Source organism: Arvicanthis niloticus, chromosome 1 (assembly GCF_011762505.2).
Source record: "Arvicanthis niloticus isolate mArvNil1 chromosome 1, mArvNil1.pat.X, whole genome shotgun sequence".
NCBI lineage: Eukaryota > Metazoa > Chordata > Mammalia > Rodentia > Muridae > Arvicanthis > Arvicanthis niloticus.
The window spans coordinates 151609469-151667143 of NC_047658.1; the positions used below are offsets into that span (position 1 = coordinate 151609469).

At 49.7% G+C, this 57675-nt stretch overlaps 1 protein-coding gene and 1 long non-coding RNA gene across 3 annotated transcripts; one reads left to right on the forward strand and one right to left on the reverse strand.

Moving 5' to 3' along the window:
* Positions 1 to 21223: 21223 nt before the first annotated feature.
* On the reverse strand, positions 21224 to 25414 carry Lbx1 (ladybird homeobox 1). 2 transcript variants are annotated; one of them, XM_034523238.2, is made up of 3 exons: positions 25226 to 25414; positions 23519 to 24247; positions 21224 to 22876 (listed from the first exon to the last, which is right to left on the reverse strand). In XM_034523238.2, the coding sequence occupies exons 2-3, from the start codon at positions 23841 to 23843 to the stop codon at positions 22353 to 22355; spliced, it is 849 nt and encodes a 282-aa protein (XP_034379129.1). In that variant the 5' UTR covers positions 23844 to 24247; positions 25226 to 25414; the 3' UTR covers positions 21224 to 22352. The 2 variants fall into 2 exon arrangements, with proteins under 2 accessions (XP_034379129.1, XP_076778637.1); XM_076922522.1 differs by lacking the exon at positions 25226 to 25414 and having other exon boundaries at positions 23519 to 24697.
* LOC143437631 (uncharacterized) lies at positions 24703 to 30310 on the forward strand. Its single transcript, XR_013106993.1, has 3 exons — positions 24703 to 24868; positions 29030 to 29312; positions 29638 to 30310. It is a non-coding gene; the product is annotated as an uncharacterized LOC143437631 (long non-coding RNA).
* Positions 30311 to 57675: the final 27365 nt, after the last annotated feature.

The following is a 57675-nucleotide window of genomic DNA, read 5'->3' on the forward strand; positions in this document are numbered from 1 at the left end:
TCGCAGGACTATCCTGGACACAAAGTGGAGAATTCTGGAAACTGGGTGCAGTACTATAGAACTTTCCAGAGCTGGTAGAAAGGCTTGCACAGAATAGAGTGGCTTCAGTCAGTCCCCGACACCCCGCCCTCACTTCTTCACCTCAAGATTCTAAAGACACCGATTCTACTCAGAGGCCAGAGTCTAACTTTCCTGTCTTCTCCCAGTACTTGGCAACAGATAGCCTCACCACGGATGAGGAGTCGGGTGGGGAGAGCGCAGATTGAGCTCTTGGTGCATGGGCAGATTAAAGATTCAAAATGGGGAGATGCAGCAGGGTGCTTCCATCGTGCCTCTGTAAGGTGAGATTGTGAGTGGTCTGCATGAAAGCAAATGCAGGCAGTAGTGTTGAGTATCAAGGAGGGTCGAGGGGTTGGAGTGGTGGCTCAGCAGTTAAGATCACTGGCTGCTCTTCCAGAGGACTGGAATTCAATCCCCAGCAACCACATGGGGCTAAAACCACATATAATTCCAGCTCCAGGGGATCCATGATCTCTTCTACCCTCTGAGGGCATTGTATGCATATGGTCCACAATGTACCCACAGGCAAAACACCCATATACACAAAACAATAAAACAGAAAAAGCAAGGCAGAGGCAGAGGATGTAGCTCAGTTGGCAGGGTCTGCCTAACACACATGAAGTCCTGGGCTTGACCCTAAGCAGCAGCCTGGCTGCACACATGTGTAATCCCAGCATTCCAGAGGTGGGAAATTCAAAGTCATCATTTGTACCCAGAAAGTTCAAGGCCAACATGGACTAGAGCCCCTGTCTTGAAAAAGTCAGAATTTAAAATAAATACGAAGAAAAACAGGGCTCACATATCCAGAATAGCCTTTTTCACCACCACTTTTTAACTGAGTACTAATTCTCTCCTTAAGTACAGAAGAAACATTTCAACTGGAGAGCGAACTTCTCTCAATCGTCTCAGTGAATCTTGTCTTGTCCGAGGCCCCTACCTCCTGTTTGCCTCTAAGATTGGTGGGCAGCTTCTGCTGAGGCATAGGCTGGTGGGGGATACATGGCTGGATGGAACCGCCTTCCGACAGAGAGCTGCTCAGTAGTCTAGCACCAGGCAGCAGCCTGGGTGGCACTTGGGATGCACACAGGATGCAAGAAGGTGATGTCGCAAGACCGACTTGTCCTGAACTCCTGTCAACAGGAGCAAATAGTTACCAGGAACAAAGCTCCAGGACCTGAAGCAAAAAGAAAAGAGAGATTAAATATCAGGCAGGCCTTGGCTTAACCAAAGTTAACGTCATCAGCAGTGAGTCACATTGGTTGTGTGTTCTCCCCGATACCTGTGTCCCTGGTGGGATGTGATGGGCAGGGCGCTTCACCTCTGTGGTACTCTCCTCCTAGTTCAAAACCCAGTCTAAGCACAGGAAAAACCACCCGGCAAGTTGAAGATAAACCTGTGATGCTTGGTCTTAATTGTCAACTTGACTGGATCGGAAACCAATGAAGAGGGTTTCTCCTGTGAAGGATTTTCATGATCAGATTATCTCAAGTGAGAAGACCCATTTTCGATGTGGATAGCAGCCCAAACAGTAAGAAATGTGGCCAGTAAGAGACTAACGTCATTAGTCCTAGCACTTGGGAGGTAGAGGCAGATTGATCTCCTGAGTTCAAGGCCAACCTGATCTACATAATGAGTTCAAGGATAGCCAGGGCTACGTTGTGAGACCCTGTCTCAAAACAAGCTAACAACAAAGATGGAGAGAGAAGCTTTGCTTTCACCTGCTTGCTCTCACTATTGCTGGCAAGTTCATCTACCCTATTGCTGCTGCATCCATCTTCCACTGATATTAGAACCCTGTAGCTGGTCTTTGCTACTTTGTGGGTTCTTCTTTTTCCCACCCTTTATCCTCCAGGTTTTGCTCGCCCCCCCCCCCCCAACACTAGCTAGAAGAGAAAGGAGGGGAGGGTGGGAGAGAGGAAGAGGGAGAGAGAGATCACTAAATCTAATTTCTTTCCTTTTGTTTCTTCTTTGAGCACGACTACTAACAAACCACAACCAACCTCCATAATTGACCAATCCCCACCCCACCCTGCCTCTCGGGGCTCTAACATTTATATACTTTCTGAAAATTTCCCAGAATTCCAAACACCACACAGTCACAGACATTATCTGCAGCTGGCAAAACCATGCTTCTGCTAGAGCACGAGGCAAATCATAGCCAGCTGCTATGGACGGTCCAAAGCAGCCCCACAGCCCACGCCTGGGGTTAAAACCAAAGCACATTCTTATAATATTTCTGTATTTTTTAAAGAAATCAAAACTACAGAATTTTCAAAAGTGTCACTACAGAACCCAGTGTCTTGAGGGCTTCCAACATGGAATGAAGACCAGCAGGTCTCCAAGAATCTCCCCAGGAATCTCCCGGAGTCCCCCAGCCTTTGATACCAGATTGGGAATACAGAGACACACAAGCCTCTCACCTGAGCAGCAGCCTTGTCCTCAGCCCCAAGGTGGACAGCTATGTGGGACTATGCGGACCACGGGGCACAAGCCAATTGAATGAATCCCCTCTTAGTATAAGTTCATCCCGTCCATTCTGGTCCTGTAGAGAATTCTGCTTAACACAGCACCCCAGACCTGCCTCTCTGAGCTGAAAAAAGAACGAAAAACAAAGAATGTCTGAGAATCATTGGTTACAGAAAGACTAAGGAGCCAAGGCAGCTAACCATCATGTGGTGTCTAACGGCATGTAACAGGGCGTCCTAAAGACAACCCAGCGGCAGATAAAGGGTGTGAGTGGGAAAGCTGGTAACACTGGAACGAAATGTAGCTTGAGATCTCTGAGTTTGAGGCCAGCCTGGTCTACAGAGTGAGTTCCAGGATAGCCAGGCTACACAGAAAAACGCTGTCTCAAAAAACAAAATTAAAATAAAATTTTAAAAAAGGGGGTGGTAAGGTGTAACATGGGGGTGTTAGCCTGGCTTTACACCTAAGAAGAAGAGCGAAAACTTGGATGGCAGAAGCCTGGGAGCTCCTGAGCTGACCCATAGAGGCTGCGGTCTTGAATCACACGGGCATCTGCCTCCTGCACACATGAGCAAACGGCTTCCCTTACCTCTGGGCAGAAGACATGGTCTCTAGTAACTTCAATGGGTGTTCAGAGTTCTGGGGCAACTCTTGTTAATACAAAGCTTTGGACGGGCAGATCTGGACGGGGGGCTGGTTTCTTTATCTCTGACTTGCTCCTACTGCTGCTGATGCTGCTGGTCCCTCACGGCACTCTGAGGTCACCTGAGAGGAGGGGAGGACATGGGTGATGGGGCGATGTGCTCTGGAAGTTGTACATCCTCCAGTTTGGAGGCTGAGGGGTACAACATTCCTAATAGGCGCTGAGTTAGGAGAGCCAGGCAGGGCTCCCAACCTTGTAGAGGTGAGTTCAATTTCCCACTGCTCCATGCAAATTGTCACACTAGACAAATTCTACCCCCACCCCACCAAGCCTCATGCTGTACAGTGAACACTGTAATATCTGACATGCATATTTCTGAATTGTTCTGGGTCCTGGACCAAGTGACCACAGGCAAGAGGCTTCACTCATTGAAATGACCCTAGTACCTGCCAAAAGCACCCACTGATTGACAAGGATTCCATTTCTAGGAACTTATAGTTTTATGACTGCATTGCATGTAGCCCAGGTTATCCTCTCATTTAGTATCTAGCTGGGAATGACCACATGAGACCATTTTGCATTATTTAATCAGTTGACAGACAAATACAAGTAAGAAGCTTCAGGCTTCCAAGTGGACTGAAGACCTGCAGCTCTCCGGGACAATTTGGGCTTCTGAGAATTTGCTGTCTAGACATTTTCATGTGTAGAATCCAGATTTATAGAGGTTAGAGCTGAGGAAATGAGGCCCGTGTCTCACCTCCAACTCCTGTGGCAAATTCCTCTTTGTTGCTGTTCCCCCTCCCTCACATCCTTTCTCAACCTGAGTTTGAGAAGGGGAGACAGGAAATTCCCACACGCCACAGCTCTTCACTCACAGACTCCAGAGGGAGGGTGGCTACTTGGGTCCTCAGCTCCTCCCCTCCTATTTGAAGATTAGCCTTTTATCAGGCCACAGGGCTCCCACACAGCCTCAACCACAACCACCAGCTGTCCCAAGAGGGACAAGGAGCCTGGTAATTCCAGCTTGTCCTCAGGCTGAATGTCTACAGGCACAGCTATATGTGGTCCCCAGAGTTTAAAAATAAAGGCAACATATCTTGTTTGTTTGTTTTCACAGAAGATGGGGAAAGAAAATGGAGATTGTGCCCTCGGCCTCTTCCAGGTCAGAGGCACGTCTATTCTCCTAAAAAGAGATGTCACTACCCACAGCACTATGATGTCACTACCTACAGCACTATGATGTCACTACCCACAGCACTATGATGTCACTACCCACAGCACTATGATGTCACTACCCACGGCACTATGATGTCACTACCCACGGCACTATGACATCACTACCCACAGCACTATGACATCACTACCCACAGCACTATGACATCACTACCCACAGCACTATGATGTCACTACCCACGGCACTATGATGTCACTACCCGCAGCACTATGGTGTCACTACCCGCAGCACTATGGTGTCACCACCCACAGCACTATGACATCACCACCCACAGCACTATGACATCACCACCCACAGCACTATGACATCACCACCCACAGCACTATGATTCAGTACATTGCTCCCAAGTCTGTTCCAGGTAGAGGATTTTAGGAGCTTTTTGGAACTTACAGCTATTTGAAAACACAGCCAGCCAGCAGGGTAAGGTGAGGTCAGGTGATGTCCTTCCTACATTATATTGCAAAGTGAATGGATGTGCTCCTCTTTGGGTAGGATGCCCATTACCAGGGTCATCACTACTGTCCTTGGGCCCTCGGGTCCTCAGCTTACATCAGTGGTCATTCATCTTTATCCGCCTGGAAGGAAACCTTTGAACCATCCTCTATCAGTTGTGAGAGACTAAGTGAACCAGGCTGGACGCCACTGGCTCAGTGGAGTATCCTTGTCTGTGCTTCTCCTAGGACCTTGGGGTACCTGAATGATCTCCATGTCTGAACTGGGACTTTGGGTCCACTGTCCCTTCCTGGAGCTCCCCGAGCGCCCCCTAGTGTTACTCTTAAGTCTTCATCTGAGGATCAGCATGGACCACAAGTGAGGGGCCATCAGGAGCTAGAGTGGTGTCACTTTGAGCTTGCTGATGGGAATTGCCATAAGCCTCTATATAACACTGACTGCCCTGACTAATTGTGCTGAATAAATATTTGATGTTGAGGGACTTAATTTAGCTAACAGGCAGGAGTCAGCTACTATTACCACTCCCACTTTAAGAAAAGGGACCTGAGGGTCTGGAGAGATGGCTCAGAGGTTAAGAGCACTGACTGCTCTTCCAGAGGTCCTGAGTTCAATTCCCAGCAACCACATGGTGGCTCACAACCATCTGTAAAGGGTGTGTCTGAGGACAGCAATGGTATACTCATATACCTAAAATAAATAAATAAATAAAGTAAAAATAAAATAAATAAATAAAAATTAAAAAAAAAAGAAAAGGGACCTGAGACACAGAGAGGTTGGGTAATTTCCATAAGGCCTTCATGGACAGGATTTACATCCAGGTGTTTTGGTTCAAGAGTCTGTGTTTTTTTTTTTTAAATATTTATTTTATTTTTATGTGCGTTGGGGTTTTGCCTGCATGTATGTCAGTGTGGAAATGTTGAGAGTCACTGGATCTCCTGGACAGTTGTGGGCTACCATATGGGTGCTGGAACTTGAACCTGGGTCTTCTGGAAAAGTAACCAGTGCTCTTAACCACTGAGCCATCTCTCCATCCCTAGAGCCTGTGTTCTTAATAATGACAACGAAGAACAGAGATCTGTATACTGTATCATCAAGGGGAACAGATGCCTAACCCAGGATGCTTTTGAATTTGGAGACCTCTTTGTTATAGCAGCTTGGATATACCTTAGCATCCCCTATTTCTGCCATCAGAGATACCAACCAGGCATCCCCAGACATCCCAGGATCAGAGAGTTCCAAGTTAAGCCTGGTTGTTTTCTGTTTGGGTTGTGTAGTTTTTTAAGCCAGTAAAAACTGTGTGGTGGTGGTGTACACCTTTAACTCCAGCACTGAGAAGGCAGAGGCAGGCAGATCTTTAAGTTCAAGGCCATTCTGGTCTACAGAGTGAGTTCCAGTACAGCTATGGCAACCAAGAAACTCTGTCACCAATCAATCAATCAATCAATCAATCAATCAATCAAGGAAGTGTCTATCCTACTTGGCTTACCAGCCATTGAAACTCCTGTGCATAACCATGACTGTCTCTGTCTCTGTCTCTGTTCTCCATTGTGGGCACAAACCCTTCCAATGCCAGGACACCCTCACTTCAACTTAGTGAGAACAGGGCCTTCACTGCTTCCCTGACAGACAATGTTCTGTGTATTTCAGTTCTCATCCCAACAGTCTCCCCCATAGCTGTCAGATAAATTTCTCTTGTAAGTACAATGGGCTGCAAAGAAAAGAAGGCCCTGGATGAGTGAGACACCCACCCATGCCCTTGTGGGGAGATGAAGGCACAGAGCTGCCTGTACTCTCACCTCAGGAGTGCTTGCTCTGTCCCCAGAGATCACTACTCAGGCCCAAAGGCAGGGGCTTCTCGACGCTCTGCATGTGGTGTGGATTTTCTTTTTTCTTTTTTTTTTTTTTTTTTTTTTTTTTTTTTTTTTTTTTGGTTTTTTGAGACAGGATTTCTCTGTATAGCCTTGGCTGTCCTGAAACTCACTCTGTAGACCAGGCTAGCCTCAAACTCAGAAATCCACTCTCCTCTGCCTCCTAAGTGCATTAAAGGCACACACCACCACTTCCCAGATGGTGTGGATTTTCTTGAATGATAACCAGACTGACACTGAATTGTGCTTTTTGCAAAGCATTATGGGGACATCAGCTTGTTCAACCCTCAGAGTCTACATCTTAGGTATCAGCGACTGTCCTGTCTCACAGATGAAGAACGGAGGCTCAAGTTGGGCACTATGACACGAGACCATAATCCCAGCACTAGGGAGACTGAAGCAGAAAGAGTGTAATTTGGGGCCAGCCTGGGCTACATAGAAGACCCTGTTTCCAAGCAAGAACAAGAAATGAATCTGAGGCTCAGCAAGAAAACTGGGGATAGGGAATAGGAGAGTAGGACTTTGTGAATGGCATCCCTAGGAATCCTAAGTGAGTGGGCTTCCCAGGAAAATGGCCAAGAGTGAATTAAAGGGGCAGAGGTCCAGGAATGTATTTCACATAGCCAGACAGAAACTTTCCAGATTTAAAACAAGGCAAAACTAGTTACTACTAATCTTAAGAAAATAAACATGAGTGACAAAAAAAAAAAAAAAAAAAAAAAAAAAAAAAGGTAGCAGAAGGAACAGAACTTTTCAGAAACTCCCTCTTAAACCTGAGAAGAAAGCACAGACTCTTAGCAGCACGGTGAAAGCCAGCTAATGCTGACCAAGCTTGGAGAGCTACGGCTCAGTTGTAACATATCAATGTTGTAACATATCAATGTATCACATTCCTCCCAAAGATCAACAAGTTGAATGTTTTATAAAAATAACTTTAAGGAATTAGAAAGTGAGCCGAGCGGTGGTGGCGCACGCCTTTAATCCCAGCACTTGGGAGGCAGAGGCAGGCGGATTTCTGAGTTCGAGGCCAGCCTGGTCTACAGAGTGAGTTCCAGGATAGCCAGGACTACACAGAGAAACCCTGTCTCGAAAAAAACCAAAAAAAAAAAAAAAAAAAAAAAAAAGGAATTAGAAAGTGTCTGTGTGTGTGGTGACCTCAAGTGTTTTGGAACTAGGGAGACAGAGGCAGGTGGATCTCTGTGAGTTCAAGGCCAGCCAGGGCTACATAGAGAGCTCCTGTCTAAAAGAAAACCCAAACAAAATAGAATTGGGAGGTGGGTAAAGAAGGAAACAATCTCCACACTAGGAATGATTCTCAGTTGTTCCCAGTGATCTCTTTCTATGGCTCTGCAGTGGGGTCTTAGAATCTAAATTTTCTACAGCTCAGATTAACATGTAGCTAATCTGGCAGCTGCCTGTCTGCTTCTCCTCCACAGAGTTAATGGAGGGATGGGGTGTGTCCTGGTTCTAGGGCACTGACCCCCAAAACACTAGGATGTCCGTACCATGGAAATGCACCGAGACTCCTGAGAAGGAAGCAATGTTTTTCCTGCCTAAGGCCTGAGGCTCAGGATTCTTATTTCTACTGCCTGAGAGGACCTCAGGATTCCAATAGACTACCTTATTCTGATCTTCACCAGTGGGACCCAGGTCTGAACAAAGTGAATGGGACCAAAGTGAACTGGACCAGAACTCTGGAATCTGTACACAGACATGGGACATCTGCCCCCATGGAAGGTTGTCAGATCTCAGGTCACAGAGAAACTTGGAAGCTCAGTGCTTCTCCTATCACACACGTGCAACTGCTGTCTTCCTTCTCTCTTCAGTGAGGACTGGCCCTAAGAAAAAGATAAAGATCCACAATGACCTTAAGGCTACTTCATCCTGTATGTGCCCCAGGCATCCTGTATGTGCCCCAGGCATCCTGCCCTCTATGGATCTCTTGCACCTCCTAATGCCCAGACCTGGTGAATACCCTGTAGTACAGTGGAGCTAATTTCCCCAAGGCGGGACCTTGGAGAGGGTAGCTGTGCAGGGACATTGAGGAAGTGTCAAAAGATAGTGGCAGTCTGGACTAGGGTAGGAGAGTATGTGGCCTAAGGATTGCTGAGTACATACATACATACTATATACATACATACATAATACAGTCATACATACATTCATACACATATGCATGCATATACATACATGCATAATTGACCAAAAAACTTGTGCATATTTACAGTGTTAAATATGATATGTGGAAAGAAACTCCTAACTTTTCCCACCTCGCTGGCACACTGTCACTTAGGGGATAGTTGGGCCAGCCACAGAAGAAAAAGAGATACAATTGATGCAAAATTGGTGCAGAACTCTGAGCCATTGCTTTCCTGTGAAAACTCATAAAGCCCTTGAAACCTTTTCTATCTTTTTGGAAAAGGGTCCTCTTTCGTGAAATTAGAGATATGGACAGACGGCTAAGACACACCCACCCTGTACCCCTCCGCAAAGCAGATCTGAAAATTCACTGCCTTGCAGCGAACTGGCCCAAGCAGTGTCACATCACTACCAGAGGAGGGAGCTCTTGCCTAACCTTTCCAAGGCAAAGGCAGGACCCAGTATCCGGATTTGGGGAGTCAGAGGGGTCTTTGTTACCAGTGTGGGGATGACGGCAGAAAGGCAGAGTCTAGGGTAAGAGTAAGGATGATTAGTGACTAAGAACTTTCCCTTTGGGTGCGCAACCTCAGGAAGAAGTTGCCTTTTCCCACAGCCCAAGGAGGACCTAGTCTTTGTTGTTCTGTGTTTTTGGTTTTGCGTTGCTATTGGTGTTGTTGTTGTTTTACTATCCAAAAACCGAGACATCGGATAGACCCCTAGCTCTGTCCAATACCCAGTCCTGAAAGCACGGTTCCCAGATTTGCAGGTTCCAGTCGAAGGCCCGCAGCAGCATCTTGTTATTCCTTGCTGCAGCGCCTCCCAAGCCTCCTAACCTGCTGGGAAGGGGCAGTGAGGCAGTGACCGTTTTTGAAGCAAAGGCTTTTTTTTTTTTTTTTTTGAGCTTGAAGTGGCTACAACACCGGCTTTGGGGTTTCAGATCCGTACCGGAACGAAGTGGGTGAAGGGTCCTTGCTGCTGAGTGTCGCCACAAGGGCCGCTAGGTGGCACTCAAAGCCCGCCACATGGAGAAGCGCGGGCTTTTAAAGGGGCGGGCTGGAGCGGCTTTGAAACCCCAGAAGAACTGGAGCCAGGGTCCAAGGACTGCTCACAGAAACAGAAGGACAACCTGCGTACATCAAGGACTGGGAAGCAGCCTTCGTTCACTAAAGGCTTTTACCGGAGAGGTGAACGGGACGAGAGGTATGCAGGTGCTCAAGACTAGAGATAAGAGCCCAGTACTCCCCTAGGACTGGGATGGAGATCTTTGGTCTCAGTCTGTCATCAGACCACCAGCCGGCCCCTGGCAAAAGGATTCTTTGGGATCTAGGTTTGAGTTTGAAAAGGGGGGAAATGCTCACACCCATGTGCTTTCTGCAGACTCTGGGTCTGTGGCAGCGCCTGTTCTGAGCTCACCTGCCCGACTCCTGCTACTAGAGGGAGGGAGGTGGGAACCTGGGACTCTCCTAGTCACTGAATTCCCTTCTTTGTGCTTCCATAACCTCAGCTTTCCCAACCCCAAGCTAGAATCGGTTCCAAGCCTAGGAAAACTGACAAGACCCTTCCTGCTCTTCAGGATGAGGTGGCAGACTCTAAATGTCTTGTCCCTCCCAGGACATCTGAGGGAGCTGGCCACTGTCTGCCTTTCCAGAATCAATCCCTCATCCCCGCCTCCCACCCCCACCCCATCCCAGGCAGCCTGTAATTGGAAAAACTCTGTCTTGTAACTTGTGTGACCCCTCTTTGGCCTCTTCCATCTTCTGAGATTTGACCCAAAGCCCCCCCCCCCATCCCTTCCCACTCCTTATTCTGTGATTTCAGTGGGACTTGGGGAAGGAAGACCTCGTGGCCAGTTGGGCAAGCATTAACCATATTCGTTCATCTAGGAAACTCAAGTCTAAAAGCTGCTGGCCTCACAGGTTTAATACAGGGACTCCTTAGGAAGACTGGGACTCACCCCCTTCTCCTCAAGAAACAGGTGAACCTGGAAAGAGAAATGATTAAAGCAAAGAGGCCTGGGACTCTGGCAAGGTGCTTCTCCGGTGGCCCAAGCCCTGCCCTAGGGACCTTAGCAGAAACCCCAGATCTGAGTTGTTGGGCTTAGGGGAAGGGAATATATCAAGAGCCTGAGAACCGGATCCCCTTAGATTGCCAGCTGTTGGAGCTCAGGGCCTAGCCGCTGCCCAGCAGGTGGCTCAGGAAGCAAGAGAACAGAACGGATGGGTATCTGTCTCTCCAAGGTGTCCCACCACCCTGCAGCTTGGCGCCTCGAAGGCCTCCAGGGGAATGGAACCAGCCCTGGAAAGTTCCCACCCCCTCCCTCGAGGCCAGAGGTATTAGTGCTGCTTAGTGCTGCTTGATCAGACCTCATTTCCCGCGAAAATGGAAACATGTCCAGGGTCCTTAATAAAGTGAATGACGAGACTTCGGCTGTAATTGGACTTCTGTTTGGTGGCTATTTCCTTAAACTGACAATGGAAAAACTTAAAGCCCACAGCACCCAGATGTAATTATGGGACTATCAGAAGTACAGGGTATGCCCAGGGAAGTGGCACAGATTCCAGCCCTGGCAGCAGAGGCAGGCATATCTCTGTGAGTTCAAGGACAGCCAGGGCTACTTTGTCTTTTAAAAAGAGGTATACGGTAGATTAACCTGCTCTTGGCTAACCCACCTTCTAGGAAACCAGTACAAACGCTTACCTAGACCAAGGGACCCAGGAGGCCGGAGCCTCCACTCCACCTCTGCAACCAAGACCGCGACTCTGAGACCTTCAGCCTCTGGACCTAGCCTGAGATTCTTCTCACTGCTGCCATAGGCTCATCAGAGATCTTTATTTATACGCTGGTGTGGGCGGGGCGGTGTTGGGTGGGAGTGGATCTATTCCCTTCCCCGCAGAGGAGGAGCATCCTCAGGGGCAGGGTAGGGGCTGTCTGGTTGTGAGTCCCCAGGACTGCTCCCCAGGGCCTGCGCGCTGGCTGCATATTTCTATGTATAATCCAATTTTTTCCGTGACTATCTAGTTAAACTCTTTAACAACAGCTACATAATTAGAATTCGGATTCCCATTAATTTTCCCTGGGCCTCGAACCATTTGCAGCTCACACTGGTAATTAATGCGATACATCACTAACTTTACCCAGCGCCGGCCAGCCCAACTCAGGTCGCTCGGTCCGCACCCGACGCCCCCGCGCGGAGCCCTGACTCCAGACTCGGCTTCCAGAGTGGGGGCTGAGTGCCTCCCTCCAAAGCTGAATGCCTCGGCCCGCGCACCCAAAGCCTTCTTTCCAGGAAATTTCACAATTAAAAATATTTATCGGGAGCAGATTTACGTTTCTGGGTTTCCAGTCTCGGGGCGTCTGGGTAGGCTATTAAGAGTAATTAGCATCTTTTGCGCATGCAGATTTACTTCGCTCATTGCCACATAACTCATCCCTAAAAGCCGGCGCAGGCGAACGCAGGCTCTGCCGCCAGAGCTACAACTGCAGCCCGGGTTGACTCAGCCCCGCTCGCCTTGAACAGTACAGACTTTCAGTCAGTCTCTCTAGCCTTTTGGGTCCCTTCAGGGCGGGGACAGGCAGTGCCAAGGAGTTAAAGGCTCCCACTCTGGAAACCAGTGACGTTAAAGCGACCCCAGACCAAGAGGGAAAGTCCCAAGCTAGGCTGTCCTGGTCCCTGCCTGGACCGCAGGCGGGCATCGTGGCAATGCATGTGTATGCGTGAACGAGTGGGCATCTCTATGTGCACGCAAGCGTGAGCGCTTATTTCCATATATGCTGTGGCTAGTGCGTGTTCTTCTGAGCGCGCATGATGTGCGTGGAAAACCACTTGACCCTCACGGCTCGCGCCCCGCCCAGTTTCTCTCCAACCCACCAGTTCCGAGGACATTAGTTCAATTGCGGATCCTAGGCCACTTAGCTAAGACACCAAGTCCTGGGCCTCCGTTTCCCCTTTACAGAGCCAGCCTTATCCAACCAGACCACCTGAAACACTGAGCCTAGAGCAGGCGCTCCGGGGGTGGAAAGAAATTGGGGAGACACACTCTGTTGCGCGAGGGCCAGCCATGTCCTAGAGTACTGCATGCCTTCTTCTAACGATGCACCACAGAAAGCTCAGGCCTGGCTCAGTGAAGAGATGTTATGGAAGCCCCTGGGGGGCAACAGGAGACATTGGAGCCGGCTGGGGCGGGGTGGGGGGGGGAGGCGGTAGGAAGCGGAAGAGAGCTGAGTCCTATAAGGTGACAACGTGATGTTAGGAGAGCTAAGGGCAAGGAAAGTGACTGTGGCTTCCGCTTCTGGTGGAGGCACCTACCCACCCACCCACCCCGGGTTCGCTTCGTTATTAACGCACTGGGAAGTCCTCAAGCCGCCCAACTTTCTTCTCTTTAATGAGCCTAGAAGAAGAGGCTGCCCTGGAGGGGTTTGTTCATTAAAGATGTAGCTGGAGGAATATTGTCTCATTAATTATCTGGTTTTAATTACACTCCTACCCTTTGAATCTGGAGATGGGAAAAGTTGATTTGATGGCACCGCCCCCTTTAGCTTAAAGAGTCAGGCCCAGGGAAGGGACCAGGAGGAGGCGTAGGGACTATGTGTGCCCAGGAGTGTGTGTGGGACCGTGTCTAGTGAGACTCTGCCACACGGGGCGGGGGGGGGGGGGAGGCTCTATATCTCAGTTCGTGTATTGTCCTAGATATGTCTGGTGAGACTGGCACACCGGGTCGGGTGGGGGGGGGGGGAGGCTCTGTATCTCAGTTTGTGAATGTATGCGGTCTCTATGTGTGGATCTGAAAATGTGCATGTGTCTGAATGTGTGTGACCACGTGTGCTTTCGAGGCTGTGTGAACGTGACTTGGATGTCTATGTGTGTTCTAATCCTGCGTGTGATTCTGTGCGCTGGGGTGTGCATGTGGGTAGCTGAGTGTATCTACACACAGGCCTGAGAGCGGGTGTCTAAACGAGTAAGCATGTGACTGGATAGTTGTGTCTGCAAGTGTCTAAGACAGCGGCTTCCTGCCCACGAGTTCAAGTGACAGTGTCTGGCAGTGTTTCTGAGGCTCTGCTGTGCCTGCATGTGCCTCGGATGTTTGAGTGATGTGGGGGGCCTCTGTGACTGAAATGTTCCATGAGGTCCACTGCTCCAAGGACGTCGCTTATTTTCCCAGGGTCCCTAGGGCTAGGGTACCACCTGGAAATCATGGTCCTTTGGGGGGTTAGTTAAGGGGGTGTTCCTCCCTGCCTTGTCCCTTGTCAGGCTGGTGTGGCACTAGAGCGGGGGCTGTTTTCCCTTTAAATCGAGGACACTTTGACAGGGGACATTAAGGACCCGGCTGCTCAGGCTGAGCAGATCATAAAACCGGACAGGCAATTTCTGCTCCCGCCAAATAGCCGGGCAAACTCGTTCTGCATCTTTGGTTTTAATGCACTAAACTGGCAGCTAAGCAGGGAGCGAGCAAAGGAGGGGGTGGGGAGCCCCACACACACCGGCACACACACCGGCACTCACACAAGCGCCCCTTCACACCCTGTGCCCCCGTGCCCAGCCTTGACCCCCCCACTGGCAGAATTATCAACTAGAATTTGATTAATATGCAAATCGCAGGCAAACAGCTCCATATAATTCTTTCAGTGGAGAGTAATTAATCACCAGTTAAAGCAAATTAATACATATATCAATTTTGTCAGAAACATGCTTAGTTCAATCGCCCGTAAAATTGAAGTTTGAAGTATTAAGAGGCTCTGCAGAAACGCCAGAACTAAAACTTTCAAATTGATCCTATTTAGTAATCAATCAGGCTCTCCCCTCAGGTTAATCTGCCTAATTTTTCATCTCAAATCATACACTTTACTGACACGCCATCTAGCAAACAGTCGATAAAAAGTTAACAAAAATGATAACGACTCAAGCCAGAGCCATTGTGCAGGGCGGGTGGGCGGCAGACGACTTTGATTGCATTTCGAGGGTGGTTTGGGATTTGGCGTTTTCCTGGGCCAAAGACTGGGAGCTCCCCCAGACAGAAGCCTCCCTGCCCCATCACCCTGTTCGGTGACTTCAACCCTCACTGTGGCTGGGCTCCCTTTAGCATGAACTGGTGGCATTTCCTCCAAAGTCACTCAGACAGCCAGTTCCCTCCCCACTCTTGTGGCTGTGAACAGGAGAAAGCCTGTTTGTGAGCATCCAGCAACTGTGGCCTGAGTGCCTCGCCTTGCTGGTGTGTGTAGAAGGCCGGAGAGTAATGATGTTGTAAATCTGTTCAACTTCTAAGGTTTCTCTGTTTAATTTTCCCTGTCTTCCTTTTTCTTTTCTTTTTCTTTTTTCTTTGTTGTTGTTTTGCTTTGTTTTTTGTTTTTTGTTTTTTGAGACAAGGTTTTGCAGTGTAGCTCTAGCTGGCCTGAAACTCACTACTGAACCACAAGCTGGCTTCATACTTGTGACCGACCATTCTTCAGCCCCTGCCTCCTCCCAAGTGAGTGCTGGAATTGCAGGCACAGACCACCATGCCTCCTGTGCATTTAATTCTTGCATATGCTGTCTGAATTTAGACGGATGTGCTGTGTCATATTCAGTGACATTTTGTGTCCAGGAATCCTGTCTCTGTATCACTGGGTGCCTGCCTTGTGTGTATGTTCATTGTTTCTGGGCTGTGTGATTCTGTGTGCCTGGGGGGGGGTGTGTGTGTGCTCTGGCTTGGCTGGGGGATGTTTCATCCACTCTACACATACATACCTGTGAGACCTCAGACAGTTGGTTCCCTCACAGACATTTAACCTTGAACACTCTCTCAGTCTATGTAAGGGGTTGTGGGGTTGTTCTTCCCACCTAAGCTCTAAGCTGTAGGGGGGGGGGCATGGAAGAGGGGAGAAAAGCCACTACTGCTTGGCAGAAGGGGATCTCAGCCATGAAATCTCCCCACTGTACAAAGCCCTGGACCCACACAGTCCTGGACCACAGAGTCCTGAGACAGGCTCAGGACTGCTGGAGGGGGTCAGGGAGCAGACACTGAGTCAGGGATACCTTTATCCCTTATACATGAAGATGTCACATCTACCCCTAGACGCAGTTACAACCTGTCACAAACCCCTTTATACACATGGTGACAATGCGTCTTCCCCAGGGCCAAAAATTGAGAGCTCCCCCCAGAGAAAGCTCTCTGCCCTCTCACCGTGCCCTGCTAACACAGCCCTGTTGATGTGCTCCCTCAGCACACCAGAATATTGGCAGAATTTTCATCAAAGTGCCTCTGTCTAGGTCCCAGAACACAAGCAAGTAACCAATTTTCTTTTCCTGAAGTACCCACCGAGCTTACAAACAACTAGAGGCACCCAGCTCTCCATTAGGGCAGCCTGCATAAGCAGCTATGTCTACAGAACACAGTCCAGGCCATGTGCCAGATTCCAAGATGAGAGCAACTCGGTTACATCCTGGTTACATCCTGTCCTGCTGACGGCTTTGCCCCCTCCACATAGAAACGCATACAGTTGTCTTTTATATTCTTCCTGGTGTGGGTAGAGCTGAGACCCTCTACATGGAGCAAGTGCTTCCTTCCAGTGAATTGGAGGGAATCTGGGCACACTGGAGATACACCCCAGCGGTTTAGGCTCAGCCTAGTGATCAAGTTGAATGGGAGGGTAAATAAGGAAGCCATCCAGGGGTGGCAGAGAACACCTCCTCAACCTTTTCTGAAAGAAGCAGAGCCCACACTGTGGTGTCCTTCAGTGGCCTCAGCTGCCCTCGGAGTAGACTCACATCCCTGTGAGGTTTCTCTAGACCACCATCTGTTCACCTCCAGTGAGCTGCCTTCTCTTCAGGCTCGGTACCCTCCGCCCTCTCCCCTCATCTTGTACATGTACCATGTACGTCTTCCTGAGTCATGGTGGCCTAGCAGTTTGGAGCTGGGATCCAAGCTGTGCCTACTCCAGTTTCACACCTCTTTCTTTTGGCTATCTGCTCACACCCAATCCATACACACCCCAGCGGTGCTCACCCGCAGGTCACCCCCACTCTTTTCCTCTCCTCAGCACAGACTTAGGCACAGAGACACAGTTGCAGACACTTGTCTATGATGATTGGTTACACAGGCCATGGCAGCACCCCACCCCCACCCCAGCCCCTTACACATGCTCAGTTTCCATCCATCAGATGCACATGTTCAGTCTCTAGTCGCACGCATTCAATGACACACTCAGAAATGCACCCTTGTTGGTCTACCGTGCAGCTCAACACCCTACACACACACACACACACACACACACACACACACACACCAGCACCGAGTATCTTTTAGGACTGGCAGCTTTGGCAAAGATAAAGAATGGATTGCTAAAACAGCTAAGAGCCTGGATGAGAAAATATGGGGCCCCAAGAGAAACTGGAGGTGGGAAGCTCCACCAGCATTGACCCTTCCACCCCCACATAACCCACGCAAAATCCAGGAGCCTCAGTTTTCTTCCTGAGAGCCTTTCCTTTGGAAGATCCAGTCTATTGGCTACAACTTGGAGGCCAGGCACTTAGGCCAGACCTGCCTAGGAATGTTCTAGAAATTCGCCTATTTCCCACACGGCTGTTTACCTGCATCTCAGTTACACCACTTAGGCTCAGCAAGCTTTACCACTAGCTCACACCCGCCCTGGGAGCCTATGGGGTTCACTATTGTACACAAGCAGATGACTTGTGTACACTCTACTCACTCTACCCACTCAGATTCCCTGTCCCCTTCCCTGGTGGCCTTACACCCCTTGGTCTCACCTATACCGGCCCCTAACCTGGCTGTTACCCTCACATCTTTGAGGTCCCCTTATGTCCCCCTTCTAAATGTATATGTTTGGGGAGCAAATGTGCTAGCACAAAATGTCTCCAGGGTCCCAGGAAAGAGGGGTTGTTTGTTGGAGGTGGGAAGAAAAGCCTGGGTGTCCCTGGGTTCTGGTGTCTGAGAGCCAGTATGGCTGGATGAGTGGACTTTCCTGGACCCGTTGGCTCAAACGGGTGGGGAGGAGGGGGTCCCCGCGGCAAGCGGCAGGGGCGGAGGAGAGACGTTCGGCCCCAGCCCGGCCCTTTCAGGGGGGACTCATGCATCAAACTTCAATTTTCCGGACGATTGAATTAGTGATTTTTTTTCTCCTGAACTAAAATACACTTAAGTCTTTGGGATTAATTACCACGTTCTGGTCCCTCAGACTGGAGTATTACTTATCGGAGCTGCGTCTGACACTGGCCCGACACCTCGTAAAATAAGGAACTGCGCCTCCCGGCCTCACCCGGCGCCGACCGTCAGGCCACCGAGCTGGGGAAGGCGGAACCGCAGGCTCAGAGGAGGCGTGCTCCAGCCGCGCAGCTCGACCTGTCCGCGAAGGGAAGGGGCTCCAGTCCACAAAATCGGTCATGTCCCAGGACTCAACAAGCCTCACCAAGGTCCTGGACTCAACCAAAAAGGGAGAAACAAAGCCTCTAATTGTCCTTTCTTGGTCAGCCAGGAACCGAAAGTGGTCTACACAGGGCTGAGATTCCCAAAGAAAGAAATCTGTATTGATCCCAAGCGATCAAGGAACTCTGGGTGAAGGGCCGAGCCTGAACGAACTTCACCCAGAGTGGGCGTGGGGCCCACAGCCCTACATAGAGTCCATGTCACATTCAGACAGGAAGAAACAGATATGCAAACCCACGGTCAGCTCGCACAGAGCCCGGGCACTTCCCAGCGTGATAACAGCACTCAGCCTCACCATAGGCAGGGACCCTATGGGAGGCTCTGCGGTGTCACCTGGAGTTCAAGGCCCTCTTACGTCATAGGTCGCAGAGGCAAGACCCGAGCCAAGGCCATTTGAGCGCCCCTAGGCCGCTTGCTGGCTTCAGCCTTCATCAGATAGCTAAGAAGATACTGGCTAGAGTCCCGGCCTCCCTGGGTTAAAGCCCCTTCCTTGGCCCTTACCCACAGTTAAGGTTTTCCCCACTGCCTGGTACTTAACCTAGCCTGGAGGGTGAGCCTCAACCTGCAGTGCTCGGCAAAGCTGGAGTCAGGCCTGAATAACCTCACCCTGACGCGCTTCAGAAACACAGCGGCAGCGGGGCGGAAGCACAGAATTCAGCAGAACCGAGGTGACCGCAGAGTGACTTCGATACGCTGATCAGAGTTCCCGCACGTCTAGTGCTCACCGGCTGGGGCTCAGCCTAAGATGTCCCTCCCTTCCACACGGTCACTCTGTCCTTCAACTGGACTTCCCTGCCAGCCCACAGACACAACGACTTGCTTCTGTTTCTCAAGGCCTGAGTCTTAGGCCTCCTCCTCCAAGAAGCCGTCTGCACCCAGGAGCCAAGTTGCATCTTGGCCTTTTGCAAGCAGCACATCCCTCAGTGTCGGCGAGGATTTCCTAACGTTCCCCAGTGCTTCCGTGGCCTGCAGATTAGATTAGGAGCTTCTTGAGGGCAGCGACCAGCTCAGCTTCGTCTCAATTTCCCTAGACACCTGCACACAATAAATATTTGCTGAATCGATTCCCCCCCGCCTTTATTTTATTAATCCTTCTCCTTCCGTCTTCCCCTCTTTCTTTTCCTCCTTCCTTCCTCCCTCGTTATTTTTTATTTCTTGGTTATATTCAATTGTCATGTTTTTCAGGCTCATTAAATCCATTTAGAGACAAAAGAATAAAAAGGCAGAAGAGAAAAGGGAGGGGGAGGAAGGGAGGGGGAGGGGAAGGGAGGGGAGGAGGCCAGAGAAGCAAACAAATAACCCGCTTTAACTAGACGGGCGGATAAATGGCCCCGTTTCTCCTCAGCCCCGATGCGCCTGCTTAGCTGCGCGCCCCGCGGGCGCCGCAGCTCGGGTGGGCTCAGCCCTGGGGCCGCCGCCCCCAGCCCGATGGGACCCAGCAGGGCCCAGCCCAGGGCCTGGAAGCGTGGAGCGGCCGGAGGTGCCAGGGCCGCTTCATTGGGATTCATGGGCGTGTTGGGCGGGCGGCCCGGGGGCTCCGGGCGCGGGGTGGGGGCCGGGCGGGGGGGTGAAGTGCGCGGCGGGCGCAGATGCCCGGGTGACCGCCGCGCCGCGGTCCCTGCGCCGCCTTTGTGCCGGGGAGGCGCGCGCGGGGACCTAATCCATCAAATTGTCTACAAATTGTGAAGAAAATTCAAAAACCATATGGTCGCCAGCGCTGGCGCGCTCTGGGCTGCGGAGGGCCGCGGCCGTGCCCGCACCGGGAGCCGCGGGGGGCTGGGCCCGGCTATTGTCGCCTGTCAGCGGCCGCCCGGGCCCATTCGTCCCGGCCTTCATGGTCCGCGCTCCGAATTACAGACCCATCCATCCTAAGAGAGGGCGATTTATGTCGCCCGGGAGGAACCGGCCGCACGGCCGCACGGCTGCCCGGCCGCTTCTTGCCTTCTCCGGTCCCCGTCCTCTCTTCTCCTCGTCTCTTCCTGTTCTCCCCTTTTCCCTCCGTCTCCCTTCCCCTGTTTCTCCGCGTCTTTAATGGTTCTCTGTCTAGCCTGCCTCTCCAGCCTGTCTCTCACACCCTCGCTCTGTTCTTAGCATCTCTCTGTGCTCCTTTCTCCTGTTTCTGGCTGTCACTTAGCTTCCTTCTTGGACACGCACGTTCCTGACTCAGGCCCCGGGGCCCCATCGCCTGCCCGAGACCAGATGCGCGTTTCTCACATCAATTTTTCGGAGAAAGGGAGCCCATCGGCCTGGAGGCGGGACCCAACTCTGATGACAGCGGCCACTCGCCAGCCCAAAGACAACAAAAGCCCAAAGAAAAGCCCCCACTCAGTTCAGAAAAGTGAAAGCTGCCTGAGCCCCTAGCCCAGCCGCCCAAAGCGTACTCGGAAATCCAGGAAGAAGTCCCGGGACACTTATAGTTCTGCTGCTAGTCGAGCTCCTGGCTAGAGTTTGTAAATGTTACCAGAAATGTACTACAACCCTCAGACCCTTTGGGTTCGCTTTCCCGAAAGCCCACGAGTGCAATTTAGCCTGTCCTAGTTGCTGACTCCCAAACCAAGCTGAAGCCCTCAGGGCATCACCAAAACTTGGGAGGCTCCAGCTCCACCCTGATCTTCCACAGAGTGGCACCTGCCAGTGTGTCTGTGTTTAGCAGGTGTTGAAAAAGCACAGGTAGACTGCGGAGCTCAGGGGTGGACGCAAAACCGCCGAACAAGTCTTGCCGTGCCTCGGAGCCTTCCGTACAAATGAGTTTTCTGTCACTATCGCAAGCCTAGCTTTTTTACCCGGACCCGACGAAGCAGGCTTCTTAGTCCACTTAGTAGCTGCTGAGTGTTTATTGGCCTGGGCAAAAGGCACTGCCTCCTCCCACTGCTTGCCTGATACTACTCACCCCTAAGCCTGGCCTGAAACCTCCCCAAATCTCCAAGGCTAGTGGAACCTACACGGGGCAATAGGGACAATCTTAACCTACAGCTGCTTTGAGTAAATCCGGCCCATTCTCGCAAATGCGGTCGCTGTTCATTCTAGTAAAATGGCAAAGACTTTATTTATCGGAGTAAGAGGCCTTGGGTACAGTCGGAGAAAGAGAGGTCGGACGAGAGCTGGGAAGGGCACCCAGAACCCACCCTTACTGGGCCACCCTCGAATGGCCAACTTGAGACGGGAGAGAGATGTTGTTGATAGACAAACCCAGAGCTACAGAGGACATGAGGGTTAGCGCTTGGGTTGTCCTTCTTTAGGTCTCTGTCACATGCAAAAAAAAAAAAAATCTAAAAAGAGTAAAAAATAACTCTAGGGCTTTGGGTTCTGTTTTCGATGATTGGTTGGGTGTTTCCTTGCTTTTTCCCTAAGAGCCAGACTCCAGCAATCAGTCCGAGAAAATGCAGGAAGGTTTGGAGAAATTTTAAAAATAGTTAGTGGGCATCGGGAGGCTGACACACCATCGAAAACAGACTTCTCTCGCTGGGGAAAGAAAAGATCGATTTTTGAAACTTGCAAGTCAAGGCCCGGCTGTTCCCCCCCACCCTCTTCTCACGCAGGGGAAAAAAAAGGCAGAAAGGAAATTAAAAGTCAACTGTAATAGGCCGAGGGAGGTGAGCGGACCGGTGCATTCGCCACATGCAGAGAAAAATTAAAACAGCTTCTTAGACCGCAGGAGTTAGTGTTCGCCGCTCTCTAGTCCGCCTCACCGTCAGCCAACCCGGCAGCACCGGGGCTTTGAAAACATTGAAATCTCTGAGATTTAAAAAAAAAATTCATAACAAAAGAAAGAAAAAAAATCAGGCTGTGGTGGGAGGAACCCACTCTATAGGCTTAAATATTTATACAGAAGCCATACAGAATTGCACGGCGAGGGCTTCCGGGGCGGCGGAGGCCGCGTGTGGCGGGGCCGGCCCGGATTTATTGCTTCGAGAGGGGGAAGAGGCGGCTGTCAGGGCCCAAGTCCGGCCCCGGGACAAGGGTGGCGGCGGGAGGTGCAGAGGAGGTCCCAGCTCCCCTTAGCGGTCCGGTCCGGGAGGCGGCGGGCATGCGGGCACCGGGGGGCCCGGGCAGCAGGAGGTTCAGGGCTCAGCTCAATCATCCACGTCGATCTCTTCATCTTCCTCATCCTCTGAGCAGTCCTGGCTGCTGGCCCGCTGGTCCGTGAGCGGAGAGGCAGGCGAGAGCTGCAAGGGCCCAGCGCCCGGGGCCTGCGGGGCGCCTGGGGGGAGCGCGGGAGAACTCGGCCTAGACTTGGCCCTGCCGCAGCCACCGCCGCCGCCGCCGCCCGATGCCTCCGAGTTCTGCTCCAGTTCGGCCAGTGCCACGATGTCCATCTGCCCGCTGGGGCCCAGTTTCTTGGCCGACTCCACGTCGGCCTTCATCTCCTCCAGATCCCGCTTGAGCTTGGCGCGCCGATTCTGGAACCAGGTGATGACCTGTGCGTTGGTGAGGCCCAGCTGCTGCGCAATTTGGTCGCGATCTGCCGGGGACAGGTACTTCTGGTATAGAAAGCGTTTCTCCAACTCGTATATCTGGTGGTTGGTGAAGGCCGTGCGTGATTTTCGCCGTTTCTTGGGCGTCTGCCTCTGCCCAAAGATGGTCATCCCATCGCGGCCTGGAAAGAAATGGCAGTGTACGCTCGCGACCAGAGAGTCAAGACCCCACCCAGGCTCTCTCCCATAACTCTCCACCCGACCCAGGCCCGGCCCGCTGTTGTTTCTTCTCCAATTCGATTCTACTCTCTAAACCTGAGCAAATTGGGCCGTGGGACACCTCCTGTCTCTGGTCTCCTGAAAGTCCCTAGGAAAAAAATGGTTTTGGTCTCTGCTCCCTAGCAGTTGGTCTGAAAGATCTAAAGTCTCACAGAGTACAGGGAAACCATACAGAGACTCCCCAAATGTGTTGTGAACACCGATTCTCCACCCCTTTCCAATGGCCCGACTCCACCCTACCCAGGAGTTGTCAGGAAAAAAAAAATTCACCCTCTTCCCAGTCCAGGAGTTAAGTCTAGGAGAGTCTAAACGGACAGAAAGCCCAGGTAGCCGGCCAGACTCCGGGGAGAGCTTGGGTTCCCGCACCTCTCTCAGATCACCCCAGAGGTCCCTAGGAAATAGGCTCCTGCGCCCGTCTCCAGTCTCAGCTGCAGAAGGCAGGACTGGAGGGGCCTGGCAGCCAGCGTGGGCAGAGGCAGGGGGTCCGAAGTGCAGGACACTGCGTGTGGGCGAACCGGCACAGGGGAATCTGGGCTCGTGCCTACCTTCGGCTGCCTGCAGGACGCTGACCTCCAGCCCCTTAAAGGTCTTGCTGGCGAGCTCCTCCAAGGCGCACAGCGGCGAGGTCTGCGAGAGCAGAGCGCGGCCCGCCAGGGGCAAGCCGCCCGGCGCGTGCTTGTCCGCGGCCGCCAGCAGGTGCGCCGCCCCACACAGCGAGTAACTTCTCCGCACGGACGGCTTGTTGAGGATGTCCTCGATGCTGAACGGCGTCAGCGGCTTGTTGGAGTTGGCGGGCGGCGGCAGGTGGTCCAGAGGGCTGCGCCGCCGCTCCTCCCCCGGCGCCGCTTTGCCGTCCTCCTTGGAAGTCATCTCGGCCTCGCTTGGGGGCCCGGCCGGGGCGGCTCGGGCCGGGGGGACCCAGCCCGCGGGCAGCTCGGGCGCCGGACGGTGCGAGAGGAAGGCGGGCAGGAGGCCGCGCCGGGCAGGGCGCGGACGGGCAACGGGCCGATTAGCGCGGCGACCCAGGCGATCGGAGCAGCGCGGGGCCCCGGGAGGAGAGCGCTGTTGACGCGGGCGCCGCCACCGCCACCGCCGCCGCTGCGGCCGGGGTTTCCAGCAAGCCCGGGCCGGAGCCGGGAAGCACCGCGCCGGGCTCCAGTTTCGCCAGCCCCGGTGCTATTTAAAGGTGTCAGGTGGCTCCGCCGCGGCGGCTCCTGGCCCGGGGTCCTGGCGGCGGCAGTTGGAAGAGCCGAGGCGAGGGCGCCGATCCCGGACTGCGAGGGGAGGCGGAGAAACGGGGCAATTGACTATTGCTAACAAGTTAGCCTTGATCGAGGAGTAATCAATTATCTGCAGCTGCACTTCTCTTTCTTCGCTCTCCTTCTTTCTCCTCTCCCTTCTTTCTCTCTGTCCCTCTCTCCCCCGTCCTCTCTCTCCCTCCCTCCCTCTCTTCACTCCACTCTGCTCCCCCCCGTCCCTCTCCTTCTCTACCTCTCCCTCATCCTCTCTTTCACTCTCTGTCTGTCCAATGCAGGCGGCTCTAAGTTGGGAAGCTCATTAATTAGCGGGCCAGGGGTAGGAGGAGCCGGCTGGAATTAGCCTGCCTAATGCGCCTGTCAGTCCCGGCTCTACGCTGTGCTCGGCCCGAGATGTTTGTAAATTACATTAGAGGTGCCTTTATTGCTCCCGAACCAGGGGTGACTAAAAAGCCACCGCCCCCCCCCCCACACCCCAAACTGAGAGCAGTGCACTGGGCACACCGGTTTCCCGCCGGCCTGGCGGAGATGGCAGCGCCAGCCCGGAGGTCTCAGGCACTCTACAAGCCGCGGATGGGAAGCTAGAGAAGGGTACCAGGAGCCTCAGCCGCGGAGTGACGCGGTCGCTGCGCGGGCCAGGTAAGAACTGAAGCCCAGGCGGGCCCCTGCTGCTGCCCAGCGTGGACTTTGATGATCCCAAATCAAGAGCCCAGCGTCCCCTATTCTTACTCTCTTGCCTGCCCCCACCCCCAACCCCAGCCCTGGGCCGTGAGCCCGGGAAAAGGAGAAGCTGAAGACTCCCCGGGCTGGCCCCTAGGAGGTCAGAGCCGGCTTCACAGCCTTGGGTGGGCGACACGGGACAGAGGTGGGGGATCCTAAGGGCTGGGGGAGGGGAACAATTGGAGAGCACAGTCTTCCCCACCCGGAGAGGCAGAGGGAGGAGTTGGCTGTTCTACACGCCTCTCCCCTGATCTGAGCCTGAGGCGGGCGCCCTACCTCCTTCTGCAATCTTGCACACTCTTTCCTCCCGCCGTGGCTCTCGGGGCAAGCTAGGGCCACTGCACGTCTGATGACGGGCGTCTGGCGGAAACTCAGCCGGGTGTCGGGGTTACCCCGGCGGATTCCGGGCTTCCCTGCTGCTCTCTGCCCGGGCCAGGGCCGGGGCCCCGCTGCCCGCCCCGCCCAGCCGGGCACAGGGCTTGAGTGTACAGCACGGCCCGACTCCAGCTGTTCCGGATGCGGGGTGGGGGCCGGGAAGGGGCCGGGCCAGGGCTGGGGCTGTGCTCTCGGAAACTCGCAGCAAGGCTGGAGAACATGGTTGTGGATCCCAGGGCCTGGAATCTCTGAATATTAGGCGAGCTTTTTGTGTGCATCCTTATTTGTTTTTTTTGTTTTTTTTTTAAAACGTGTGCATTTGTGTGTGGCTCACCGTGTGGCTTTCTCTAAAGGTTTATGGATGTCTGGGCATTCGGACGGGTTTGAACCTCAGCTATGCCTTTCTTTTCCCTTGAGACGCGACAGTGGGGCTGTGCTTTGAGGACCCCTCTTCTCTCTTGCTGGTTTTTGTTGGGCCTTGATTTTCCACTTCTTCTCTTGGAAGAAAGAGGGAAGTAAGAGGGAATGGGAAACAGAAGGAAGAACACTTCTCCCTTCACTCGCTGCACACGCCAGACCCGCTTTGTTTGTAAACTCCTGAGTGGTCTGTGTGGTCAAAAGCACAACTTGGTCCAGAGAAAGGTTTCAAAAGCAGCTGGAGAATTTGTGGACCAGGGCAGGGAGTGGGATGGAGGGAATGGGACCCTCCCTATAGGAAGTTGGGAGAGAGAGAGAGAAAAAAAAAACTTAGCTGGGCTGGGGGACAGGAACAGGCTTCCCCGGTGCAGAGTCTTTATCTCTAACCATTTGGAATCATGGCTTTGTAGCTCTCTGGAGTAGAGAAAGAGATTCTTACCTGGAGGCCCCAGTGTGATAGGGGACCGGCCTGCTTGGGAACGTTAGAAGTCAGCTTTCTACTTCCTTCCCAGACTTCACCCTGCATTTTCAGGAGGTGGGGAGAAGGTAGGGGTTGCTCTGAGGCAGAACTGTTGATAATGGAGGGAGGTACCAGTTCCCTGTCTCTCATCCCTCTGCCATCCATGGTGCCCTGGAAGACTTGAGGAGGTGCTAAGCCCAGTAACTGGAAGATCTAGGGACTGGTGGAGAGGAACAGGAGGGAGAAAGGGCCAGAGGAGCCTTGAAGGGGGACATAGGGTACTGCTCTCTCCCTACTTCCTGCCCTCAGGATCCTGCCCCTTCCTGTTTTAACACCAAGCCCTTGATGAAGACTAAACCTTAAAGTTAAGTCCATCGTCGTGGCTCATCTCCCAGTTTCTGAAGACCAGGCAAGTTGAGTTGAGGATTTCTGAGAAACTGCCAAGAGGGGTGGAATGTGAGCTGGGGAGCAGAAAGACCCACCTCTCTGGGATCTTTGTTCATATCTTGTCAATTTCATCGACGTCCTGCAGTCATTTGCTGTTTTACCTCCATGCACCTCCCCTTCCTGCCTTGCCCTATCCTGTGGATTTGCTTCTTTGGCCTAATTGGTTAGCCTCTCAGCCAGACATACTAGGAGCTCAGCATGTCTGAGGGTGCAGGGAACTGTGGTACCACCTGGCATTTTAATGTTTCCGTTCATTTTGCCCAGATTAGTTGCCCAGGCCACCTTGAAACTCGTTTACTTGTCCCAGTCATCTTTTCCTCAACCTGAAGGCCTACCCGATCTCCAACTTCCCAGCCCCCAAGAAAAAAAGCATGTGGTAGACCAGGGTCTTCTAGACTCTTGGGAATCCAAATCCACTGGTCTTTGGTATCACTGAGCAATGGGGTACCATTGGTGACAGGACTCCCCCTCCTATCTTTCCCCTCCCTCCTGCCAGAGCTTGAGAGCCTTGAATACAAGAGCCTTAGTCAGGAGCCACCAAGCAACCTAGATCTACCCAATCCCAGGAGACACCCATTGTCTTACCCATCAAAAATGTCACATGAGTTTTCATACAGCAAATAAGGTCAAACCGATTGTGCAAGGTGGCGGGGAATGGCCCTGGGCCAGACTGTGCTCTCTCAGAGGAGTTGAGAGATCACAAGAATCAAAAAGGAGAGGAAGCTTCTGAACCAAAAAGTTCAGCAGGAGGAAGTGATTGGAAGAAACCCAGCCATCAAAGTTCAGACTGTATTTTCCTATCCACAAGCCCTCCTGAGACCCCACATGGGGGTGGGGGAGTGGTGACAGAGACACTCACACACCCAGTTAGCCGGCCCAGGGACTTTTCATCTGGAGCTGGAGGTAACTAGACCCTGGAATCTCCTCAACCCTCCACCCACTTCTGCAGAAGGCTGACCTCCTGGTCCATGAGCATTGAATCATTGTTCACTGACTACAAGGCTAGAGTCCAGCCTTATTCCATCTCTGATGGAAGGAATTATTCTGACAAAACAACTGTTCATTTCCTAATTTAGGGAATATCCCAAAGAGGAGGAATACGCATCCCGTGAATCATCGTGGAATTGTGTTTTAAGGAGGACCCCGCAGACACAAATGAAACAAGGTGTTTCTTAGCAAAGAATAATAATTTACTTCACCCATCCCCAGGCTCCATCAGATTCAACCCAGGTTGCTTGGGTAGCCCCATTCATTTCTACCACCCACTCTCAAGTTCCTTCTGAAGAGAGCCTTCTGGGTCTGGCATCACTCTATATAAGTAATGACCACTAGTTCTGATGGCTTTTGTCCCATAGGGACTACTACTCAGTCATTGAACTTTCAGAGTCCTTCTGCCATAGAAAAGTCTCCCACAGTCCCATCAACCTGGCTGAGCTAGGATTAGTCATTTTGGGTTTTATATTCTGTCCTGGACCATGTCTATAACAGGAACAATAGCCGTGGCTAAAAATAAAATATCATAAACTATGTCTTTGCCTGGTTGCCAGATAAGCTATATTCATTTGTTACTTTACAACTTTTTGAGGTACTCATGACTAATAGTCCTCAGTTTACAATAAGAAAAATGGGGAGTAGAGATGGCCAGGGGCCTATCTAAGGTCATGCAGCTTGTTGGGGATTCACTGGGCTTGGAACACTATTGTTCCCCTGACCTGGGTCTGTGTTCTTTTTCTCTGACCTCTGAGCCTCTTAACCAGAGGTATCTCCAGGCTCGGTGAGCAGGTTTAAGGAGTTCTGAAGACTCCAAACACTTTGTGTAAACTTCATCTACAAGCCTGAGTGGACATATTTTTTTTTCTGTGACTAATATTATATAACACAGTGGGTTCTCAAAAGGGTTGGAGATCCAGAAAAGGCAAAGGGCAGAAGGAGGCTGGTGGGGGAAGGGAGGCAGGCCAATGGGGAGCAGGAGGAGAGCTGCCTCCTCCTCCCAGGCCTTGGAAGCAAGAAACCAGCTGCTCCAAAAATCAGGCTGGGCTCCAAGCCTACTTCTGAACCTGCCCTGCTCTCCCTTTGCCAGGCACAGCTCCCCTGACCTCTGCCTGTGGCAGTTGGGGGCAGGGTTTGCTCCTGGGCTATACTTTGGGGAGCACACGCAACTGCTCCAGCTCCCTCCCTTCTTTGGTGGAATGAATTCCTTTAGATCTCGATGTCAAGGCACTTTCTTCTCATGGATGGAGGGACTAAATGCTTTTTGGAAGACGTGAAGGAAGCACTGACACACAGTCACTAAATGACAGAGACAGACTGGGTTGCAAAAGTCCCCCTGGGATGCTTGAGGTCTGTGTGGTATTCAGAACAAACCTCTCTTTTTGTTCTAGGCTCCCCTCATCCGGGGTCAGAATGGCCTCTGCCCCGCTCTTCCTGGCAATTCTTTCCCTATGCCAGTGCCCAACTCATCACCTTGGGGAAATCCTCCGGGCCTATCCAGCTCCTCAGCAGACCCCCTGAGAGTCACTGTCACATTGCCAGACATGTGATAGTTTGTCTGTCAACCCTTCTGCTTCTCTCTCCATCTGGTTGTGGACTTGAGGAGGACAGGACAGCCATTTCTCTGTGTGCCCCCCCCCGTGCCAGCCGGGCCATGTACCAAGAGCTCCCCAGGTATTTGTTGAATAAATAAACTAAACAGATAAGAGACAAAGAGAGCCAGGCAGAAAACTGACTGAGTCTTTGCTCCTGAGAGAGGACGGAGGGTGCAGGAGAAGGTAGGTACATTGTTTTGGTCAGCTGCAGCAGAGCGGTGAGGCACCCTGCTGCTCACAACCTCCAACACTTGCAGAAGAGTGCAGAGACTTCTTTCTTTAACGCTTTTTGCGTGGGAGGAGGAAGGGTGCTATGGGGGGAAGCTAGGATCTGGATCCAGCTGTGGCCTGACTAATAACTGGACTTCGTTTCATTTTGTTTTGTTTTGTTTTGTTTTAAACAGGATCGATTCCCTGCCATGTGATGGGTTCAGAAATGGAGAGGAAGAAAGGACAGAAGATTGGGCTGGAATGAGGAGCAAAAGGAAGGGCAGAAAACGCACCCACTGTATCCCAATAGCCCGGGGGTCTGTGAAGATAAAGAACCCCGTGTGTCTAGGCGGGGTTCGCTAGTTCTATTCCAAGCAGAAGTTGGCATTAGTATTGCACTTTGAAAAACCGGAAGCATTTGGGCAGGTGGTTAAGGGATATTCGTTTGGAAGCAAGAGAAATAGACTCGATAGAGGTGTCCGGCCAGGGGACAGGGCCTCCTTCTGTTGCCTAGGCAGTGAATTACTAGCTTCGGAATGAAACCCCAGCCCCTGGTGTACCCCGGAAGGTTATTGGAATGCTGTTTAGCCCTTGACTGGAGGGGCTGAGGAACAGCATCCTGCACTTGTGGATGGGCCAACAATGCAGGCTCCCTGCTCCTCTGCCACCTTCCAGCTTTTTTTACTAACTGCGGGGGTGGGGGGTGGGGAGTCGCGGTAACCCTGTAAATGGTAGCCATAGTCTCTACTCCACCGAGGTTTCTCTGCTTTGGGGAGGGCGCTGGGCACAGGAGATATCGAAGTCTGGGCTATTATGCTTGGTGGAAAAGATGGGGCAAGGAAGCAGGAGAGGAGGCCAGGGTACCATGAGCCGGTGTTGGCGGCTAGGCGGGTGCGGGGGTTGGGGGTGGGAAGAAAGGCCTGAGTCAGGCTTCTCATAATAAACGGCACGTGAATAATTCAGCAGCCTGGGGGATCATTGCATTAGCGCCACGGCCACCTCATACCATCCTCGCGAGTGTGCCGAGCAGCGGGCTCACCAAAAAGCAGCGGGCTCACCTACCAGCAAAAGTAAGAGACTTGGGTAGAAGACCCCCTTGCCCCCAGGCGTCCTGAATTATGCCCAGGCCAAATTCTACTAGCAATCTTGTCCTGGATCCCCTTGGACTCTTCTAGTCATTGGCCACCTTCTGGACAGTGCTGCTCCATCTAAGGCTCTAGAGTGCTCCCAGACCCTAGGCAAGAGAAAACAGGCCCAGCTGGGGCCAGGGTAGGAAAAGAGGATGCAGGCGTCTGCCTTGAGAAAGCCCAGCAGCTGAAGGGCCCTGACGGAATGCGGATGTGACTCTAAGCAAAGCGGAGGACAGAAGTTCCTCCAGAGCTTGGAGCAACAGAGCCCTCCATGGGCTCAAGTCCCTAGGTACCCTGACCCATGGCACCCTCAGGTCCAATTTCCACGATGTCAGACTTTTTTCAGAACCTAGCACATCCTGTCCCTGGAAGGAAGCACTAGGCTATTCCTACTGGAAGCCTGGTTTCGTTCTCCAGAATCTGTTCCCGCTGGCTTTCTTCACACCCTGGGTTCCTGACCTAGAAGGCTGCAACCACTGACAGCCCCCCCCGCCCCCCATCTACCCACGCCTTTAACTCCTTCAGGAATCCACGGATTTCTTCACTTTCTGCTCTCACTTTGTATTTCGTTCACTTTGGTGAGATCCACCCCTCTGGTTGGTTCTTCGGCTGCCTGCTTCTTTCTCCTTCCCTCTTCCTCTTAGTGAATCTTGAGCCAGGACCCTCACTCTGGCTCCAGAAGTATCTTCAAAGTGGCAGAGCCAGATCCAGGGCAAGAGGCAGCTCACTCAGTCCCTGGGCTACTGGCACACCTCCTCTCCCCCCCCCCGCCCCCACCACCACCCTCACTAGCCCTTTCCTATTGATTTGAATTTTTCTGAAGCACTTGATCCTCAGGCCTGGCTCCTGGGAAAGCCTGGACTTACTGTGCAGCTCCCGAAGAGGGGTTCTTTCTAAACCAAATATGTAACCCCTTCCCAGAGGCAGCAGGGCAGCTCAGGAATCCTCATAGACACATAGCTGCAGGTGAATCTTAACAAGTTGTGTGGTGTTAGGTAGGTCTTACTCTCTGAGCCTTGATATCCACCATTGTGCGGAAGGTTTAGGAAGGGCGTCGGGAGACTAAGCATTTTCTTTTGTTTAGGGAAGTGGGTTGCCTAACAGGAAGGAAGGTTGGAGAGACAGCCATTTGTTTTAACGAGTATTTTGGAAACAATTGGTAGTTGTTTTTCGTGTTTGGTTTGTACAATAGATTGGGGTGCCAGACACGTGGATCCTCTCTAGTACTTGACACATCTCCATTTGCTGAAAAGAACTCCGAGATTCAGCTCTGGTCTCCCTCACAAGCATTATTTGAATCCAGAGCCCGATCTGAGTATCTCTTTAAGCCGTTTAAGCCATGTCTTATCTCCTTGGATAAGAAACAGAGTCCTGGCAGCCTGAACGGAAGCATTGTTTGTTTCTGACTAAGAAAGTTTTGAAAGCTTCATTTTATTTTCTTTCTTTTTGTTATTGTTTTGTTATGTTTTGCTTGGGTTGTTTTTTTGGTTTTTGTTTTGTTTTTATTTGTTTGTTTGTTTTGAGACAGGGTTTCTCTCTGTGTAGGTCTTCCTGGATGTCCTGGAATTCACTTTGTAGACCAGACTGGCCTGAAGCTCACAGAGACCCACTTGCCTTTGCCTCTTGTGATGGAATTAAAGGTGCACACCGCCATGCTCTGCTCAAAGCCTCGTTTTTAAGTAAACGATTTTGGTGGCATCCAAGGAAGGATGGAAGTAAAACTCACAGAGGGACTTTCAGGGACTTTCAGCAAGTTATAGGAGAAACCCACAGGGGTTGGGAATGGGGTGGGGAAGCAGTGTCTTCCCAGCCAAGAAAGAAACCATCATCATCACCTGTCTGTTCTCTTGGAGGGGCCTATATCCCTGCAGACCAATAGGAAGCAGGAATTCAGAGGACTCCTCCACTTTCTTCCTCTCCAGGAGGGCTTCTCAGAGATCAAGTGAATCCCGAAAGTCCAGGGGCAGGCTTGGCTGTAAGGAGGCAGAATGGAAACTGGAGCCTGAGACCCTCTGGGCAGGCAGCGTGGGCTTGAGCGCTGCTCTCCGGGACGAGGTCGTGGCCCTGTGGTAGCTGGTATAGACCAAGCGTCCTGCGCCACAAGTCCCATTACATTGTATTTATGTTTCGCTTTATTGTTTTTTTCCCCTCTCTTATTATGGTCTCACTCTGGGGGAGGCAAAGGATATAATATATTCATCTTTATTATACCAAATCTGTGTGAAGCATTTAATAAAACGCTGTTTCCCCACAGCCAGGGACATTAGTATGAGCCATTCTTAAGTTAATGCTCCTGGGCAGAGAGCGCCTGCGTCACAGCGCCTGCTGCTGGCGGATGGGGAGAAGCGCATGCTACTCCGCGTTCTGAGTGTCTTAACTATGGCTTGTCAGACTCCGGAGACTCCCGCACCTCAGGAGGGTCTCAGAAGCGTACAAAAGCCCGCTATGTTCCTAACCCTAGGTTAGAGCGAACGAAAAAGATGTGATTTCGTCACTGACTCTGTTGTAGGGTTTTGGCGAGACTAAAGACGCTCAGGGTGCAAGATCGTGGGGGAGGGGAGCTCTAAAGGCCAGAGAGGAAGAAATGAGAGTGGTTTCAAACAGCTTGGACAAGGTTGGGCCATAAGGGAGCAGAGACGGCAGCTCTAGGTTGAAGGGAGTCCGGGAACTCCACAGACTCCTGGATCTCACCTCCAGGAGGTAAGAAAAGACTATGTCTGTCACAGTTGACCCTTGCAAGCTCTCTCTCTCTCTCTCTCTCTCTCTCTCTCTCTCTCTCTCTCTCTCTCTCTGTGTGTGTGTGTGTGTGTGTGTGTGTGTGTGTGTGTGTATGCGCGCGTGTGTCCACGCACATGCACAATAACCTTAAGTATTGCTTCAGGAGCTGTTCACTTGTTTGTTGTAAGCGACATGGGGTTTGTGTATTGTTCTGTTTTTTGAAACAGGAACTCACTATGCAGTCCTGGCTGGCCTGAAACTCGCTATGTACACCAGGCTTGCCTCGAACTCACAGAGATCCACTTGCCTCTGCTTCCTGCACTTCCTAAGTTTTAAAGGTGTGCACCACCTTCCCTGGCCACACCTAGTGTTTTTACATCTGTTCTGGGGATCAAACTCAGGTCCTCATGCTTACATAGTAGGTGCTTTACCCACTGAGACATCAACCTAGCCCCAGGAAAATTATCTTTAAGTCCCATTTTACAGTTAGTAAACTGAGGCTCAAAAGGATCAAGTGGTTTGTTTGAGGTGAGCTGGCTAGAAAGAATAGCAGACCACCTTGGAGCCTCTGTCTCTCATTCCCAAAGCTTTCAGGGTTCCTGTTCTTACCATTGCCTTACCACATTCTGTAGGGCTTTCGTGGCCTATGAACTTTACATTCTGTTTTCTACACAGGCGTGAAAAGTCCTCCAACACACACACACACACACACACACACACACACACACACACACACGAGATGCTCAAAGAGAAACCATCAGCTGACAGTTCATATCCAGGCCTGTTACTCCCCACCCTCCAGAGCCCACTTCCTGGTTACTTGTATGGTACAGATCTGATCTGCCTTAGGTATCTTGAAGCAAAACACCAGAGACAGCAGGTGGCTGGGCAAGACACCCAGAGACTTTGAGCAGAAGGAGCTTGAAGAAGCCCCATGATCCCCCATGAGAGCTACTATCCCTCGGCTCTCAGTCTTCCTTTGCCCCTAGCATCCTCTCTGTGTGGTAGACACTTAGTGGCTCACCCACTTGGTGAGGGCTGCCTGAGTAAACTCCTTTGGAGGATGGAGGTTTCTGAGGAACCTGACCCCTCCCCAGCTGGCTGGACAAAGGACACAGGGAGTGACTTGGACTTTGTGTTAGGCTAAGGCAAGGGAGGGACTGGGGCCTCAAGTTTAAGGAGACGTGATCTCCACACTGTGTAGAGTCTTGAAGTTTGATTCTTAAGCCATCTCTCCCCTCCAGGCCCACCCCAGCTCCACTGGGTGGTCCCAGGAGGTGAAGACATGACCTGTGACCTGCTGAGAGGGGCTAGGGAGGCTGCACTCAGCTCACCCTTATGAGTATCTTTTCAAAGGATAGAGGTGTAAGCTGTGGAAAGAGAGGCCTTATGTGGGAGTGAGCAAGCAGAGCAGACAAGAATAACCTTGGAAGCCAGGCAGTGGTGGCACACGCCTTTAATCCCAGCACTTGGGAGGCAGAGGCAGGCAGATTTCTGAGTTCGAGGCCAGCCTGGTCTACAGAGTGAGTTCCAGGACAGCCAAGGCTATACAGAGAAACCCTGTCTCGAAAAACCAATAAAATAAAATAAAATAAAATAAAATAAAAAGAATAACCTTGGGTTCCTACTATTACCATCACCACCAACACCACCATCACCACCATCATCACCAACACCACCATCACTACCACCACCACCAACACCATCACCACCAACAACAACACCAATATCACCACCACCATCACCACCACCACCATCACCACCACCACCATCATCACCATCACCACCACCACCATCACCACCATCATCATCATCTCCATCATCACTACTACCACTGCCACCTCACCACCACTACCACTAATCTTTCCCATTCTGCCACCACGTATCCTGTGTGGAGTAAGAGCTGTGCCCACACTGTCCCATGTAAAGCACAATTGTTTTAGCTATGTGCTCCTTCCAGTGCTCGTAGTTATCGTGGCCAGTGAGGAGCACATTGGCTCATTGTGTGGCTTGCTGCTGCATTGTGGCTGCTATACAAGGACTTGTCTCAGCACGTCTGTATGAATGGTTAGCTTTTCTTGTCTCATCGTGTGTGTGTGTGTGTGTGTGTGTGTCTGTCTGTATGTCTGTATGTGTATCTGTGTGTGTCTGTATGTATCTGTGTGTATGTCTGTATGTGTGTCTGTGTGTGTATGTCTCTGTATGTGTGTCCGTGTGTATCTGTGTGTATGTCTATATGTGTGTGTGTCTATATGTTTGTCTGTGTGTATGTCTGTGTGTATCTGTGTGTATGTCTGTATGTGTGTCTGTGTCTGTGTGTGTATGTCTCTGTGTGTGTGTCTGTAGGTGTGTCTGTGTGTGTCTGTGTGTATGTCTGTGTGTGTCTGTGTGTGTATGTATATATGTGTGTCTGTGTGTCTGTCTGTGTATGTATGTTTCTGTATGTGTGTCTGTGTGTATCTGTGTGTCTATGTGTGTATGTCTGTGTGTGTATCTGTGTATGTGTGTGTCTGTGTGTTTCTGTGTTTTTGTGTGTGTATAAGTGTTTGTGTGTGTGTGGGAGAGAAAGAGAGAGAGAGAGAGAGAGAGAGAGAGAGAGAGAGAGAGAGAGAGATTGATTTTCTCTCTCCAATTCTATGTCAAGCAAGGAACTGGATAACACATGACAGGTATGGAATAAATGTAGTGGGAAAAAACCCATGAATACACCTAAAAGCTGTCTGTTATCTGGCTGTAGTGGCTCACAACATTAATTCCAGCACTTTGGAGGCAGAGGCAGGCAGATCTCTGAGTTCGAGGCCAACCTGCCTGGTCTACAGAGTGAGTTCCAGGACAGCCTGGGCTACACAGAGAAACCCTGTCTCAAATAAACAAAAACACAATTAATTATGAATAAGTCAGCTGTTTTGTAACTGTCATTGGCAGAGCCACTAAGGTGGCTCCTGGGGAGCCAATACTACCTCTCCAGGTACTGCTTTCTCCTTCTCCACAGCTGAGCTGAGTACAGCCAGTGCTTGAGGCCTCCGCCTACATTCTGTGTCAAGCTGTATGCTAGCTCGTGAGTAAAACAAGAGCCAGCCAAGCCAGCTGGGATTCTACCTGGGAAGAATAACCGGAGGACATGAACTACTCAAAGCTCTCAAGAAGCCATGCAGGTGGAAAAAGGATTTCTGGGGGATCAGAGTCTGGAAGGACCCCAGAGCTAAGAAATCTGCATGGCAGATCTGGGTCTAAGTTTTCTCTGGAGAGTGGCTAGGATGGAGTGGTTGTCAGGAGAGGGGAAACCAGAAACTCAGAGTTGGAGTCAGGGGCAGTAAGGACCAATGGTCAGAGTCAGGAATGTCCATGATAGTTTTAGGATTGGCAGGCTGGCCTACCTAAGGTGACATAGGATAAATGGGAAAGACATTTGTGGAATACCTTGACTGTCCAGGCCCAAAGCTAGAGACTAGAAAATCAAGTTCAGAAATTACAGTAAGCGGAGTCTGAAAATCATAACTCCAGATCAATATTCAACACCTAATCTTGTCCAAAGTTGTTGCCTCAGAAGATGTAAGAGGTGTTTTTTTTGTTGTTGTTGTTGTTTGTTTTGTTTTGTTTTGTGTTTAGATGGGTCTTCTGTAGCCCAAGCTGTTCTCCAAGAGGATAACCCTGGGCTCCCAATCCCCCTGTTTCAGACTCTTCAGTGTTGGGATTACAGGTGAGTCTTACTATGCTCAGTTTTATGTGGCCCTGGGGATTAAACCTAGAGCCTTGTGCATCCCAGGCAATCATTCAGCTAACTGGGCTTCATTGCCCGGCTCAAAGTGTATTCCTCTTCACCATGGGCCTCGTGAGGGCAGACTATAATTCTAGCTCGTAGGAGACTGAAGGGAGAGAATCAGTTCAAAGCTATCCTCTGGTGCCTAGGGAGTGAGGCCTTGCGATAAGGAAGATCCCATCTCAGAAGAAAGTCAAACCAAACAAAACTGGAGATCTTCGAATTGGTTGAAGCAGAAAATCAGAACCCAAGACCAAAATTCAACACCTAGTGTTGTCCAAAGCTGTTGCCTTAGATGATGTAGGAGGTTAGCCTGAAGCCTGATACCAGGACAAGAATGATGTAGCTCTCTGGGGTGCCCCAGATTAGAGTTTGAAGTCTGGCATTTTCTGCCTCCTCCTAGGCATCCTGGGATGGGGCGGGAGTCCTTGGACTCTGTAGACGAGGTCTTACCTTTACCCTCTGACACAGGTGGACTCTTAGTGTCTAGTGGGCCCAGCTGGGCCATGCTGCTAGAGGGTGGAGCTGCGGTGCCTATGGTGGTGCCAGCAGAGCCAGCATGTAGGCGTTGCTGTACCGGCCTGTCGTGGAGCGCAAGCCTGCCAAAGAGCCAGAGCGCTGTGCCGCGTGGAGGGTGTCAGGGGTGGTATTGTCGGCACACAAATGCTCAACTTTATGTACTTTTAACTAGAGGTGTAACAGATGGCCCCGTTTCTGTCCAAGCCAGGGAGACTGGTGCCCATTCCGGCTGTAGCCAATCAATCGCTCCACTCTGGGGGGAGCTACAAGCTGGGCTGGGAGGCCTGGAGCCAGCAGCCACACAAGGCTGTCTGCTCGGGCTGCCTCCGCCAGCCGCTCATCCACAGGCCCGGAGGTAGGAGGGCAGGCAAGTGGCATCCCTGCCTGGAGCCTGGACAAGGCCTGTCAGGGAGGGAGAGCCTGAACCTATATACCAGGTTTCAAATGGCCGATGGAGACAGTCAAGTCCCCAACTGACCCCACTTGGTCCTTGCTCTCTTATGGTTCTTCCTCATCATCTAACCCCACAAATATCTAAGCTTGAGACAGTCCAGAACCACAAATGTGCCATGCCCTGCACTGTGAGCGCTATGCATTATTAGGGACTGGAGCAGACAATTTCACCATTGGGAAGAAGAATCACGGGGCTGCATAGGGCATTTAGAAATACCAAAGACATAGAAAGAAAGAGGAAATAGGCCCGAATGGCCCCAGAGTCGGGAGAAACTCAGTAATACATTGCTTTATTTTATTTAATGTTATTTACATATTTATATTTTAATATGCTTTATTAGTTTTTTTTGAAGCTTTCATATTGGCTTTTGTTTTGTAGAGGTAAGGTCTCATGTAGGCCAGGCTAGACCCCAACTCATTATGTAGCTGAGAGTGACCTTAAACTCTGGTTTTTCCTGCCTTTACCTCCCCAGTACAGGGATTACATGTTCCTGCCATAATGTCTGGCTGAAGTAGTTGATTCTCCTATTAATATGGTCAACCATCAAATAGGGAGTGGAACTTCCTATGAGCCAATTCCTTTCTTAAACATAAATAACACATAATTTCTGTTCTTGAGACCTTGCAGACAGGGGAGGCAGACAAATGCACAGGTTAATTGGAGCAGTGAGATAGGATTCATAAATCTGTAAAAGGATTGCAGAAGCTCGGAGCGGGAACATTTCATCCTGCCTGTGTGATCCAGCAAGATGCCAGCAATGTCTCCCTCTAAGCTTGTGCAGGTAGGGGCTTTCACGGAGAAGGACACCCGACAGGGAAGGGACAGATGTATAAAGACAGAATGAGAAACTGCATGGTTGGGCATGTGGCACACATCTTTAATCCCAGCACTCAGGAGGCAGACACAGGCCAATCTCTCTGAGTTTGAAGCCAGCCTGGTCTACAGAGAGAGTTTTAGGATAGCCAGGGCTACAAAGAAAAATCCTGTCTTGAACACTCTCACCTGCCTGCCCCTCCTCCCCCCCCAAATAAACTTCATGGTAATGGTCAAGGTCTGGGCAGATGTGGGTGGGACAGGGTTGGAATATAGGCAGAGGGTATGAAGACAGGAGAGGACAATCCTGACCCTTTGTCACAGCTTGGCAACCTGAACCAGAAAGGCTTACCTCTCAGTTGTTCTCCTGTTACCCTAGCCTTGCGTCCCAGGCAAGATCAGAGGGAATGAGGAAGGGAAGAGGTGAAGAAGCACCATAGACTAGAATTCAGGAGTGAACAGCAGACCATCGTCCTCTAACCTGTGGACTTCTGAGCCTGAGGAACAGCATGGGTGATGTTCAGTCACTAAGCTGTAAGCATTAGCTTACTGTTTAAGGCCAGGCAGGAGAATGGTGCAGGCAGGCCATTATTCTTGACTATGGGGTATAATCCCAGACACAAGAGGATAACAGTAGCCTGGGCAAGACACAGGGGTCTATTCAAATAAGAGCAAAAAAACCTCCCACAAACAAACAAAAAACAAAACAACAACAACAACTAAAACCCCACTGTTTGTGGCCAAACCTATAAGGTTTGTCATTGAAATTGGGTCTGGAAAGCTTGTAGGGACACAGAGGTCTCCCAGAAGCCACTCTCCATTCTAAGACTAAGGCACACCATGTATCTCTTTATTTCTATATGTATCTCTCCTCATTGATATTATCAATTATTGTTATTAATTAACAACTGATAGCATTAATTAAATATAATTAAGTAACAATTATTAATACTATTGTTACAGGAGAAGGAACAATCCTTATTATGTTCTGAGTCAGACCCAAGAGTGTCCATGTTTGATTCAGTTAATTCTCTTACTGTGAGGTTAGTTAATTTTGCCATCCCCATTTTACATACAAGAACACAAAGGCTCAAGGAAGTTGTCACCTGCCCTGCATTCAAGCCAGGAAGTGGTAAAGTCAGGATTCTCACTCAGGTCGGCCTCCAGAGCCCCAGCTCATAACTGCTTCTGACCCCCGTGCAGCAGCGAGAGCTTCCTGGGTTTTCTCATAATTTCTCATAACTGTGACTTGCGTTTGACCAGCCGGCCCCTTCGAGTCTCTCTCTACATCACCCCTGCTAACTGCTCCAGTCGCTCAGTATTTCACAGTTCAAATTCCCAGGAGAGGGAATCGGACCGGCCCAGATCATCTTTTAATGCCAGGCCACATGGTAAGCAGCTGCCCAGCTGAGGAGAGCCTGCGCGTGCAGTTCGGAAGCTCTGAGTGAGCAACGCTTTACCAAGAAAAAAGTAAGGTGCAACAAGAGGGTGAGGGTGTCTTCATGGACGCCAGGCTGTGGCCTGGATCTTGAGATAATGTTGGGCTTTGGGAGACAGAGACTCAGAAGGAAGAGCCAGCTTGGATATAGGAGGGGGATGGTATGAGTCAAAGTGCCTTACTGGGCCAGTGGAGTGGGTGGGAACAGTGCAAGGCAGGCTGGAAAGGTAGGACTTGAAGGTCGGTGGCGAACAGGGATACAGTTCAGCGGGAGTCACAGGATGTCTTTGAACAAGAGACAGATGTGATTTGGTGCACCCATGACCTTCTGAGCCTACTAAGAGCAGCCTTTCCAAAGCCCTGGGCAGTTCCAGTTGATTTCTGTGTCTCACTGCCCGACTATGTATTTTAATCTGAAATTACTATTTTGACAGAGCCTTCTCTTGCAAAACACATTCTGGTTTATCCAGACATGGTGATGTGCACCTGTAATTTCCATACTCAGGAAGCGGAGGAGGCAGCACTGCAAATTCTAGGACAGCCTGGGCGAAATAGTGAGTGGGGATATCATAGGTGCTCAGCAGGCAGTTGGACTAGACCAGGACTTTGAGCTGTCAGGTAGAGATTTGTCCAAGCAGATGGCTGATTACCGGGGAAGTGGTTAGTGTGTCAGAGAGGGCAGGGTTACGTTAGGACTGGGCCCAGTTTCTAGGAGATGCCTGTGAGCAGGGAGGAAGGACAGAAATCGGTGGAGTAACTGAATGAAGAAGAATATTAGGAAGTCGGTGGCCCAGAGGCCATAGGGTTCTTGAGAGGGACTTACAGAGCTATCGATGAGCAATACATGGCCAGTGGGATGGGGTTATTTGCATATTACAGGTGACAGTGATGGGTTGCAGTGTTGAGTGGCAAAGAGTACCTGCAGAGGTACCTGCAGAGGTGGGCAGGGTAGCTTACTCATTCAAAAACTTTATCCAGAGGCCTGAAGAGGCAGCTCCAGAGTTAAGAGTGCATACTGCTCTTGAGAAGGACCAGAATTTGGTTCCTAGGATCCTCAGGGTTAGTTCAGGTCCAGGGGCTCTGACACCCTCTTCTGGACTTCATGGGCACCAGCACTCATGTGCCCATCCCCCATCTACAGTGAGAGTAGTGGTTTCTTTAAAAACCCAGTTATGTACGTTATGTGAATGTGGCTTTGTTTTAAATCCCAGGTGCAGAGTATGGGACTGCTTCAGATGGTCCACAGCCAGTAATTATGATTTGTCTTGTGCTTTAGGAGGGGCGTGATTTTTGCCAGCTGCAGATAGTTTACATCTGGAATTCTGGGGACTCTGGAGAGGGTATAAATGTGAGAGCCCCAAGAGGACCCTCGGGGGCTGCTGCTCCTCTGCTGCTGGTTTCTATACCTGCCATTCATCAAGTGGTCATGAGCAAAGAGAGAAGAAATCAGATGGCCTGACCAAGACTGGACTTGCCCCAAGGAACTTGATGCCCCTAATCAGCAGGAAGTAGTCTAAAGAGGTCTATGCCCCTTTCCCCTCTAGCCTTCTTTCTTGCCTACCTAGTTTTGAGGACCTGGGGGTAGAAGATACAGGAACCCAATAAAGTATGCCAGGCAGTGGTGGCGCACGCCTTTAATCCCAGCATTTGGGAGGCAGAGGCAGGTGGATTTCTGAGTTCGAGGCCAGCCTGGTCTACAGAGTGAGTTCCAGGACAGCCAGGGCTATACAGAGAAACCCTGTCTCAAAAAACAAAACAAACAAACACCAAAGAACCCAATAAAGTAACCAAAAGATATGATTACACCCTTCCCTCCCATATATTAAAACAAACAAACAAACAAACAAAACAAAACAAGACAAAAAAAAAAAAAACCCTAATGTTATCAAGGAGAAAGGATGAAGGGAGGAAGGGAGAGACAAAGGAGGGGGGATATAGATGATGCTGATGGAGAAAGTTCCTCAGAGCATCTTCTCAGAAACAGGAAGGAAAGGAGCCGGTTAGGTGAAGCCGCAGAGAAATTCTGAGGTAGGCTAGTAGGTTTGGGGAAAGGCCATGAGGCTCTCTGATTTTCCATCAAAAGTGGATTGATGTGAATGGAGGTAGTGTGAGTAAGCTGCTCCAGTGTGCCCAGGAGGAAGAGCCAGAGAGCGTGTGGCAGCATCCTGTAAGGCTGGAGATTGGTGGGTAGGCTGGCAGGAGGCACGGGGCTGAAATAATGACTGATGAGGGCTGGGAGAGGAGGGAAGAGCAGGGCAGAAGGGGAAAGGGGCAGGGAGAAGGAGGAGGGTACAAGTGGGCAGTATTGAGGGAATGACCAAGGGGAGGGGAACGTGGGTTGGGCTTATAGAGGAGACTTTCAGACCCTGGAATTCTGGGATTTCTAGAGCTGAGGGTGGCAGTGCTGTTTTGTGGCTAGATAGAGGATGCATGGCTGTCCATAAGACCTTGGGGACCGAGGAGGCTGGGGGCTGCTAGGGACCTCACTGCTATGAGTATTTCCTGTGATACAACATTTAAAATCACACAAGGAGGAAGAGAGAGAGAGAGAGAGAGAGAGAGAGAGAGAGAGAGAGAGAGAGAGAGAGAGAGAAGAACAGGTGGTAGTGGTACATACACCTTTAACCCAGGCAGAGATAGGCGGATCTCTTGAGTTCTACACAGTAAGTTCTAGGCAGCCAAGGCTACACAGAGAAACCCTGTTTATAAATAAATAAATAAATAAATAAATAAATCACACAAATGGTATGTTTCTTCTTTTTTTTTTTTAAAAAAAAAAAGTCAATTCAAAACAAATAAACAAACTAGGGCCAGAATGATTGAAGTGGAAATTTCTGGTTTCCTTGGAGACTTAGTTGTGTCACGTGATATTTTTCTGGAAGCTGTCTTGTGAGTGGATGTTTTGCTGAAAGGGACACATGGGAGGGTGTTTTGCTGGAGCAGAAGCTTGGGAGCCTGTGATGTTTGGAAAGAGCGTGAGTGGAACCCCACAGACAGTGAAAGGACAGTCTTGCATTGCTACCCCTTACAGTGTTTCTCTGGTCTTCACTGGTCTTCACTTCATACAGAGAAATGGGCCAAAGAACTTCTCAAGGTACTCGCTGATTCTTGCTGCTTCTGCTTACCTGTGCTGATTAGGCAGAACCTTGCGGTTTCTGCTGGGTCAAGCCACTGCTACTGATTTGTGTTTGGCGTTTGCTATTGGACTGGACTGCTGGTATCCAGACAACCAAGAGTGGAACCGAAGAACTGCTTCTAAACAGGTCCATAACCCCCTTTTCCTATAAACCTTTCTCCCCTACCTCTAGCCAGTGGGCTAGAAGAGAGGTTGAAGGGTTCAGAATCCGAAATAAAGTAGACTTAGAAAAAATCTAACCCTATAAATGATGTCACCGTGCTGGTCTTGAAATAGATCTAGGTTCAGTTCCCAGCATCCACATGGCTATTCATCGATCTCTCTAACTGTGTTCCAGAGGATTCAACACCTTTGCATGGCCTCCCAGGGTTACTGACAGGCCCGCAGTGGACATGTACACATGCAGGCAAAACACTTAATAACACTTAATACACTTACAATAAAAATAAACAAACTGGGGGTGGGGGCTGGTGAGATGGCTCAGGAGTTAAGAGCACTGACTTCTCTTCCGGAGGTCCTGAGTTCAAATCCCAGCAACCACATGGTGGCTCACAACCATCTGTAATGAGATCTGATGCCCTCTTATGAGGTGTCTGAAGACAGCGACAGTGTACTTACATATAAACCTTTGGGCCAGAGTGAGTGGGGCCGAAGCAAGAGGAAGAAGGGAGGGGGAAGATTAAGAACAATAAATAAATAAACAAACTAAGCATGGTGGTAACTGCCTTTACTCATAACACCCAAGAGTCAGAGGCAGGTGGATCTCTCTGAGTTCCAGGCCAGCCTGGAACTGGTCTACAGTTTACATAGTGAGTTCTAGGACAGCGAAGGCTACAAAGTGAGACCTTGTCTTTAAAAATAATTAATTAATTAATTAACTAATTAATTAATAAAAAAGAGAAAATTAAATATTCTAAAAAATTAAAGAATATCTGATAATTGAAATAAAACTAATTTATAATCCCATCCCTTAGAAGTCCCCAGGAGTGATGTGTTGATGAATGCTCTCTTAGATATTTTTTGTTTGTTTTTATTCATTTTTGAGACAGGTCTCTCTTCCCTGTCCTGGAACTCACTGTGTAGACCAGGCTGGCCTCGAACTCAGAAATCTGCCTGTCTCTGCCTCCCAAGTACCAGTCTGGCTTTTAATTCTGAGTCTACCTGCTGTGTCTTCCTAGTGTTGGGATTAAAGGTGATCACCACCACACCCATCTTTTCCCCTCAGATCTTCATGTAAATATGCTTCATATAGTTCTTAGCTTAGGGAAAACAGAACTTAATTTCTCACAGTTCAAAGGCTGGGGAGTCCTAGCTTTGTCTCTGATGAAAGTCTGCTTCTATATAGATTGTGCCTTTTAGCATCTTCATATGGAGGAAGAGCTAAGTATACACTGTAAGACCAAAAGGGGAAGTCACATTAAGTACACACAATGGTTTTAAAAATAAAATGCACTGCTGAGATCATTTCAGACTCACGACTTGTAAATAATACAAGTGTAAAGAATACAGGGAGTGTTCGTGTCCGCCTTTCTCAGTCTTCCCTAACTGTTAAAATTGTACACCATCGGGGTGCGTTTGTCAGAGGAAATCGTCATTGGATCATTGTGAATAACTGACCTCTAAACTTCATTTGCCTGTCTTGGGATTTTCCATGCAAACCTTTTTCTTCCTCCAGGATCGAGTCCAGGACACCCTATTGCATTTAGTATACACACTGCTTTGCAACCTGCTTGTTCTTTTAGCATGATATGGGGAGGTCATTCAACAATGCTAACCGCTCTTCTACGCCATTGTTTTAATGGCTACACAGTATTCTGTGGATGACCATACTGTTGCCAATCCCTACTGTGGGAGAGGTTTAGGTTGTATCCACTTTTTCATTCTTATCAAGGAGACTGGGATGAGCCCTTGAAGCCAAATTTTCTGGACGTTCCTGGTTTGCATTTTTACAGTAATTCTTAAACACAGTGCTGTTGGGGCAAAGAAATACATACACCTTGTGGGGCTGTAGCTTCTCTTCCACAGCTATCCTGCTGAAAGGCTATGCCACTTCCTCTCTCCCCAGCTCTCCCCAGATACTTTTGTGTATGTTGCTTTTGTGTTGGGGATCGAACCCAGGGTCCTAAACACATTGGGCTTTCTCTTTTCTTTTCTTTTCTTTTCTTTTCTTTTCTTTTCTTTTCTTTTCTTTTCTTTTCTCTTCTCTTCTTTTCTTTTTTAAATGTATGAAATAGAGAGGTGTGGATGTGCCTAAGAGAAGCTGCCCACATTTTGTAGCCTCAATGTTCCTTCTTGCCAAGGGCTACTCTGACCCTGAATGCAGGTAGCAGCCAGAGTTGGGGGTTGGGTAGTAAGGTATGACTCCTGGCCTCTTGGATACCTCTTGATTTGAAGGCTGCAAAGGGGGCTGGGGCTGTTTCCTGGGCTTTGTTCTTTTGCTAGCAGCTCAGCTCCTAGAGAGAGAAGGGATGAGGAGAAGCTGTAAAGGGAGAGGGAGCCTCTGGTGCCCCCTATGAAAGCTGAGAAGCAGAAGGAGGGCAGTTCCCCGAGGGAGGGGGGCAGTAGACAGATTGGGAGAAACGTAACCTCCTGGAGACGCATGCTCCAGTTCAAGCAGGAGGTATTAAGGATGAAATATCTCCCGAGCAACAATTCATCTCTAACTGGGAGGAGAGGGACTCGCTGACATTTAGCTGTGATCGGGGGCTGCACACGCCTGTCTCTAGAAGCCTAACAGGAGCGCGGCTGCTTGTGTATGAGCAACTGTGCTGTGTGTGCACATGTACGTGGCACACGTAACGGAGTGTGAGGTTCTGTGTGCAGCTGCAGTGAGGTGGTGGCTATGGCAGTAGTGACCTGCATGAGATCTGGTGAGGGGTGGGAAAGGACAAGTCATGCGTGGCTCTTAGGAGGCTCTTAAGTGTGCACACTTAACAGGATATGTGTGAGAATATTTGTGTGATTTGAAAGTCATGTCTCTAACACAGTGCTAGAGTCTCTGTGAATTTGTGTGTGAGGCTAACTGCAGGCAGGTGTGACAGGGTACTGTGTGGCCTTGTTTGGTGACAATTGAGATAGAAGCTGAAGCTGGGCTTGCGACACCAGTGGATTGATAAAAGATGGTACATAGAAAGCCAACCCCTAGAGCAGGCTGTGTAAGCTATTGCCAGCCCATGTGGACCCTTTGTGAGCTTTAAAAGATACCCCAGGGACTGGGGAGAGGCTATGCTGGTACTGTGCTTGCCTGGCATGTACGAAGCTCTGGGTTTGATCTCTGGCATCACATAAACCACATATGGTGGCTCACATCCATAACCCTAGGATTGGGAGGCTGAGACACGAGCTTCAAGAAGTTAAATGTCATCTTCCATGAAGAGCAAGCCGGAGGCCAGGCTGGATTGCATGAAGTCCTGTTTATAAAGACAAAGAAAGGAAGGAAAGAAGGGAAAAGACCAACCTGCTATGAAGCCCCAGCCGTTAGCTCCCTTTATACCCTCAAAGTGCTCCCCACGAAGTACTAGCCTTCATGACTCCAAGAAGACCCTACTTGTCCCCACTTTATTTCTTTACATCCTCTTTAAAGAACTTTATCATGGTACTTACAATTTCAATATTTCTGGCTATTTTGTGTCAATAAAGCATCATGGTGATTAAGACTCCTTGTGTAGTTTTGTCCTGCACATGAAAGTAACACCAGTTGCTAAACGAGGGTCTGGGAGAACAGGCTAGTGGCTTGACATATATTTCCTGAATGGCTGAGTATTTGTCGAGCCAGACAAGGAGCCTGTGCTTGAGTATGGGCACACAGACGAATAGCAGTGTGGAGCTGAGCTGGGAGTCTATGCATCTGCCGGATGTGTATGCCAGGCGTATGACCGTCATCTCACACACTCCTCCCCCTTTCTCCCAGGTTCCTATCTCTAGATCGTCCAAAGATAGGAAGCTTGTGCTAACAGGCTGAGGCCACTTCCAGCTCTGCACTGAGACAAGTCAGGGATGAGGGAGTGGTAAGGTTAGACTTGCTGAATGAAGGGACAGCCAAGGCTTATATTCCCCCCACACACATGTTCTTGCACCCTCATTTCCCTGGTTGGGTCCTGACAGTTGTTTCTTAGAGCTGGGCTCAGAAGAAACTACTGACCAAGCTGTCCAGGCTCTGTCCCAGGCTCTGTCCCAGGCTCTGTCCCAGGCTATGTCCCAGACTCTGTCCCAGGCTCTGTCCCAGGCTCTGTCCCAGGCTCTGTCCCAGGCTCTGTCCCAGGCTATGTCCCAGGCTCTGTCCCAGGCTCTGTCCCAGGCTATGTCCCAGGGCCAGCTCTTGATACTCTTGTCTGACGTGGGTTCTGATCTCCAATTCTGTCTGGTGGTGCTTCTCTAGAACTCAGAGAGACGGAAATTAGAAGGTCAAGGTTATCCTCAAATGTATAGCAAGTTTGAGGCCAGCCTGGGCTAACCTGAAAGCTAGGTGTGGTGACTCGTGTATGGAACAGTGCTAGAGAGGCAGAAACAAGTGGGTTTGTTGCAGGTTTGAGGTCAGCCTGGTCTATATAGTGAATTCTGGACCAGGAAGAGCTACATAGTGATTCCCCACTTCCCAGAAGGCAGTGAGCCAGGAGAGATGGCTCAGCAGTTAGAGTGCTGGCTGTTCTTCCAGAGGTCTCAGGACTCAATTCCTAGTACCAACATGGTGGACTGTGACTCCAGTGCTAGGGAAATCTAATATTCTCTTCTGGCCTCTGCAGGCACTGCATACATGTGATATATAGACACACATTTAGGCAGACACTCATACATTTAAAAAAAAAAAAAAAAAGAACAAATAAAGGGGCTGGAGAGATGGCTCAGTAGTTAGGAGCAAAGACTAGGTTCAATTCCCAGCACCCACTTAGCAACTCACTACTGTCTGTAACTCCAAGATCTGACCTCACACAAACATACATGCAGGCAAAACACCAATACATACAAAATGAAAATAAATTATAAAAATAAATAAATAAGCAAAACCTTTAAAAAAAAAAAGTAGAGGGGTCATCAAAATGACTCAATAGGTAAGGGCATGAGCCATCAAATGTGTTTGCATGCATACACACACACACACACACACACACACACATACACACACACAAATACACAAACAAATAAATGTAAAACAAAAACATTTAAAAGCTCTTTTAAAGCCAGAAAAAGCCAGGTGGTGGTGGCACCTGCCTTTAACTCTAGCACTCAGGAGGCAGAGGCAGGTGGATCTCTGTGAGTTCAAGGCTAGCCTGGTCTACAGAGCTAGTTCTAGGATAGCCAGGGCTACATAGTGGAGCCCTGTCTTGAAAAACTAAAAAGAGCCAGGCACACACCTTTAATCCTAGCACTACAGTGAGAGTTCTAGGACAACCAAGACGATACATAGAAACCCTGACTCAAACCAAAACCAAAACCAAAACCAAAACCAAAACCAAAAACAAAAACAAAAAACAGAGCCAGAGAGATAGGACAGATGCATACAGAGACTGGGGTAGGCTGCAGTCAGTGTGTGGATGTCAGTAGAAGAGCAGAGAGAAAAATGATCTATGAAGAAATGGAGGGGAGGAAAAGAAAAGAGAAAGTGCTGGCAGCTGAACAGGTTCAAGGCAGAGTCACAGGCACGAAGGACAGAGCCTTACCATGCCCTTAGTGAGGGGCTGTGGAAGTCGGGGTACATCAGGGCCTCAGGTGGCCATCCATTCTGCCAATCCCATCTCTGCTTCTAAAATCTGGAGCTGCCCTGAGACCTGCTGATGGGCACTGAGTGACAGAGGCAGGGATTTGTTGTGCTGAGTCCTCTCAAGGAGGACACTCTGCCTCAGAACAGTTGGAGGGACCATAGGAAGGTCTGACAGGAGAGACTCAAGCTGGCTGTCCTTGTATGACCTGGTCCTCCGTGTCTTGCTCTGGGTGAGAAAGGAAGACCATGCTCTGCCAGACAGGAGCAAAGCCTGAGGGCTTTGTGTTCCCTCAGTGAGCCCCTGGCCTCCTGCCCTGGTGGCCTCCTACTCTAACCCACAGGGACTCTATTTGGGGGGCTGGAGGGATTGTTGAGACTGGGTTTCTCTGTGTAGCTCTGGCTGTTCTGGAACTCATTCTGTAGACCAGGCTGGCCTCAAACTCCTGAGTGCTGGGATTAAAGGTGCCAACACTGCTGAGACACTAATCTTTTGTTCTCCCTTTTCAGCTCCTCAGCCTTGATCCCATCCCTTCTGTTGTTAGAAAGGACAGACAGCTTGCTATTTGTCCTGGAATCTGACCTCTGGAGCAGGCAATCCCCTGCCTCTGGCCTCTGCCCCCTCCGCCCCCCCACCTCTCTCTGTGTGTCTCTGTCTCCCTCTCTGTCTCTATCTCTGTCTCTCTGTCTGTCTCTGTCTCTCTGTCTCTCTGTCTGCCTCTGCCTGTCTGTCTGTCTGTCTGTCTGTCTCTCTCTCTCTCTCTCTTTCTCTCTCTCTCTTTCTCTCTCTCTCTCTTGTTCTCTCTCTCTCTCAGGTTCACAGAACTAGCCTGTACAGAAACACACCGAAGGCAGGAGAACTGGATCAATGCTTGAGAACACAGTTGGCTCATGCAGAGGACCTTTTTTTAAGAAAAAAAGAAGGACTGGAGAGATAGATCAGTGGTTAAGAGCACTGGCTGCTCTTCCAGAGGACCTGGGTTCAGTTCCCAGCACCCTCATGGCAGCCCACAGTTGTAACTCTGGTTCCAGGGGACCTGATACCCTCACAGACATATATACAGACAAAACACCAATGCACATAAAATAAAAAATAATTTAAAAAAATAAAAAAAACCCCACTCAGCCGAAACAAAACCCAACAAAAAATAAACAATAAAAAAAAAAAAAAAAAAAAAAAAAAAAAAAAAAAAAACAGAAAACAAACCCAAAAGATACAGGTTCTGTTCTTGGATGCTCTGCTCCCAAGAGGATTAAGACAGGGAACTAGGCTCAAATAGAGATGAGGTCCAGGTCTGCATTCCTTCTCATTGCCCTCCCCCAACTTTCAAAGCTTCTTGTTTCACATAAGACTGGAGCCAGTTGCAGGTAATGTCCCTGTCAGGGTATAGCTGGGCTCATCCATCATCTGCTAGGAGCTTGCCCATTGTGCCCTCCTGGGATGAGCCCGAGTGTCTTTTCCTTTCTCTCGGTGACAACTTGATCAGACTCTATGCTTTTTAAGGATAAGCAGCAAGTCTTGTTCATTCAGTGCCTCTATGGTCCAGTCAGTGCCTGGTACTTGGTAGTCAGTCATGGAAAAACACCAAGTAGTGAATGAGTGAGTGAAGGCTGGGGGCGTGGCTCAGAAGGGGCTGGGGGCGTGGCTCAATCGGCAGAGTGCTGGCCTAGTGTGCATGAGGCCCAGGGCTGATCTCAAGCATGATGTAAACTGAGTATGGTGTCCAACGTCTATAGTCCCAGAATTTCTGTGGTAGAGGCAGGAAGATCATTCTTGACTATTCTGAGTTGAAAGACAGCATGGCCTTTTGAGTTTACTCAGCTCATCTGGCTAGCATTGGGTGGAGTCTCTATTAATGAGGCCTGAGCTCTGTCTAAAGTTCAGGCAGCCTATGTGTATATAGAGCAAACCCACACACTCTCTCTACACACAGGCCTTGTCTTGGCTAGGAAAGTAAATTAGAAAGAGCTCTCATTTCAAAATCTATAAAATCAAGACCTAGTTCCCTTCTTCCTTTCTTAACTCCTGGCCCTCCATCAAATATATATATATATATATGTGTGTGTGTGTGTGTGTGTGTGTGTATGTGTATATATATATATATATATATATATATATATATATATTTAAATATATATAATTTTTATTTTATGTACACTGGTGTTTTGTCTGCATGTGTAAGGGAGTCAGCTCCCCTTGAACAGAACAGGAGTTACAGACAGTTGAGTGCTGCCACGTGAGCACTGGGAATTGAACCCAGGTCCTCTTGCAACAACAGCCAGTGCTCCTTTTTAAAAAGAATTTTAAAAAAAGATTTATTTATTTAACATACAGTATTCCACATGTATGTATGCCTGCACATCAGAAAAGGGCACCAGATTTTGTTATAGATGGTTCTGAGCCATCATGTAGTTGCTGGGAATTGAACTCAGGATCAATCTGGAAGAGCAGTCAGTGCTCTTAACCACTGAGCCATCTTTCCATACCCTGACAGTTTTATCTGAATGAAAGGCAGACCCATGCCTACAGGTCATAGGATCAGGCCAAGGATCTGAACCTGATTCATGTATCCATTCTGGGATAGCTTCGGATCCTCTTCCTTCTCACACGGAAGAAAGAACCACATGTGGCTAGAGGGGTAGACTGTGCGCCCCAGATGACAGAAGTGACACAGTCATCCCTCTTCCCTCTTCCCAATTCAGACTCTAGGCTCTTACTGCCTATGGAGGAGGCATACTCTATCCAGGGTCTGTCTCTATGGTAAGCCTTCTGGAACAGAGCAATGGGTCCTTATTCTTTCTAGAAACCCTAAGAATACATAAACCGGAACAAGACCACTGAGTGAGATACCACAGTCGGGGTGAAGGGCATACTTACTTTTGAACTGCTGCACAGCCCAGGCTATAGACTTGAAGTACCTCTGCCCCCACCATCTGCATGGCAGGATTACACACATGTGCTAACACATCTGGCTCTGGACTAAACACCCCCTGCCATAGTTCACTCTCCTTCCTCCATAGTTTCTGAGCACCCAGCTGTCTACGCTGTAAAGTCTTTCTGGAAAATACCATTTCTTAGCTTGCTTTGGGCTTGAACGTTCCAAATCAGCCTTCAGAGACGGACTATCCAAACCTTGCTTGGTTTGCTCAGCAAAAACTCAAAAGCTCAAGAAAAGATGTTGGCAGGATATTAGTCCCAGAAAGGGTAAGGCACTGCCAAGCTCCTTGGCCTAGCCAGGCCAACCTCTGTAAGTGATGGCAGAGCCAAGACAAAGGTCTCCTAAGATGTTAGCCAGGGATCTATAAGCTACCATGTCCAAGCAGGCAGGAGCCTCGAGTGCAAAAGGTCAAATAGGACAATGGGAACTTGATCTGAACTAGATGATTGAGTGAGGAGGGGGCTGGGTGAGCAAAGAGTCCAAGAGACTATTGTGATAACTCGGTGTGTGTGTGTGTGTGTGTGTGTGTGTGTGCTCGAGCGCGTGTACACATGCGTGATTCACGTATATGTGTATGCATGTGAGAAGGCCAGTGTCCAGTGTTTTTCTCAATTGCTCTCCACTGATTTGTTTATTTGTTTGTTTTCCAAGACAGGGTTTTTCTGTGTAGCCTTGGCTATCCTGAAACTCTCTCTGTAGACCAAGGCAGCCTCGAACTCACAGAGACCTGCTTGCCTCTCTATCCCGAATGCTTGAGATTTAAAGCATGTGCCACCACCTCCCAGCTTTATTTTTTTTATTTTTATTTTATGTGTATTACTGTTTTGCCTGCATGTAGGTCTGCGCACTGGTTCCCTCAGAGTCCAGAAGAGGGTGTTGGATCCCCTGGAACTGGAATTACAGACAGTTGGAGCCACAATATGTGTACTGGAACTCAATCATGGGTTGGTCCTCTCGAATAGCAGCGAGAACTTAACCCCTGGGCTATTTCTCTAGCTTCTATATTTATTTTTAAGTTCATGTATGTGCGTGTGTGTATTTGAGTATGAGTATGTAAGTACCCACAGAGACCAGAAGTATCAGATTTCCTTGGAGCTGGAATTACGAGCAATTGCAGGCTATCTTTTTTGTTTCTTTTTAATGACAGGGTTTCTCTGTGTAGCCCTGGCTATCCTGAAACTGGATGTGTAGACCAGGCTGGCCTGGAATTCAGAGAGATCAACCTGCCTTTGCCTCCCAAGAGTTGGGATTAAAGTTATGTGCCACCACACCGCTGCAGGGCAATTATAAACTATCTAACAGTTCTGAGAATTGAGCTGGGGTCCTTTGTAGTAGCAGTGTGTGCTCCTAAACACTGAGATATCGCCAAACCCTCTACTAAATTTTTTGAGACAAGATCTCTCACTGAACCTGGAGCTAGACCATTTTGGCTAGACAAGTTGCCATCAAGCCTTCTGGGATCAGCCTGACTCTATACTACCTCCACCAGCCACGCCTGGGGTTAGTGTGGAGTCTGGCTGTCCGAACTGAGGCTCTCATGCTCTACCCAGGAAACCATGCTCCATCCCCAAGAGATTATTCTGACCAGGAAGTTATAGATATGTTCTGAGATTTCTAGACAGAAGAAATGGATCTGGGTAGAGGGTAGGGAGTTTCCTCACAGTACCAAGATGGTGGAGCTATTGGAAGCTATATTTCTTATTATGGGATAGGGAAAATGATTGTTATAGTGAGGTTGAAATTGAAGCTATTGGGCTGATTATAATAGCAGGAATGGGGTGATGAGTGGTCGGTGTAAATGAGTGTTTCCATGGTGATAAAGGGAGTAAGTGGTGTTGGCTGTTGTCATGGTGAGGGGGTGTGGTGACATAAAATCTCAAAGTAACAGAAAGAACCATTTCTGGAGTTGAGGTGGCGTCAGTGGGTGATCCTGACAATAATTATAGTGACAAATGAAGGCAGCTGTAAGCTGACGTGTTTTCCAGGTGTGTTGGAAATGGATGCATTGGTAAATACAAGCTCTTTGTGCGGTAGTCTTCTTCCTCTAACCCAGTCTATGTATGAAGTGGGTCTAATCCTTTAGGTGAGCTCCAGAGGAACACACTATGTTCCCCCTGAGCCCGATGCGCCTATAATCACACATGATCTTTCCTGGTCTACTTGTTTGGATTAAAGGCAAAGTGGGAGTGAGAACAGGAGTGCTCCGGCTTCCCCTCTCTTGCCTCCATCTTCCTAGGGGTCTACTCGCTTCCTGAGATAGTCCTGCCCCAGGGTCCAATACAGGAAGCTAGGCTTAGAAGCCAGAGCTTGCTCTGTGTGCCAAGCATCTGGCTAGAAATGGGATAACTCTGCCAAAAGGCCCTCCTTGCAGCAGTAGGAACACTGGTTACTGTAGCTGCTACTCTCAACTCAGGGCTGGTCCTCAATCCCTAATTGGTTTTCAGCCTCCAGCAGTTCCCTTAGATCTGAGCTGGCCAATCTTGCCACTTCTAGCCAAATGTGGCTCCTGAGCGCTGGAAATGACTCCTCCAACTGAGATGTTAGTTTGAAGACCTAGCATGAGAGAAGAGGATATAAAAGATCCCCTTAATAATTTTTTTATGCTGCTCACATGCTGAAATATTGTGTGACTGTTGAGCCACATAAACATATTACGAAAACCAAGCTCACCTGCTCGCTCTCTTTCGTTTTTTAAGTGTCTGCTGGAAACATGTAAGTACTGTGTGTGGTCCATGAGACACGGGGCAGTGTTGGCTTGGCTCACCTGCTTTTCCTTTGTCCAGGGATGATAAGGAAAAGAAGAGATGATGAAGACTCTGAAGTAACGGTGGCTTGGGCCATGAGAAGTTTGCTTCTCTCGAGTTCCACAAAGAAGAAGCTCATGCAGGGACCAATGTGTCAGCCACGCCCCAGTGTCAGGGCTCCAGGGGCCTTCCTCACTATTTGTCTACCATCCTAAACACAGCTTTTATCTAGAGGTCAAAAAGAGGCTGTTCCAGCTTCTGGTCCATTTTATACCCATGAGAACTAGTAGATGGTGAGCTCCTTCTCTTAGGAGCAAAGTCACGGGCTGCTTTGATAGTTCTGCGGGTAAAGGGTCTTACTAACAAGCTGAACAACTTGAGTTCTGTCTCTGGGCCCCATATACTGGAAAGGGGAGAGCCAACTGTTTCAAATTGTCTTCTGACCTACACACACACACACACACACACACACACACACACACTCACTCACTCACACACTCACAAGCACACACCACAGCATGTGTCTGCCCATGTGTCTACATGCATCTACAAACAAGTAAATAAATAAATGTAATAATTAATCAGAATAAAGACAGCCCAGAAAATCACCTCTGCTCACATCTCATTAGCCAGGATCTAGTTACCTGGACACATCTAGATGCAAGAAAATCTAGGAAGCAGAGTCATAGACTAGGTGGCCACTGTCTACCTGACACTCAAGGATTCAAAGAAGCAAAGGAGAATAAATATAGGAGAAAACAGCAGTCTCCATGGCACCCAAGGAAGGGCTGTTACCCAAGGCCCTTCTCTCCTCTGGGTCTGAGATACTGGTGCAGCTGGCATCAGAAGAGTGGAGAGACAGTCTCCAAGCGAAGCCTGCTCTTCTTAGAACGACCTCTTTTGACCTATTTTTTCCTTGCTGTTTTGTTTGTATGATTGGTTGGTTGGTTGTTTTGTTTTGTTTTGTTTTGTTTGAGACCAGTTTCTCTGTGTCATCCTGGCTATTCTGTAACTCTTTCTGTAAACCAGGTTGGCCTTGAACTCACAGGGAGTCCACCTGTCTTGAAGAGAGATCTCTTTAGGCTGAGGGGAATATCCCTACACCTCCAGCCTGCTGATTTACCTCACTTTTTGAAACAGGGTCTCTCTCTATGTAACCCTGGCTATCTTTGAACTTGCTATGTAGACCAGGCTGGCTTTGAACTCACAGAGATCCTCCTGCCTTTGCCTCCCAAGTGCTGGAAGTAAAGGCATGTGCCACCATAGCCAGCTTCAGCCTGCTGCCCTTTTGTGTACTGAATGAGCTTTTTTTTTTTCCTATGAAAAGAGGTTGGGGATATAGCTCAGGTGGCAAAGTAAACAATTCTTTAAAATCCAAGATCTCTTGCTGAGACGTTGACCATGCTTGCAATATTTTGGGATTTATATTCAAAGTCTTCACTGATCACGTGGCACAAGAACGATGACTTCAAACATTTCTTAGGTAGATTCTCACAGGTGCTGCCTGCTCGCCTTCTGTCCTGCCACAAATAACTTTCTCCACCTCTATCAGGTGCCCAGTGCTGGCACGGACACTGGTAGACCCAAGTGACACAAAAGACTAGGCTTCAGGGAGTGTATCACTGGAGAATTTATTTATTTATTTATTTATTTATTTATTTATTTATTTAAAAAAAAGTGTTGTGGGGGGAGAAAAGAAAGAAAGAAAGAAAGAAAGAAAGAAAGAAAGAAAGAAAACCAAACCAAGGACCATTGTCCAGATGCAGCTTCACCTCGTTATTCTCAACTAAAAGATTCTTGAGAAAAATAAACTTGGCCTGTAAATATAGGACCTCCGTCTATCTTGCCCACCGATGTGTTAATTCCTTTTCTGTGTACACAGCAAGTGTGAGGAGCATCCGTTGAATGAAGGGATGAATGGCAAGCTTGCGTTTATTCTGGAGTCTGAGCCAGAGTGGAGTAGTGCGGAGAACCATTTAAGAGATTACTGAGTTTTTTAGTAGGGTCTCACAGGACACCCCCGCCCCAGTTCTACTTCATTGTGTCCCCTGTTCCTTCTCGGAGGTCTAAGACTCTGGTTCTACACGCCAGTCCTTCCCACCACCTTCTCCACTGATGAATGAGTGCTTGGTCTCCTAAACTAGGGGCGAGCTACTTTTGGGGAACCAAACATATTTGGTAGAGAGATGGGGTGAATGTGGGCATTTCCGAAGAGGTTACCTTTAGTGGCGGCTCCCTGCTTTGGAAGGCCCTTTGTTCTTGCCCGGTGGCTGCCTATCTCAGCAGCGCCTTCTCTAGCAGCACCGGCCCTTTCAGCCAGGGTCAGATAAGGCGACCACAAGCAGCTTTAGGAGAAGGCCTGTCCTGGTAGAGGGGCCCACACCCCAGACTTCCCCCTCTCCCATACATCTTGGTGTCAAACACATTTTATTTCCTCACGTCTGGGGACCCAGGGGCTTCCCCTTCAGGATTACTTCCTCCTCCGGTTTGTTTTCCAGCTGGAGCCTCCAGGAGCCCCACTGCAGGGGGCGGCTCCTCCTCTGTGGCCCACAAGCTTCAAAGGGCAGTGGAATGCCAGCTGGGAGACCGCTAGCCTGGGAGGAGGGGGCACTACCAGCCAAGGTATGGGGGCGTTAGATGGGGGTCTCTCACTCATTTTTAAGCTTTCCGCTCCCTCTCTGTAAGGGCTGAAGAACTCTATCTATGGACGGAAGGAGACTTCAAAAGTTAGAACTCAGGGACTCTCTGCCACCCCCTCCCCCAGGGCTCAGAGGGGGCCAGGAAATGCCCCTCCATGATGGATTAGGTGCCTAAGAGCCATGGCAAGCTCAAGGATGGGGAGACCTTCTCCCTTTTCATGGGGCTCAGATTTCACGATTTTGGGAG

Bases quoted from the DNA above. Each gene is read 5' to 3' on its own strand.
- Lbx1 (XM_034523238.2), bottom strand. From the start codon at position 23,843: ATGACTTCCAAGGAGGACGGCAAAGCGGCGCCGGGGGAGGAGCGGCGG. The intron at 22,877-23,518 runs GTAGGCACGAGC...ATTTCTTTCCAG, and splicing joins CGTCCTGCAGGCAGCCGAAG to GCCGCGATGGGATGACCATC.